We start from the raw sequence: 72,089 nt of genomic DNA on the forward strand, positions 1-72,089 counted from the left end.
TCTCAAAAACAGGAAAAAATCATGAGTTTAAGAGATCATTCTAGACAGGCCTAGAATGATTTTAAAGTCATAACATTCTGAATAAAAGCTAAAAAGCTAAAACTTAAATGAATTAATTAATTACAATGTTTTCAATTTTAGTGAGTTAAATAAACGGTAAATTACAGTTCCTATAGATATTTCAGTTCTTCTCTGTGCTTGGAATTCTTCTCCATGTTCCCGCGAGGGCGCTGCAATCCGATATAATATATTTCCATAACTCTTCAACGCTCATGCGGGTTCTGCCATATACCCTTGCATTCAGTTCTTGCCAAATTTTATACACCACTGCTCCAAAGCCGCACTTGAACATGTTTGTTGTAAATCTATTTTCCTTGTCTTTGAGTAGTGTTGCTTCTTTGATTTCATTACATTCGCTAGGGAAACTGATCAGCTCTAGGATTTTATAGAATCTGTCTCAAAGCTCAGAAGCAATACAGCAGCTCCCGAATAGGTGATCTATGCTTTCTTCATTTCCTATGCATAGAAGACAGCTCACGTCCGGGATGCTCATATACTTGTTGGTATACTAGTACTAGTTATAGTTGATCCTTTTGTGTTTGTTCCATAATAGTCCCTTGTATTCCTTTTTTTTTATTTGTATTGTTTTTACTCAGTTACCATATAAAAATCAGTTGTTGAGCTCTGATCTTGGTAGTGGGAATGCAATGATCAGGATGCTATACTGTGCTACTCGACAAAGGTATTAGAATGAATTTGTGGTTGTGCTCAAGATTTACATGTATTTTTTCTTCATTTACCACAATTTTACTGTCTTATGCTTATTTTTTAGGGTGTTGAATTTTGTGTGTAGTCTCTTCTAGTATTCATATTTTTAAACTAGTCAGAGCTTGACATGTTCAATTTTGGTGGCATTACAAGACATAACATTGGACAAGATATTTAATGATTCTGGGCGAAAAACATTATTCTCAAAGTTGTCAAAAATAATGCAGTAGGTAATAACTGAGATTTTTTGCCTCCAATTACACACCTAATACTACTATTTGAATGACAAGTAAATAATGTGCCAGATCAAGATACAGTTTCTATTAAAATGACAAGGCTTATGGTGTTGCTGAAGTTATCGATAGGAGCAAAACAACCTTTGAGATTAGGTGTGGCCAAAAAATCTGATCCGAAAGATCCGATCCGTTGATCCGGCCAATCCGATCCGAAAAAATATGTATCCGATGGATCGAATTCGGATATCGATCAGATCCGATATTTTTACCTGATTTCCGGATCGGATACGGATCGGGAAAAAAAATCGGATACCCGAAAACGATCCGATGATATTTAAAATTTATTAAATGAATAAATTTAAAAACAAAATATTATAAAATAATTAAATATATCTCTCTCTACCTTTCTTTTTCTTTTCCTTTCTCTGTTTGTTTACAAACCCATATCAAACAGGTTTCTCATTAGACATTTCAGATCTGTTTCTTCTTCTTCACATTTTTAGACGGTTTCTCAAATCGTCATTAGACGTTGCTGGAGTTGGAGCTTGGAGGTTGGAGTTGGAGGCTTGGAGCTGCTACGGTAACTTGTAAGTCCATGTTTTCCATTTCTGCTGATGTAACTTGCAAATTTGTTTTCCATTTATGTTGCTTCTTCCATTTCCAGATCTGTTTTTCAGTCCTACTTCGTAGTGTTTAAGTATTTTTGTTTTCCAGTATCTATTTAAGTATCTGTTTTCCAGTTCCTAGTGTTTAAGTATATGTTTTCCATTTCTGTTGTTATAACTTGCAGATCTTACTAGTATTCAAGATCTATAAACATGAGTGAGAAATCTATGTCTGATAGAAATGAAACACCTATTTCTACAAGTCAAAAATCATTAAAGCATCCTACGTCTAGTAATGTTTCTTCTTCTAGTTCTATCTGTGATAATAAGAGAAAAAGTTCTATTTGGTGGTCTCATTTTGATAGAACGGATGATATAAATTATGCAAAGTACAAATATTGTGCTACAAAAATTGGTTGTGCAGCAAAAAATGGAACAACTCCTTTAGCTAATCATATCAAGAGATGTAAGCAACTTCCTACTAATATGGATAAGAAACAAAAACTTATGGGAGTTGAAACAAAAATTATTGTCCGTGATGATGGTGTGTTTGAAACAATTTCTCTTCCGTCTTGTTAGCAATTTGATCAAACAACTTGTAGAAAGGCCCTTGCTAGGATGATTATTGTTGATGATTTGCCTTTTGCTTTTGTGGAACATGAGGGATTTATATACTTCTGTAAGTGTTTGAATCCTGCATTTTCAATTCCATCACGTAAGATCATTACTAGAGATTGTTATAGCTTTTTATCGAAGAAAAACGAAAGTTGAAAGCTATTTTCGAAACACTCTTTTCTCGAGTTAGTTTGACAACCGATGGATGGACTTATGGTCAAAATTTGAGCTATATGTGTCTTACCGCTCATTTTATTGATGACAATTGGGTTTTGCATAAAAGGATCATTAATTTTTGTCCTCTTGTTGGCCATTCTGGGTATTTGATAGGTCGAGGTGTTGAAAAATATTTGATTGATTGGGGACTTAATAATATTATGACTATGACTGTAGATAATGCTAGTTCTAATGATTTGACAGTTGATTATTTGAGAAAAAGACTTAATCATTGGGAATCTAGTATTTTGGATGGAAAATTTCTACATATTCGTTGTGTTGCTCATATCTTCAATTTGGTTGTAAAGGATGGTTTGAAGGATATGGATTTATCTATTATGAAAGTTCGTTCTATGGTGAGATATGTTAGATCTTCTCCTTCAAGACATCAAAATTTTAAAACTTGTGTAGAAGAAGAGAAGATAGAAAGTAAAAGTCTTGTTTGTTTGGATGTTGAAACAAGATGGAATTCAACATATTTGATGCTTGAGTGTACTGTGAAGTTTAAGAAGGCATTTGATAACTTGATATTTAGGGACTCCTCTTGCCATAAAGAGATGATGAAGGTGGGTGGAGGTCCTAATGATGAGGATTGGAGAAGGGTTAGTCATTTCTTGCCAATTTTGAAGGTTTTTTATGATGCTACTTTGATGTTTTCCGGTTCTCGTTATGTCACTTGTAATAGTTGTGCACAAAGTGTGTTTGCCATTGGTTTAAAGATCTCTAATTTGTGCATAAATGATGATGAAGGATGTAGGGAAATGGCACAACAAATGAAAGTGAAGTATGATAAGTATTGGGGCGACATTCTTAACATCAATTATTTGATATTTATCTCTATGTTACTTGATCTGAGGCATAAGATGCATCTAGTTGATTGGGTTGTGCGTAATTGCTTTGATGATACTAAAAGCACAATCTTGAATTTGAATGTGAAGCTTCTTATTGATGAAATGTTCAAGCTCTACACTTCTTCAATGCCTCAAGAAGATAAGCAAACAAGTTCCTCTTCAAATAGTCCATTGAAAAATAGGAATGAGAATCGTCAAGAGGAAGTTATGGATTTTGCAAAGTTGTTGACTTCAAGGTTTCAAATGGATGTTGGTTTTGATCATGCTCAAAGGAACAAATCTGAGATGGATAAGTATCTAGAAGAGCCACTTGAGAATGATTATGAGAATTTTAATATTTTGTCTTGGTGGAAGGATAATCAAAGGAGATTTCCTATTCTTGCAAAGATGGCCTGTGATGTACTTGCTATACCTGTGACAATTGTTGCTTCTGAGTCGACTTTCAGTACCGGGGGTCACGTCCTTGACTCATTTCGTACTTCTTTAACCCCGAGAATAGTTGAGGCTCTTATTTGTACCCAAGATTGGAAATGAACAACTAAGGTTGTGATAATTGAAGAAAGTTTAGCATCATTGGAGCAACTTGAAGAAGGTTTAATCTTTTAATTGTTTTATTTAATTTGAATTGATTAATATGTTTTTAAATTTACTAATACTGATATTTATAAATTGTTCATTGTTGATTTTCGTAGGAATAAAAAATTTAACTACAGAGCAACCAAGCTTTATAATTGATGATGAGAGTTATGAGTTAAGTCTATCATACTAGAACTAGAAAAATGTCAAGGTACATCATCTTGTAATGTTTGATTGAATAAATCGTTAAGGTAAAATATGTAAAGCTATTGTGATATTGTGTTTTTTTTTTATAGAATAAGCTCATAAATTTTGGGACTCACTGAAGAAGAAGCCACTAAAGTAGATGGAACTTCCTACAAGGTTGCAGCCTACAGACTACAAGTATTATAAAATGTTGAGTCATTTGGGTGGACTAATGTCTTTTTGTTTTAAAAAAATATTGATTTCATTTTGGTATTTGAATTTTATTTTTGATATGTATTGTACTTATGAGTTGAATTTTGAGATTCTTAATGAACAATTTCAATTTTCTAGCATATGAAAAAAAATCAGATCAGCGGGTATCCGGCTGGCTGATCCGATCTGATTCGGTGTTTTCAGATCGGATAGTGATCGGATACGAATCGTGATTTTTGAAAAAAAAAAGAGTCGGATATCCAATCTGAAATACCGGATCCGATCCGATCCGTAGGTTTGGCCACCCCTATTTGAGATTGTCATTGTGGAGGAGAAGATAATGTGGAAGATGAAGATGCGGGCTCTACTAAAATGACAGGGTTAATGGGGTTGCTGAAATTATTGGTAGGAGTAGAACAACCATAGATTGTCATTCTGGAGGAGAAGATAATGTGACAGATTAAGATGCGGGCTCTACTAAAACGACAGGTCTTATGGGGTTGCTGAAGTTATCAGTAGGAGCAGAACAACCGTTGAGATTTTCATTTTGGAGAAGAAGATAATGTGGCAGATGAAGATGTAGGCTCTACTAAAATGACAAGGATTATGGGATTTCTGAAGTTATCGGTGAGAATAGAATAACCGTAGAGATTGTCATTCTGGAGGAGAATGAATTTGACAGATCAAGATGTGGGCTCTACTAAAACGACAAGGCTTATGGGGTTGCTGAAGTTATCAGTAGGAACAGAACAACCGTTGAGATTGCCATTCTAGAGGAGAAGATAATGTGACAGATTAAGATGCGGGTTCTACTAAAATGAAAAGGCTTATGGGTTTGCTGAAGTTATCGGTAGGAGTAGAACAACCATTAAGATTTTCATTCTAGAGGAGAAGATAATGTGGTAGATCAAGATGCGGGTTCTACTAAAACGACGGAGCTTATGGGCTTGTTGAAGTTATCGGTAAGAGCAGAACAATTATTAAGATTTTCATTCTAGAGGAGGTGAATACGTCAGAACTATTCACCTACAAAGAAACTGTATTCAGTTCTAAAGTTGCACAACGGTTTGCAGTATTTGGTGTATTCAAGTTAAGGTGGAGATTTACTAAGTCAACTTGAATATTTTAGTTAACAAATGAGTTGTTAAGTTGTCTTGGAAATAACTCTGAATCTAGAAGAGAGAGACGGTAGATCATCTAGGGCACAACTAGCATTGACTAATGCATCTGGGCTATCTCTAACATTAACTAATGCATATGGATTATCTCTGGCATTAACCAATGCATCTGGCCACATCTGACATTGACTAATGTATGTGGGTCATCTCTGACATTGACTAATGCATCTAGGTCATCTTTGGCATTGATTAATGTATCTGGGCCACATCTGACATTGACTAATATATTTGGGTCATCAATGGCATTGACTAATGCATCTAGACCATCTATGATATTGACTAATGCATCTGGGCCATCTCTCACATTAACTAATACATCTGGGTTATCTCTGGCATTGACCAATACATTTGGGCCACATCTGATATTGACTAATGTATTTGGGCCATCTTTGGCATTGACTAATGCATCTGGGCCATCTCTGATATTAACTAATGCATTTGGGTTATCTCTAGCATTGACCAATGCATCTGGGCCACATCTGACATTAACTAATGTATTTGGGCCATCTCTAGCATTGACTAATATATCTAGGTTATCTATGGCATTGATTAATGTATCTAGGTCATCTCTGGCATTGACTAATTCATTTAGGTCACATATGACATTGACTAATGTATTTGGTCCATCACTGGCATTCACTAATGCATCTGGGCCATCTCTAGCATTGACTAATGTATTTGGGCCATATCTAACATTGACTAATGTATTTGGGCCATCTCTGACATTGACTAATGCATTTAGGCCACATCTGACATTGACTAATGTATTTGGTCCATCTCTGAAAATGACAAATACATCTGGGCCACCTCTAGCAATGATTAATGCGTCTATGCTAGAATGATTTACAACAATGGAAGTATTAAAGTCAAGGTGGAGATTTGCTGAGTAGACTTGAATATTTGGGTTACCTAAAAAGACATTAAACTGTCTTGGAGACAACTCTTTATCTAGAAGAGAGACGCGGTATATCGTCTGACCATTCTTGGCATTGACTAATGCATCTGGGTTACCTCTAACATTGACTAATGCGTCTGAGCCATCCTTGACATTGACTAATGCATATGGGCCACATCCGGCACCAGCGAGTGCATTTGGGCCACATCCGGCACCAACGAGTGCATTTGGGTCATCCGGCACCGACAAGTGCATCTGGGTTATCCAACATCGGCGAGTGCATTTAGGCCATCTAGCACTGGCGAGTGCTTCTAGGTCATTAGGCACTGGCGAGTGCATATGGGTCATCTAGCACTGGCGAGTGCATCTAGGCCATCTGACACCGGTGAGTGCATCTGGGTCATCCAGCACCAGTGAGTGCTTCTAGGCTATCCGGCATCGGCGAGTTCTTTTGGGCCATTCGGCACCGGCGAGTGCATCTAAGCCATCCGACATCGGTGAGTGCATCTAGGCCATCTTGCATTGACGAATGCATTTGTTAAGTTATCTTATGATAACTCTGGATTAGAGAGAAGAGATAGAATATTTGGGCATTGATTAATGCATTTGGGGCATTTGAGAGAATTCAAGTAAAGGTGGAGATTTGTTAAGATGTCTGGAATTGATGATGCGAGGAAAGAGAATATTGAACAAAATGAAAGTATATCTTTTTTATGTGTAATCTTAATTTAAGGAAATAAGATTAACACAAAAGGAAATGTGATCTTTTGTTATGGTAATATAACTAGAAAAGTATTGTGATAATATTTTGGAGGTTATTTGCCAAAATATTAGTGCTGACTTAGTTGAAGCTTATTTAAAAGTGCATTCGCGCACTTTAGAAAGTTAAAGTCTTTGCCTTGAAAGCATTGTTTCCAGTCCCAATTTTGTATCTGTTAGGATTTCGGGGGACCGAGTGTTATATAAACTTGTGTGATAACCCTAGTCTGTACTGTTGTAATCTATGTTCTGATCTCCTAATAAGATTCTCTCTTTCTGGTGGATGTAGCCAAGTTTTATCTTGGTGAACCACATTAAAATATGTGTCTTCTTTATTATTTACGCCATATATGGCATTCCGTTACAACAATGCAAAATATACATCACCTGATATTCAAAAAGATATTTTGCATATTCTTACTGAAAGAGTAAGGAAGAAAATATGCGAGGTTGGGAATGCAAAATTCTGTCTTTTGATTGATGAGGCTAAACATATATCAGACAAAGAACATATGGTATTGTTTTAAGATTTGTTAATCGTGAAGAGTTCTTAAAAGAGTGTTACTTTGATATTGTGCACGTTGTTGACACCACTAACGTGACATTTTAAAAAAGAAATATGCAATGTACTTGGTCGACATGAGTTACATATCAAAGATATTCGGGGTCAATGATACGATGGAGCTAGCAATATGTGTGATTCACGGAACGGACTATAGGCTCTTTTTCTGATGGATTCTCCTCAAGCATATTAATTTATATACATTGTTTCGCACATAGGCTTCAATTGGCGTTGGTATTGGTTGCTGAAAAGGTTATATCTGGATATTTTTTTCAAAATTGAATTCTATTTGTAATCTGATTAAGGAATCTCCAAAACTCCACACTATGTTGCAATTTTCCCAAGCTATCGAAATTGCAAATATGCTACTGGTATCCGCGAGATAGGTACTAACTCCAAAATTTAGTTCTTTGATTTCTCATTAATCATTTCATTTATCATTTGTTTGTCATATAGGTATTGGCCTTAATCAGATAGGTACTTTGCAGCGAGCTTGTAAAACACGTTGGAGTTCTCATTTTGAGTTGATTTGTAGTATGATGGATATGTACAAGTTTGTAATTATCGTTCTTGAGAACATGGTTGAGGAAGTACCTTCGAACTCTGTACGGGGAGAGGCAATAGGTTCTTTGATTGCATTGAGATCATTTTATTTCATATTTAATATATATCTAATGCATAAGATCATGGGGATCACAAATTTGCTTTGTCGAGCTTTACAAGAGAAGTGTTTAGATATTTTAAATGCAATGGTTTTTTTCTTAACTACCAAATCTTTACTTTATACTTTGAGAACATAACCTTATGATAATCATATAATGATTGTGCAATCAGTTTGTGATAATAATGGTATTGAGATACCTAATATGAATTCTTGTTATAGATCAACTACAAGACGTTCATGTCAACAAATAGATTCTATTACAGTTGAACATCATTACCATTTTGACATATTTCATGTTGTAATAGATTATCAAATTGAGGAGTTCAATAGAAGATTTGGTGATAAGGCTGTGGAACTTCTTAAACTTAGCTCTGTTTTAGAACCTCGAGACAACTTTAAGTTGTGTGATGCTAATGATATTTACAATCTTGCAGAAAAATTATATCCCAATAATTTTAGTGGTCAAGAACTACATTATTTGAGAAGTCAGTTGAAGCATTATAAGCTTGATATAGTTAATCATAAAAAGTTTCAGAATATTTCTACCATTTCGGAATTATGTCGACGATTTGTAGAGACTGAAAAAGCACATCATTATAACTTAATTGACAAATTAATTTGTCTTGTTTTAACGATCTCTATTTTGACTGCAACAACGGAACGGTCATTATTAGTTATACAATATTAAACTAATAAATAAACTAACATATTTCTTAACATCCTTCCTTAAATTGGTAACACTTGTATCAATTTACACATGGATCAGCACAAACACCTAACAAATCTCGTAGTTTCTCAAAAGCATCTAACTTAAGTGGTTTAGTCATGATGTCTGCAATTTGTTCTTTAGTATTGCAATACTCTAGATTCACAGTTTCATCTTTTGTAAGTTCACGGAGAAAATGAAACATGGCATCTATGTGTTTGCTTCATCCATGCACCACGGGATTTTTTGATAACTTGATTGTTGAATTATTGTCACAGAATATAGTGGTAGCACCAATAGGAGCGTGTTTTACTTCCTCAAAAATCCTTCTAAGCCATACAGCTTGACAAGCACACGATGCAGATGCAATGAATTCAGCTTGAGTGGAGAACAATGAAACTACTGGCTGTTTCTTTGAAGACCAAGATACTACTCCAGAACAAAACATAAAAGCATATCCAGAAGTACTTTTCCTATCACTTAGGTCCCCTGCATAATCACTATCAGTATATGCAATTAAATTTTGTTGTCCTTTTGACTTGTAAAAAATCTCAAAGTCCATTGTTCCTTTTAAATATCTGAGTACTCTCTTTGCTGCAGCAAGATGTGATTCAGTAGGACAGTCCATGAATCTAGTAAGAAGACTTACCACAAACATAATATCTGGTCTAGTAGTTGTTAAATACATCAGACTCCCCACTATCTGTTTATAAGTAGTAGTATCTACCTTCTTTTCTTCTTCTGATTTTCCACGTTTACAACCTGGAACAATAGGATTTAGAACCGGATTACTTTGATCCATATTGAATCTCTCCAAAATCTCATGTGTGTATTTCTTCTGCCCAATAAAAATTCCATATTGCCTCTGCAACACTTCAACTCCAAGAAAGAATCTCATCTTTCATAAATCAGTCATCTCAAACTCATGTTTCATTGATTTCTTCAAACATACCTTCATTTTTCCAGTAAATATAAGATCATACACATAAACACATATAATTAGAAACATATCTTTGTCTCCAACCTTGATAAAAAATAGTGTTCATATTGACATCTCTTAAAGCTTTCTTTGCTAAAATAAGTTTCAATCCGATTATACCAAGCTCTAGGGGCCTGTTTTAGGCCATATAGTGCTTTCTTTAACTTGAAGACTTTATTCTCTTGACCTTTTTTCTCATATCCAGGTGGTTGTTGAATATAGACTTTTTTTATTTAATTCTCCATACAAGAAGGCTGATATTACCTCAAGTTGATAAATTGTCCATTTCTTTAGAGCAGCCAATGGAATTACAACTCTAATGGTATACAATCTAGAAACAGGTGCAAATACCTCATTGTAGTCTACTCCATGTTCTTGATTATATCCTTTTGCAACAAGTCGGGATTTGTACTTATCAACTTCTCTTTTCTCATTCAATTTAGTCTTGAATACCCATTTTACACCTATCTTCTTTGCTTCAAGCGGTAGGTTAGTCAAATCCCACGTCTTGTTTCTTTCAATAGCCTCGATTTCCATATCCATAGCATTTCTCCATTTTCGTGTCTTCACAGCTTCACAAAACAATATAGGATCATTATCTACAAGCAATGCTTGATGTATAACATCATCTTCAAATTTATCATCCTCAACTAGATAGTCTCTTAACCATATTTGTGGTCTTTTATGTTGGGAAAACCCTGACAGAAATACAAAAGAAGAAACTACCGAAAGAACACACTAACAGAATTTGATAACGGAGTTCAACCAAAATGTTGCCTACGTCTCCGAGCACTAAGGCTATCAATTAATAAGGGAGAAGAGATACAAATATTGGGTGCAATAAACCAAAGAGGGGAGAGTTTCTTTTATACACTAAGAAACTTCCCCAACTCCCATCATCTTCCGATGTGGGATTTATTCTAATTGTAAATATAATTTCTTTTATATACTAAGAAACTTCTTTCACTCCCATCATCTTCCGATGTGGGATTCTAATTGTGCCAAAAACAAAAAATTTCCACCTTGGCACAATATCCAAATACTAATTTTAAATATTAAAAATAAACCTTCAGTGCTTCCAATTGGCGCTCTTTAGCGCCGACTCAAACGCGGAATATGTTTACCAAATCTAAACAAGGTTCAGATTTGGTTTTTCCCATGTCTTTCATCTCGAACTTTTTACCCAATTGAGTCTTCAATTTATCAACTTTATATTGGCTCTTTGATGCTATCAACATATCATCAACGTACAAGAGTAGATAGATGTAAGACTCATCTTGCAATTTGCGCAAATACACATATGAACTGAATTTGATTCTTGTGTACTTGTGCTCAATCATAAACTTGTCAAGTCGCTTATACCATTGTCTAGACGATTTCTTCAACCTGTACAATGATCTGTTAAACTTGCAAACCCAATTTTTTTTATCAGCAACTTTGAATCCATCTGGTTGATAAATGTAGATTTCCTCGTTCAAATGACCGTGTATGCCTGCGGTCTTCACATCTGGTTGAGCAAGCTCCAAATTCATTTGCACTACCAAGGCCAACAAAATTCTAATGGAAGAGTGTTTAACAACAGGAGAAAGTACCTCATTATAATCAACTCCTTCCTTCTGAGCGTAGTCTTTATCTACCAAATTTGCCTTGTAGCAAATATCAATTTTTCGAGAAATTCTTCTTTCTTAGCAAATATCCATTTACAACCAATAGTCTTCTTCCCTTTTCGTAGATGCGTCAACTTGCATGTCTCATTCTTCTGAATAGATTGTATCTCATCTTCCATAACACCTCTCCTTTTTCCATTTTCAGTACTTCGACTAATATCTGAAAAAGTGGATGGAACATCATCTACGAGTAGAAGTGCATAGGCCGCCATGTCAACAAACCGACCTGGTTTTTGAGTAACTCGTCTTGGCCTGTTTACAGTAATTGATTCACGTTGTTATGAAGGTTTTTAGGTCAGAACATCTTCCTCATTTAACTCTTCGTCTGTCTTCGGAGAGTCACTTATAGTTGGGCTTATCTTTATCTGCTCACACTCCACCTGTTGCGGAGTACAATCAATCTTGTCTGGTGTTATCTTATTCAACATTGAATAATCATCAAAAGTAACATCTCTACTGATAATGGTTTTCTTTGCATCCAAACACCAGAGGCGATATTCTTTAACTCATGTAGTAAATCCCATAAAAAAAGCATTCTTTTCTCGTGGATCCAAATTTGATTCAACTCCATGATAATATATTGTAGAACCAAAAATATGCAAAGAATCATAATCAGTTACAGGTTTTCCAAACCATACCTCTAATGGAGTCTTGCCACCAAGTGCAGATGATGGTAGGCGATTTACCAAATGTTGAGCGTATGACACAGCTTCTGCCCAAAATTTTATGTCTAACCCAGCATTAGACAGCATACATCGAACTTTCTCCACCAATGTCATGTTCATACATTCCGATACTCCATTATGTTGTGGTGTTTTACTGACTGTGAAGTGTCTAACTATGCCACATTCTTGGCATAACTTCTGGAATGGATCATTCTTGTATTCTTCACTGTTATCAGTCCGGAGAACTTTGATATTTCTTCATGTCTCGTCTTCAACTTGAGTTTTCCATTTAAGAACAATCTCAAACACTTCATCTTTGTTCTTCATAGTAACACCCAAACTCTTCTGGAAAAATCATCAATAAAAGTAACAAAATAATGTCTACCCCAAGAGAAGGAGTCTTGGCAGGTCCCCAGACATCTGAGTGCACATAATCCAAAATACCTTTGGTGCTATGGATAGCAGTGCCAAATTTTACTCGCCTTTGTTTTCCCAGAATACAATGTTCACAAAAATCTAACTTAGAAACTTTTGTACCTTTCAACAATCCTTGCTTGACAAGAGTTTGCATAGATTTCTCACCAGAATGTCCCAATCGCATATGCCATAGTTTTGTTACCTCTAACTCCTTACTGCTCTCGGAAGTTGATACAATTGTTGTCCCATTAACTGTACTACCTTGATAATAATACAAATTATTATTTTTCCTGATAACTTTCAACATCACTAGCGCTCTAGAGATTACCTTAAGAATTCCCTTTTCCAATGTGTTGGGTCAAATTATTTTGACTAAATGTCAAAGTAGTTTGACTATTAGAATTTTGATGATGAATGTATAGTTAAAACTCAACCTATGCGTCTAATTGTTTTTGGTGCAGGTGTATCAAAAACAGGTTATATTAGACTTAGTCTTAATGAGATTCATTAGACCGATTTGGCATTAGATGCATGGAATTAGACGTGCAGTCTAACCAGCGGAGTTAAACGTGCAGTCTAACCAGCGGAGTTAGACGTGCAGTCTAACCAGCGGAGTTAGACGTGCAGTCTAACCAGCGGAGTTAGACGTGCATTCTAACCAGCGGAATTAGACGTGCATTCTAACTAGTGAGAGTTAGACGTGCAGTTTAACTAGCGGAGTTAGACATGCAGTCTAACTAGCGGAGTTAGACGTGCAGTTTAACTAGTGAGAGTTAGACGTGTAGTCTAACTCCTTCAGATTAGTCTGAAGTGATGTATAGTTAGACGTGCAGTTTAACTAATGGAAGTTAAACGTGCAGTCTAACTCCTTCAAATTAGTCTGAAGTGAATTATGATTAGACATGAAGTCTAATCTCATTAGACCAGGTGGTCTAATAGATAATGCTATTAGACGGGGGCGTCTAATTTCATTAGACGAGATCGTCTAAATGAAATACGTCTAATGCTAGGCTTAAGCAGTTGCTTGAAGCTAGCACTCGTTTACCCACGATCAACTAGATGTACGCTACTTCTGCTCCACTTTCCTGTGAAGATCAGTACGACAGCCAGTTGCAACCAATTGATTAATGCCACGTAAGCAAATATTCTTCCCACTACTTGTTTTTGCAGGAATATCCTTGAAGAATATTTGGCGCACTACCAGATTGGTACGGCCACGATCTTAGTGCTCAGAGTCTGATGTGTACTATGGAGGCGTTCCAATGGAAGCTCGCCATGTGTCATTATGAAGATTCGATTGTTGGTACCTACTCTTATTTAAAGATCCTCAAGGACAACGGAAGAATCATCGATCTATCGATACTCAGATTATTCTATCTTAAGCATACAAATTAAGTGAGCTGATTTCTTGCTTTTACAGAGTGTTTAATCAAGAGAGAGTTAGAATCAAAGCATTGTATTAGCTGAGTGATATTCCTCATATTATAAGTTGAACAGAGCTTGTTCTGTTCAATAGAGAACTAGTCGTGCGATTGTATTTGATTCCTTGAAAGCTTAGTGAATCCTTCTAGTGGTTGGAAGAAGGGGTGACGTAGGAGAGTTAACTCTGAACATCCATAAACAAACTGTTGTGTTGTTTCTTTCTGTCATCTTTTCATTCTTGGTTCTTAGCTTCAAACTCAAGCAAACATTTCCGCACTTGAATCGTTCAAGAGTTTGCAAGAGTTTGTGCAGAATAGAGAGTGATCTAAATTCTTAATAGGATTTCTATCAAATCATTTATCCTAAGTCGTTATCAATCGCTAGAACCCCGTCTCTATTGATTACGCCGATCCTATCACAATTTCACATGTAGGCCTTTTGACTCCAAGGCCCCCAAAGAAATTAGATTCTTTTTCATATTCGGTATATACCGAACATCTCTAATAATTCTGGTGGATCCATCATCATTTCTCAGCTTGATTGAACTTATCCCTTTTGTTTTACATATACTAGCATCTCACATGTAAACAACTCCACCATCCAGTTATTTAAAGTCAAAGAACCACTTTCGAACTGGTGTCATATGATAAGTGCAGACTGAGTCCAATATTCACGCATTAGGATGTGATGTTGTGTGTGACATCGATAAAGAGTATTCTGAATCTGCATCACCTTTGTTTTCTGCAACATTCGCATCTTCAAAATCTTTCTCTTTCTTCTTCAAATTTGGACAGTTAATCTTCCAATGTAATTTCTCACGACAGAAAGCACATTCATATTTGGCAACTTTACTTTCAAATCTTCTTCCTTTCCCTTTTGATTTGCTTTGCTGACGGGCCCTGACCATCAATGCTTCATCTGTTGTACCTATTTTGCTTTTTCTTTTGTCCTGCTTTCTCAATTCATTACTATATAAAGCAGAACTTACAGCATCAAAAGAAACATTTCCCTTCCCATGAAGTAACGTTGTTTCTAAGTGTTCAATTTCATCAGGAAGGGACGATAGCAACATCAAAGCAAGGTCTTCATTCTCAAACTTAACATCAAGGTTTAACAGATCTGCTACTAATTCATTAAACTTAGTAATATGTTCATTCATAGTAGTACTTATTGGTAATCAAACCGGAACAATCTCTTCTTCATAAAAAGCTTATTATGACCACTCTTCTTCAGAAATTTGTCCTCCAATGCTTACCACAGTTTATGTGCAGAAGTTCCATTCTTCACGGCATACTTCTGCTCTCTAGACAGGCACGGTCGAATTGTTCCGCACGCCACCCGATTCATGATACTCCATTCTTTTTCTTCTATACCATCTGGCTTTCTGATCTCAATAGCAACATCTAGACCCTACTGAAAAAAACAATCTAGAATCTCACCTTGCCACATGCCGAAATGCCTAGTTCCATCAAAGATTTTCACCGCAAACTTCAAATTCGACATCGTTGTCCTCGTCCAGGATGATGAAGGAGTTGACGCCCCTTTTGAAGAATCCACCATGCCAAGGACGAACTTTCGGCTTTGATACCACTTGTTGGGAAAATCCCTGACAGAACCACAAAAGAAGAAAACAAAAGAAAGAACACACTAACAGAATTTGATAACAGAGTTCGGCCAAAATGTTTCCTACGTCTCTGAGCACTAAAGCTATCAATTAATAAGGAGAAGAGATACCAATATTGAGTGCAATAAACCAAAGAGGGGAGAGTTTCTTTTATACACTAAGAAACTTCCTCAACTCCCATCATCTTCCGATGTGAGATTTATTCTAATTGTGTTTATAGTTTCTTTTATATACTAAGAAACTTCTTTCACTCCCATCATCTTCCGATGTGGGCTTCTAATTGTGCCAAAAACAACATTTTAACCCTTAAAGCCCTTCCTTCTGCTATAGTAGTATTATCTTCTACATCAACATTAGAAGAATTATCTTCATCAATAACATTAGTAGTATTGTCTTCAACAATAACTTGCTCAGTATCACTTAAAGTGTTACTATTTTGCCCTTGAACAATGTTTCTAATTTGTCCTCTTTCTATGTCGACTCTTACTTCATCATCATTTTCTTTCAAAACAGATGTGACATCACTTTCCTTTATAAGACCAGTATTCCAATTCCATCTTTCACCTTCTTCAAACTTCACATCCCTACTATCTTCTTAGTGACTGGATTTTATAAGCTTTTGATTCTTCACTTACTCCAAGCAATACACACTTTAGATTTTTGTCATCCAATTTTGTTCTTTTAACATCAGGAACATGCACAAAAGATATACAACCAAATACTCTGAAATGTTCCACTGTAGGTTTGTAGCCGCTCCAAACTTCTTCTGGAGTTATATTCTTTACCATTAATGTTGGACTTCTATTCAAAACATAGACAGTCCAATTTACAGCTTCTCGCTAGAAAGTTTTTGGAACTTTTCTGCTTGAAAGTGTACTCCGTACCATGTTCATAATCGTTTGATTCTTCCTTTAAGCAACTCCATTTTGTTGTGGGGTGTAGGCTGAAGTGAGTTGCTTCTTTATTCCATGATCTTGACAGAAATTTACAAACTCATTAGATGTGAATTCTCCTCCATAGACAGTTCTAAGACACTTGAGTTTCATTTTCAAATACCTTTTGTTTCCATTTGATGTAGGATTGATAGGACCACAAATATCACTATGTACTAATTGAAGTACTTGTTCTGCTCTCCATTTGCTTTATTTAGGGAATGGATTCTTCTTCTGTTTGCCTATCAAACAATCTTCACACAAACCTGAAAGAGCTTCAAACTTTAGAAGTCCCTTCACCATGTCAAGTTGTTGAAGAGTTTTTAATCCACTAATACTCAAATGACCATACATTTGATGCCACAATCAAGTTTGACTTTCTATAGATGAGAAACATGTCTCTTCTTTCTTTATCTTTTGAGAATGAAGAATGAAAGTCCTATTTGTTGTCATTTGAGTTGTCATAATTATTCCCTTTTCTTGATGATATATCTTGCACTTTCCATCTTGAAGAAGAACTGTCAAACATTTTTCTAGTAATTGGCATGCACTAAGAAAATTACATTTCAGACCAAGAACATAGAAAACATCTTGAATGGTCTACATAGTCCCTTCCACAATGACACGTACATCTCCTTTGCCCTTAGCCTCCAGACTTATATTATCTCCGAATTGGATGGTTGTAAGAATGTTTTCATTGAGTCTACAAAACATTTCCTTTTTCCCACACATGTGATTGTTATAGCCAGAGTCAATAAACCGTGATTCTTCTTTATTACTCACATTGTTTTCTTCATATGCCATTAACAAAACATCTTCATTAGTTTCAGCAAAATGTGCTTTAATCTCACCTTCTTTGGTTGGACACTCAAAAGAAAAGTGTCCAAGTTTGTGACAATTATAACACTCAATAGTAGATTTATCAAAGAATTGTCTCCCTCGACCTCTACCTCTTCCTCTATTACCACCATTTCCTCGACCCCTTCCTTTTCCTTGATCAACATATGTAGCTTTAAGAGCATTTTCTTGTTCAAAAACATGTCCATTCATCCTCTGCTCATGAACCAACAAACTGCTTTGCAATATATCAATTGATAGAGTCATTTGATTCCTCAATTGAACATACAACATAATCAAATCTAGATGTCATAGATCTAAAAAACTTCTCAATAATTACAACATCTTCCATCTTTTCACCAATGACTCTCATTTTATTTTCAATAACAAGAGTTCTAGCAAAATAATTACTCACATATTCTTTTGTCTTCATGTTTAACATTTCAAACTCTTTGCGAAGAGCTTGCCTTTGTGCTCTTTGCACTCTAACATATCATTTATACTTCTGTTTCAAAGATTCTCAAATATCTTTTGATGTATCCTTATTTAGAATGGTTTCTAATATCGTTCTATCAATAGCTTGAAAGAGATAATATTTTACCTTTAAATCTTTCAGCTTTGCCTCATTAATGGCTTTTTGTTCTGCATTTATTGGTTCAAATTCTCTAGTAATTGTCGGAATTTCTTCTTCTATTAACCCCCAATACTCTTTGGATCGAAGGAAGTTCTCCATTAACATACACCAATATTCGTAGTGATCATTAAACTTCGGTATTGAAGCTTGAACAAAATTATTTTTGGTTGCCATGGATTACTTCACCTTTCTTCTTCGTTGCAACGTAGAAGACCTTGCTTTGATACCAATTGACAAGTTAAGTTAAAGAATTATAGAAGATGAATTTTGTAAGAGAGAACTTGATGAATTTATTAAAGGAATAAAGGGCTATATATAGTCATCATCTTACATTTGAAAAATAAAATAACTTCCATAAACTAACTATTAACTTCTATTAACTACTAATAGGATAATAACAACTAACTACCTAACTATTTCTAGATAAGAACAAGGAGTTATACATCTCCATATACAATATTAAACTAATAAAAAAACTAACATATTTTTTAACATCGGTTTGGGCGGCGATCCACATGAACTGACCGTTTAATTGACACTTGTTTATAAGAATATGCATCTTTTTAATCTCGGAGATTTCTTCTTTGTCTTTTGAATTTGACAGGTTGAAAAAAACCCTCCACAAGCACTAGGTTCGCTAGGCTCCTCAACCTTTTGTTCTTTGCGTACCATTCGGTTAATTTTGTAATGTTCTTTACTATCTCGAGTCTCGTCATTGAAAATATTATCGGCTTCTTACTATCGTCTAGGTACCCTCTGCTCAACGAAAACAGAGTAGTTAGTTTGGCGAAAACAGTTTTGAAAAATATGAAGAGGAGAGATTGGCTGACATGTGTTGGATTAGAGACCGGATGGCTGAAAACTGGAAAAAAATCAACATGAGTTTATGGATTAGAGCAACACAACCTTTTCTCTAATTTAGAAAATCAACCAACACATTAAGAGAAATAAGAGGAGTAAAAAAAACAAACATCATACAAACAATCAATAACAAAAATAATAGAAAGTTTATCGCGCCTTAAAGTTAGATAGTTTGGTGACTTCCTCGTATTTGATTAACCAATCTTGACATAAATTCTCCAAAGTTGTAGGGATTCACTTTTTTATGAAGAGAAGTTTGAGTGGAAAGTATACAGAAATGGTGGAATCTCGTGCACATTGGGTCACACTTCAATTTCTAATTCAATGATCCCCTTTATGAATGAATTTTTTTCATACATCGTAATATAATGTGTCGATATTTTTACTTAGATATTTTTGTTGACATCATAATATGGTTTAAAAACTAAGTGATTCATCAGCAGACACATCATGAATGAAAACTAGTGATTCAAGAACATTAATCTCAGAATAAAGTGTTCTATAGGATTGGGTTGGATTATATCTTCTACAGCGGACCATAATTTATTTTCTACCTCATCAATAGTTTCTTTTTTGGACAACAAAACTGAATTATGACGAGGAGTTATGAACTCAGCTCTTAATATATCACCACCTGCTTACTCTACATTTTTTGACATTTGGGTAGGCATCGCAACCCTAGAAGTGTGAACACAAATACTCTATCTCAGACTCGCGAGAAACTATTGGCTCATTTAATCTAGCTTCATCCTACTCAACCACCCTCTCGACGATATCAAATCATCCATAATTTATTTTCTCAACAACTAACCTTTCAACATCTACAAGGCTAGTCAAATGGATTTGATCGACATAGAATGGGGATATTATTGACTCTCTCGTTAGCCTAAACGGAGTTAACACCTCCAACAAAGGTGAATTTAACAATAAAGAGGATTCTGGTGAAGGAGACACAAAAATAGGACACTTAGTCAACACCATCACTTTATATACATGTGTCATAGTATCAACACAATATATGCAAGGTAACAACTATATGGATTAAATAATGCACCATAATTTTAACCCAACCGTTCTAACTAAGAAGATCATGATTCCACATATTTGTTGCAATTCCAAACAATTGAAATCCATGTACCATCCCTATCTACGGGCGGTTTTATGTTGTGTTTAGACGCAACAACATGTAAGTTTTCAATATTAACTAACCGACCATTAATGAGTTGTCGGATTCCTTCCTCAAGTAAGGTCTAATACGCTTATCAATTGGCATGATAAATGTTGTTTTAAAAATCTTTCCATAGAGAAACATACCAAAAAAATGCCCACATTAGGTCCGAGCTCAAGACACCCTCGATTCCAAGTCAACGTTTATAGTTTGAAGAGTCCGACGTAACAACTTTAATTTGATCAAATTAACCGCAATTGCTCTTTTTCCGTTCTTAATTGTCGAGATAGCCACAAATCTAGAGCGCGTCTCTAACATTTGAAATTAAAAAGATTTAGGTCTGACATGAACTGCTCTCGTCTATTCAACCTAAATAGTCTATTAACAATAATATTACAACTTCTTTAATTAAGCATATCTTAAATTTAATAATTTGATATACATAATAAAGAATAATTTTAATATTTTAATAAATATATATATATATATATATATATATATAATTAAATAAATTGAGTGATAGTTAAATTTTAGATAAAAAATCTTAAAATAAAACTAAAACTCAAAGATCAAATAAACTCTCAATTCAGATTTAAGTTATTTTTATTTTTCTTTTTTCTTTTTTCTTTTTTTGTTATTTCTCATACTTGTACACTTATTTTATGATAAATTAAAAGAATAAAATTTGTCCTGGTATATTCTTTCTCTTCTATACATTACTATTTTGTTACCTTCAAATAATTAAATATTTGGAGGGAAACATAAGATCGTAGTGTTACATTTTTATTAGAGTAATATTAAATCCTGAAGCATGGTAAAATATTTTACACTTTTTTTCTCAAAAAAAAAAATATCTAAAGTGCAAAAAAAAAGTTATAATTAGTTTTACTATAATTAGTTTTTTTCTATATTTTTAAAACCAAGAAGGAGAATATCTTGGACAAAGTTCAATACTTAATTTGAAAACAATTGTGTATGACTCACAAGTAATATTTAATTAAAAAATATTATTTAAATTAAATAAGTATTAGTTTGAAACAATCTCAAATATTTTGCATCAAACAAAATCTTAAAGATCACTCATAAATTTTAAAAATTGAAATTAAGTATGTAATTCAAACAATTATAACAAATTCAGTGCCGTCCCAAACATCATTTCTTCACCTCTTTTAAAATAATGGCACATTAGCAGATTTTTGTTTAAAAAATAAAAGTTACTAGAAGTAAAAGAACATGTTTATTAGTTTTAATTAGTATCAAATTAGTTTATATATATTTTGTTATTACATTAATGTATATTTTTATTGAATTTTGTCCAAATTTTATAGGTTTAATATTGTAGATGTTAAGGATAATAAGTGAAAAGTAAATGAATGTTAAATATTGATTTTATGGTTACTTTGAAAATGTTTAAAGACTAATCCACCCTATTTTTTTATTTTTTTAAAATAATTCGGTTATAAAGACTTGAACACATATATTCTTTGAATGTTAATATATAACTAAAAAAACTAATCAAGCTTATTTTATAGTTAAAAAACAGTTTTTTTAATCTGAGGAATTTTCTAATGTCTAATAACAAAAATTTGAATTATATCCAAAAATAATTACTATATATCTTCCTTTTCTTCAACTTCAATTATTAAATTCAGACTAAATATATTGAATTAAGGGTGTTTCTTTCTTCAATAATCTCTATAAGTTCCAATGTAATTTATCTATAAATACAACAAATTAAAAGCATCCATAGTTCAATGTTTATTTATTTATTTATTATTCAATTCTGTGAGTTTTCATTTATTGAATAAAGAAACTTTGCAAATGAAATGAAATCTTTCAGAGGTCGCCATTTTCAGTGTAATTGTAGTAATACTTAGCAGAGGCATAAACCACGACAGCAACAGAGAGACATAGCCATCCCCAAGAAAATCTCGAGCAAATCCCACCATCGATCAGCTTCCTCTCCACCTGCTTCTCCTCTGTATCCACCATGGCTGCCGGACCAATTGCTTCTCTAGATTCCGCCGCCTTCTTCTCTTCACCACCTTCTTTATTACCTATTTTTTGTTCTGTATTAGAAACACCCTTCGCCTGTAAATAAACAAAATTCAAATTTGTCAATCTATTTCCTTGTTTTGATTGAAAAAAACTGAAATTATATTATATTATCATTATCATTATCATTATTACCAGATCTCTGAACTGAAGATTGTATATCATTTGAATGTATCTTAGCTTAGCCTGTTTCTGATCTTTATTCATCTGTCTCCAGAACCCATAAACTGAACCCATATTCAACACCTTCTTTGCATATATCTTCCATGTATAGCTGCCATGGAGGTTTTTATTTTCATGAGAACCCATAAAAAAAAAAATACAATAAATAATCAACCAAAAGAGAATTTTACCATTCATTTATGCGGTTTAAACCAGCTTGGCTCGTCCTATCCCAATGCAATGGATCCTCCTTACATTTCTCGAAGAAATCTGCAATCTTGTTACTCGATTCATCGCCGTTATTCGGATCAATGTGAAAACCCGAGACACCATCAACAATAATCTCCGCAGGCCCGCCCTGATTCGTTGCGAAAGTGGGTAACCCGCAGTTCATGGCCTCAATGACGGTCAGGCCGAAAGCCTCGTACAATGCAGGCTGAACGAAAACGCCGTTTGTGTCTGCGATGCAGCGGTAGAGTTCTCCGTTTCGATACCTGTCTGTTTGGGCGGCGATCCACCTGAACTGACCGTTTAATTGATACTTGTTGATAAGAACATGCATCTTCTTGATCTCGGAGATTTCTTCTCTGTCTTTTGAATTCGACGGGTCGAAAAAACCCGCCACGATCACTAGGTTCGCCAGGCTCCTCAACCTCTTGTTCTTCGCGTACCATTCGGTTAATCCTGTAATGTTCTTTACTGTGTCGAGTCTCGCCATTGAAAAGATTATCGGCTTCTTCCTATCGTCTAGGTAACCTCTGTTCAATGAAAATAGAGTAGTTAGTTTGACGAAAACAGTTTTGAAAAAAATGAAGAGAATAGACTGGCTGACATGTGTTGATTATTATCTTCTTTATTGTAGAGAAGTTCTTCAATGGTGGGATGGAAGGAGACGAGTCTTTTGCTTTTTTCGGAAAATGGAAAGTACACGGATTGATCGGCTCCAGGGGGAGCGATATTAAACTTCGGGTCGAAAACGTTGATGCCCGAAACAGCTCTGAAAAGGCCTGGCATGGTGAATGCTGCATGGCTTTCATATTGCCCAGGTCTCTTCTTGCTGAAACAGTAACACAAATCAAATTTATTATGCAAACAAACAATTATATAACATTATTAATTCAATTTGTGTATAAATAACCTTCCAGCAATTTCTTGATAAGTGCTTGTTATGATGAAATCGGCTGCATTCATCGCTATAACGTCGGCTGTGAATTGACAAGAGAAATGATACTTTGGATCCAACTCCTTCCACTTGATATCCGAATCCTCATACTTAGTTTTCTCCAAAGCGTGAGCGATCGTTCCCTGTTATTTTGTTTCGGGGACAGACAATATAAGACAATCTCGAAGCTACATGGAAAATGAAATGTTATGTTTTGTTCATACCAATGTTACGCCAAGCTTGTTAGCCACGAGAGACGCCACCAAATTTCCATCGGTATAGTTCCCAAGAATAACATCCGGTTTAGTTTTCATATGCTCGAGAATCTTGGTGGTTGCATCTTGAGAAAATAGTTCCAAGTAAGGGTAAATATCAAACCGCGAAATCCATTGGCCTAAAACTCCCTTTTCTAGTGTCCTAAAAGGAACTCTAAGGATATGTGAATGTTTTGTATTTAAGATTGGCTCAAGTTCTACACCACATTTGGTTCCTTTGGCAGCTTCGGGTATAAGTCGAGTAACCACAAGAATCCGAGGCTTAACGTTTAAGCCTTGATCACTTATTCGTTGGACCATCTCATCCTCAAATGCTTTAACTTGGTCCAAAATATAAACAACTTGGCCTCCAGTGTCGGGCAAACCGAGAACATCTGCCTGACCAAAGTAACCGTGAACGGAGAAGATGACTATGTTAAACATGTTTGGAAGGCGGCTAAAAAATGATTCTAGCTTAACCGAATCTGGCGCCTCTAGTATCTCGGCTAACATCTTCATAGTCTCTTTAGTTCTTCCTGCATTGTTTCCCCATCCTTTCTCAAAACCCCATTCCTTCATCCTACAATCAATTTTATTTCATTTAATTTAGTTTACATAATTAATTCATAAAATTAAGAATGAAGAGAATTAATGATTTTACTTGGGTCCAAAGCTGTTATAAGGTGTGTCATTAGGAAATGAAGAAAGAAAGATGTCTGCCAAGGCCAATGCTGTTTGTAGATTTGGAACAGTGTTGAGCATATCATTTATCATCAATTTCTGCAATAAAAGTTAACATGTTTTAATTAAATTCATTATGTGTTACCATTTTGACATTTGTATGCAAATTTAACAAATTAATTACCTCCCCTTGGTGGGCAAGGGCCAACAAGTAGTCCAGCAATTGCCTGGATTCGTCCGAATTCGCACCACCAATCTTCGACGCGACGAATCTGGAAGTGAAATCGAGGCCTTTACCAATGGATGTTGGCAGCAACATTTTTGGAGTGGAGAAGTCTAAGGCCCCAAAATCTAATTCAAGTGCATTTTCATCCTTTGCCCTGCCATCAAAATTATCATGTCAATCTGTTTTACTACTATTATACTATCATTTCTCATGATGATGAATAAATGGTATAATCTGACTAACCAATTAACATCAAATATTAATTCCTTGAGTTTCAAATAATCTCTTGAAGGAATGGATTGAGCTTCAAAGGTTTCTGAATTAAGTTTGATATATTCCCATGAACCAGGACTGGTTCTTATTGCTAGTGCAACATATGGAGGAAGAACTATAGCTTCTTGACAGGCATTGATAACTTCACCATCCAAGAACAGTTTGGACGACCTTTGATCAAGTTTTTCACCTGTTGACTTCTCTATATCCTCTCTAAATTGCTGACCTTTCATCACTCGTTTCCCTTTCGCCATCAACCTTAACATTATCGATCACATAATGATCATGAGATTAATCATTACATATTTTTCTAATTCATAAATACATTATGGAATAGTTAGTAATGTGAACCTGAGAAAGCATTTCTTAGTGTAGGAGCGGTTCTGCTTCAAAGAATCGGTTAGTCTACTTTCGGTGAATAGTATGCCAGAATTAGCCATTGTTACTTTGAAATATTATGATTTGATTAATTGAATGAGGTGGAGCAATTTATATAGGATGGGTTGTAGTATGAATAATAAGGAAAAGAAGAATATTGCTTCAGGAGAAGAAAAGAATTGATGAACGTGAAAAAGGGGAAATTTGACTGTTTGGGGGAATTTTGGCTATTGGGGAAAGGCATATGTATAGTTTAGTTAATTGTTTATGCAATCTATAAAGCTAAACAGACAGGAGATATTCTTTACTTGCAAATTAATTTCATTTCCATTCATAATCTAATTTATATACATCATACTTAACTAATATTGAACAAAATCAATAAATCTATATTCAACTAATATTTTATATAAAAAAAATATAACACAAAGGGGATGTAGCTCAGATGGTAGAGCGCTCGCTTAGCATGCGAGAGGTACGGGGATCGATACCCCGCATCTCCATTTGTTTTTGTCAAATCTTATTTTTTTGATTGAAAATATGGTTTCTAATCTGAATGGGTGTTCATGAAGGGATGGCAATGGGGCGGTTCGGTTCGGTGAATGACAATACCATCCCCGCCCCGAATTTACCCACCCCGCCCCGATCCCCGCCCCGATTCCCAATTTGGTTTTTAAATATAAACCATCCCCGCCCCGATCGGGTACGGGGTTTCCCCGCGGTGCACCGAAACCGAATAACAATTTAAATTTAAAATATAAATAATAAAATAAAATAATTCATATATTTAGAGTTATAAATTATCAAAATATTAAATACCAAACAAAAATAACATTCAATAATAATAATTTTAAAGTATTATATACCAAAAACAAATAAACTTCCAATAATAATAATGTTTCAAAATATAACAAAAACTCTAATTGGACTAAATCTCCATTTTTCATCTTCATTCTTCAATCCAATTAAATCTTCATTCTTCATCTTCATTCTTCAATGGTTATGGTTAGGATCACATTCTGTATTAATAAAAAAAATATATTAATAAATAAAATGAAGTATTATTATATATATTACATATTTAAATAAAATCGAAAATATCATTGTCAAGTCGAGAGAAGACGTAACAAAGATTGTGAAAGACAAAGACGAATATAGAAAACACCCTACAAAAAGACGTGATGCCATTTTGTTTATATTGATTAGTAAAAAACAGTAAAATAATATTAGCAAAGAGTTTAACTAACCTTCAAACTGAAAACACCTTCAAGATTCAAGAGAGAATCATGGATCATGTGTGTAGAATAAAGAAGATGTAACTAAAATTAAAATAAATTCTAGAGAGAGAAATGGTAATGAGGATTGAGGAAGAGGAGAGGAAGATGAAGAGATAAAAAGTAAAAAATAATTAGAGACATTGTGTATTAAAGATAGCTTGTAGAGGATGGAAGATAAAAAGATTTTCAATGAAAAAGAGAAAAGTAATGATGACATTAATTAATGATTTCATTAATTAATATATTTTTATTAAATAAATATAATTATATTTTATCGGTTCGGTTCGGTTCGGGGATCGGTTCGGTGCATGTAAATACCATCCCCACCCCGAACCCTGGTCAACATATTTCGGGTTTTCCCCGATCCGCCCCGATCCCCAGTCAAAGCGGGGAAAAACCATACCAATCGGTTCGGTTCGGCTCGGTTTCAGCGGGGCGGTTTCAAATTGCCACCCCTATGTTCATCGGTTTCGGGTTATTCAAAAACCGAACTTAATATTAACATTCAAATTCGGTCGGATATTCGATTCACCAAATATTAATACACATATACATAATTGTACTCATTATTACAATTGTACTTGCATTTCTTTTTTACTCTCCCTATCAACAAATTTTAGGGTTAGAATTTTATAGATTTGGAAGGGTCAGCAACTTACCTAATTTAATATATAATAAAATATATGATTACTTAATTATGTCTAATAAAATATAATAAATATTAAAAATAAATTCAGTTTTTGGTTTGGTTTTTGAGTTGAAATCCCAACTCGAAAATCAAATCGAAAACCGTATTTAAATTTAAATTTGTTTAAAATTTGATTCGAAAACCGTATTTGAATTCGAATTTGTATAAAATTCGATTCAAAAATCGAAAATAAAATTCGATTCAAAAACCGAAAATAAAATTCGAGGTTTATTCAAATTCGATTAGAAATTTGGTTGAAACCAAATATTAAAAATCATATTCATCATGTAACAATTTGCCTTTAGTATAGGAATTAATATCAACCATTAATCGTTTGTGTAAAAATCTTATTTTTTTGATTGAAAATATGGTTTCTAATCTCAATGGGTGTTCATCGGTTTCGGGTTATTCAAAAACCGAACTGAATATTATTAACATTCGAATTCGGTCGGATATTCGATTCACCAAATATTAAACACACATACATAATTGTACTCATTATTACAATTGTACTTACATTTCTTTTTTACTCTCACTATCAACAAATTTTAGGGTTAGAGTTTTATAGATTTGGAAGGTTAGCGACTTACCTAATTTAATATATAATAAAATATATGATTATTTAATTATGTCTAATAAAATATAATAAATATTAAAAATAAATTCAGTTTTTGGTTTGGTTTTTGAGTTTAAATCCCAACTCGAAAATCAAACCGAAAATCGTATTTGAATTTAAATTTGTTTAAAATTCGATTCGAAAACCGTATTTGAATTCGAATTTGTATAAAATTCGATTCAAAAACCGAAAATAAAATTCGAGGTTTATTCAAATTCGATTAGATATTTGGTTGAAATCAAATATTAAAAATCATATCCATCATGTAACGATTTGCCTTTAGCATAGGAATTAATATTAACCGTTAATTGATTTTGCCTTATATTAATTTCAGTTATATCACCATTATTCTACGGTTACGCTTATTTAAGTCAGGTGTTTACGTTTTCATATAATTTTACATATTAATAGTTTTAGTCTGTTTTATTTCCGGTATGCTTTTTCATTTTTGATAATTAAAAAAGTCTCTCTTTTCATCTATTTTTTTCATACGTTATTGATCATCACTTTCTTTCATTCCGCACAACAATTGGTATTAGAGCACATTATATCCGATTAGTTTATCAATATTTGTTATTTGCCGAGAAGATGTCTTCAATGAATCTGAAAATCGAAAGATTCACATAGCGAAACACTTTTGGTCTATGGCAAATCAAAATGTGAACCTTGCTTACACAATAAGGCGTCTGGGCACCATTGTCGAAGGATAAGGTGAAAATTGTTGCAGGTCCTGCAAAGGAGACTACCTCTAGTAAAATCACTATTGAGCTTGAGGCATTAGAAGAGAAGGCACACTCAACGATTTTACTTTATTTGACTAATGAAGTGATTACCGAGGTATCAGATGAAGATACCATAATCGGTCTGTGGTCGAAGTTAGAGTTTTTGTACATGATAAAGTCATTGTTATTAAAACAACGTATGTTCAGTCTTTGTATGCTTGAATGTAAGACTATTCGTGAATATCTTAATAAGTTAAGCACTATATTACTTGAATTGAGAAATATAGATGTTAAGATCGAAGATGAAGATGTTGCACTAATTATGTTGGTATCTTTACCCAACTCGTTTGAAAATTATATTTAATCGTTCGTTGTGGATAAAGACACTGTGACTCTAGAGGAAGTTTGGTTAGTACTTCATACTAGAGAACTACGCCATAAGGCGAGTAGTGAAATTGTAGACAGTCAAGCATTTAAGTTGATTGTCAGCATGGTCAACTACAAAGGGTCTAGAAAGAAGAATGATCAAAAATACAAATCTAAGGGTCCTAGTGCTAAAGACATCTACAATTACTGTAAAGTACCTGGTCATTGGAAAAACAAATACTAAGAAAAAAGACAAATATTTCACGTCTGCTATAGCACATAAAGACAGAGACACCGACTCTGAAGAGGGCATTACCCTTGTAGTTAATGCTTATGTATGTCTTATTGATACGTGGGTGTTGGAATCAAGGTGTTCATATCATATGATTCTGAATAAAGAATAGTTCAATATCTATGAAGATTATGGTGGTGAAAACGTTTTCATGGGAAACAATGTCATATGTAAAACTGTGGGTATTGAGACTATTATGATTCTAACTAATGATGGTAAAGAATGACCCTAATTGGTGTTCATATTCCTAAACTAAAAAAGAACTTAATATTTTTAGGCATTTTAGATGATAAAGGTTTCAAGTTTAGCGGTGAAGAAGGAACAGTGTGCATCAGTTAAGGTTCAAAAGTAATACTTAAAGATATCAAACAGAATACTTTGTATATACTACAAGGTAAGACGCTGACAAGTTCTACTATGGTCGCATCCAAATCTGTGAATCGGGCAAATTATGTCCTAATGGTATCTTCTATTTGGCCACAAGGTTACCAACCTTGAGTTGTGTGAACACTACATTTTTGGGAAAAAAATATCGCAATAAGTTCGGTAAGGGGGTTCACAAAACTAAGGGCACACTAGATTATATCCACTCGAATTGTTGGGGTCCTGCTCAAGTTGAAGGTATATGAGGTTATAACTACTTTGTAACATTTATAGATGATTATTCAAGGATGACCTAGTTATATCTTCTGAGACATAAGAGCAAGTTATTTAATACCTTCAAACAATGGAAGGAACTAGTGGAGAATCAAACTTTAAATAAGGTTAAGAGGTTGCGAACAGATAATGGACTTGAATTATGTTCATCTTAGTTTAATGAGTTCTGCAGGGATATGGGGATTGCAAGACATCACACTATCCGAGGTACACCATAGAATAATGGTGTAGTAAAAAGGGTGAATCAAACGCTGTTAAAATGAGTTAGAAACATGCTCTCTAATGTTGGATTTGCTAGAAAGTACTAGAGCGAGGTTGTCTTAACGGCTTGCTATTTGATAAATTATGCACCTCATACTAGATTTGATTGCAAAATCCCTTATGAGGTATTGTCTGGTAACGTCGTTGATTATTCTCACTTGAAGGTTTTGGGTGCACATCTTACTATCATGCTAGTGAAGGGAATTGGAACCAAGGGGAAAATAGGGTATCTTCATGTACTATGGAGATTGAGTCAAAGGATATAGAATATGGTCATCTTCTGAATGTATAATAATCTTCAATATGTATGTCACATTTAATGAGATGTTTATACTTAACTCCTCTATCAAGCCATCACTTTCTAGAGAAAATGATAGTACCGAGAAATATGTGGAGCTTGAGGTGGCTCCAATTTAAGGGACAACTAACATGAAACGAGATACTGATAAACCATCTAAGGAAGTTTATCAATTTAGAGTACCTGAATGTCAATTTGACATTGCTACACGACCTATAAGTCAAATTAAAGCTCCTGACAGTTTAATTCATTCAATCGAGGGAAGAAAAATGTCAATTGGTCCTAAAAGTATGACAATCAGTCCCTCTATGAATGATACTAAAGAAATGCACTTCACCTGAAGTTGAAGATGTTATACATAATGAGTCATCTTCTTATAGTGAAGTTGTTCATGGTGGTGATTTTGCGCAATGGTTGCTTCCATGTGTGAGGAAATAGAATCACTTCACAAGAATAATACATGGGAGTTAGTTACTTTACCTAATGGGAGAAGAGTCATTGGGTGAAAATGGATAAAGGGATTCAGTCAAAAAGAAGGCGTAGACTACAACGAGATATTCTCACATATAGTTTGACACACTTCTATTAGGGTACTACTAGCTAGAGTAGCACATCAGGATCTAGAAATCGAGCAATTAGACGTGAAGACGACTTTTCTTACATGGTGAGATTGAGAAGGATATATTGGTGAGTCAGCCTGAAGGGTTTAACATTCCTGGTAAGGAAACATATGTTTGTAGTCTAAAAAAGTCTTTGTATGGACTTAAATAATCTCCTCAATAATTGTATAAGTGGTTCGACAATTTCATGATTGAACATGGTTACAATAAGAGTGCATATGATTGTTGTGCCTATCACAACAAAATTGGTAATGGTTCTTTGATTTATTTACTCATATATGTAGACGACATATTAATCGCAGTCAATAAAATGTTAGAGATTCAAAAGTTGAAAGAGCTTCTTAGTTCCGAGTTTGATATGAAAGATCTAGGTGGAGCACAAAAATTTCTAGGCATGGAAATAGTAAGAGATCGAGTTTAAAAGAATATATTTCTTTCCAGTGCCGGCCCGCAATGTTGGGTTGCCCTAGACCCACATTTTTTAATTTATAAATACAAAATTTTTGTTTTGAATAAAGAGAAGATGAAAAGTGTCTACCTCGAACACTTTCGTTTGGAAATACATCATTTTCATTTATGATCTTAATTGGACCTCGAACAACTAACATTATCTTCATTTTGTCGTAAATACTTCCTCACATTCCCGGATCATAGTTCTCATCTTTAATAACACATTTATTCTCATAATCCTCGTTAACACCTTCCTCTTCCTCCTCCTCTTCCTCTTCCTCTTCCTCTTCCTCATCATTTTCACCATTAATACATTTTTCTTCTTTTTCATTTTCTTCATTAACACCTTGATACTCATTTTTTCATTGATACATTGATCTCTAATATTATCCTTTGTAGGTGGTTCAAAACCTCATATTGAAAAGTATCATCTTCTTCATTATCACATTCATCTCTAATGACATTATTTTCTTCATCACTTATTTTTTTTATTTCTAATAGTGTCATTTTCTCTATCACTTATGTCTTCATCTCTAAAACTCGAACTCGAAGGGATAGAACTTTGATTTTTTGCATTGAATAATTTAGAAATCGAGCGCACCAATGACTTTGTCATGCATCATTTCGTCGTTTGATTCTTCTATTATAAGATCTAGAAGTTTGTTTTTGAAATGGACGAAACCTCACTCTATTTTGATTTATACTCTTCGTCATAACTCAAAAAATACATATATTAAAATAATTATTTTTTTAATAAAAATTAACAAATAGTAATTCAACAAACATGTTATGACATTATTTATATATAACATAATTTTAAATCCTAATTTATAAACTTATAATCTAATAACTATCATATTAATTACTAGTTTCTAAGTAACGGAGATGAAATATTTTAAAACTAAATTTCTAATTTCCTTGGATTGATACTAAATAACTAAAATCTATCATAAGCATCAAGTATTAACAATAACCTATTAATTACTAATTTACTAAATACCTAATTCAAAAAATCAATATAGTTATAATAAAATATTTAAGTATATAAATTAAAAGATGATTAAAAAATAACCTTAGAAAATTTGAGAACTAATTCAAAAATTAGAAAAAAAATTAATAAAGTTAAAGTATATTATGTAGAATTTATAAGTATAAGAAGTTTATATAATTTATAAGAATATATATTAATTTAAGTAGTTTATAAAAAATTTTAAAAAATATATTAAATTAAGAAATTAGGAAAGAATAATATAAAATAATTAGATTGTGATGGTCATGCTTGAAAAGAAAAGTTAAAAAAAGTTACTATTTAAAATGGAAAAAAAAAAGGTAAAAAATATCACAGTATATTTTTTTAAATAAGAACTGGGTTGCCTAGGGGGTGGGTCTGCCCTAGCCCATGGGCTTTCCGGGCTTGCCCCTGGGCGGCCCTGTTTCTTTCACAGAAGAGTTATATTTTGAAAATGTTGTCTCGTTTTGGGATGAGTACAGCAAAGGCAATAAATACTCATATAGTTGTTAATGATCATTTGTCTACATTCGCACACAATCTGAAGCTAAGAAGTTACACATGTCATGTATTGTATGTCAGTGTGGTTGGTAGTTTAATGTATGTCATGGTCTGCACTAGACCTAATATTGCGTATTTAGTTAGTGTTGTTAGTAGGTTTATGTCTCAACCTGGTAATGAACACTAGCAAACGGTAAAACGAATATTTTGCTTATGAGAGGCATATCAGATGTTGGTCTCATTTATTGGAGTAATAACAAATGTCGCGTAACTGGTTATTCAGACTCAGATTATGCTTCAGATATCGATGATAGAAGATCAATGACTTGTTATGTTTACACCCTTGGTGACTTTGTGGTTAGTTGGAAGGCAACATTACAGTCGACTGTGACGTCGTCCACTACCAAGGCTAACGGAAGCAGCCAAAGATTAATCAGTGACATTGGTATCCATCATGATTAGGAAATTGTTTTTTGTGATAGATTAAGTGTTATCTATTTGGCCAAAGATCAAGTGCATCATTATAAAATCAAAATATTGATGTTCGTTATCATTTTCTTTATATTGAGAGAAGTATCAAGTTGAAGAAAATCAGCATTCATCGTAATTCTGCTGACATGTTCACGAAACCGATCTCACTTAACAAATTCACTCATTGTTTGAACTTCTAAATGTTGACAATTGGAAATAGTCTAATAAAACTCTTCTTGTTGGGTGATACTAAGGCAATATGGATATTTGTAACAATTTGCCTTTAATATATAAATTAATATCAATCATTAATTGTTTATAGTTTATATTAATTTTTGTTACATCACTATTATTCTATAGTTACGCTTATTTAAGTTAAGTGTTTACGTTTTTACTGTTATTTTACCTATTAATAGTTGCAAAATCTCTCATCTGTTTTTTTCATATGTCATTGATCATCAATTCCTTTCCTTCCTTACAACACATCATTAGTTTATATCTTCATTCCCTTCTATGCATTGCAGCAATCACACCAACTGACTGAAAAAGACTGTTATATTCAAATAACACCCCAATCTCCATTCATTTTTTTGTCAAATCTTTTTTTTTTGTTGATTAAAAATATGGTTTCTAATCTTCAACCTTATCCATCACTAGTTGATAATTTCATTCCCTTTTATGCATTGCAGCAATCACAAGCATCTTATTGATAAAAAAAAAAAAAAACTGCTATATTCAATAATTCAAATAACAGCCCAACCAATTTACAATATTCACCATCATATCTTTTGACCCACTAACAAATCAATATAGTCCATTCCTCTCATAAGTCATACCACTTTCAACAATTGTAACATGACAGTTACACATGTTTAAGAAAAAGATCAATGTAAATTTCACTGGATAAATTAACCTTCATATGAACAATGAATGTCAAGATGTATGTATGAATTTGTATCGAAATCCATGATTTTTTATGATATGAAATGTTGGGCAGTTGAGTCTTGGTTCTCATTGTAGAAGAAGATTATTATTGGGCATCTATATTCCACTTTAGATTGTGATCTAAAGACTCATAGTTTGCTTAGTTTTTTTCTGACAATGGTCCAGGGTAAAGTCTTGAACCATGACCTCATGTGAATGATTTATGTTACATGGCTATTCAATGTTGTGTCCACTCTGCCACATTAATGTCGGTTCACTCTCATTTAAACCCAGCATCATATTCAACCTATATAATCATATTAGTGACATCATATTAGTGACATCATATTCAACCTATATAATCATATTAGTGATTACCGAACTCATAAGCTTACACACCAGAGATGGCTAGAAGTATGAGAGACTCTCATTTAGGTTTACAAAAAGACCATAAACCTAAATGAGAGTTACTTTAGGTTTATGGTTTTTTTTTTTTTTTGGTGATAAACCACAGTTTTTTCCAATTAACAAAACCACCTCAATCCACGGCTTATGATATATTTTCTACTCATTGTTTTTCCTTATCAAATCAATCTAATTCTCTACCTTATTCTTCTCTACCAATGAAACATCTTAAGGGAGTGACCATTAATCAGTCTTAATACAATAATAATCAATTTAGTAGTGGCAAAACATGTTGAAATTTTGGAGGTTTTGATTCAAACTAAAGAGAGAATATAGATAAAAATCCATTAATCTTCTACAAATTGTTAAAGAGGATCAACAACAGCTACAGTTCAGCAGTAAATACAAGTGAGAAAACAGCAGTCAATGAAAATGATGCTAGTTTTAAGCAGCAGCTTTCCTAGGTGACTTAGTGGCTTTGGATGGAGATTTGGGTTCTTTGGGCGCTTTGTCTGTCTTCTTGGGTAGAAGAATCGGGTTGATGTTAGGAAGAACACCTCCGTGTGCAATCGTCACTCCAGCCAACAACTTTCCAAGTTCTTCATCATTCCTCACTGCCAAAAGAAGATGCCTTGGGATAATCCTGTTCTTCTTATTATCTCTAGCTGCGTTCCCAGCCAACTCTAGCACCTGATATAAAGAACAAACAACAATTTAGATACAAACCCAAATTATAAATCGATCAAATCTAGCATAAGTATAACCCTAAAACGAATCTAGCTAATAAAGTAAGAGAAATAGATGATTAATACCTCTGCAGCGAGGTACTCAAGAACAGCGGCCAAGTAAACTGGAGCGCCGGAACCGACGCGGTGGGAGTATCGACCTTTCTTAAGGTACCGGCCGATACGACCAACCGGAAATTGCAAACCAGCCTTGACAGATCGGGTTACAGACTTCTTCTTGGGACCTCCAGCCTTCCTTCCGGCGGCACCCTTTTTACCCTTTGTTGTTGAATCCATGTTAATCTCTCTACTGAATACTGATTCTTGGGAGATGGGTTGAGCTGAATGAAAGATTTGAAGATGAAGAATGATTAAGATGATGAATTTAAGATTATTTGAGGTGCAATTATATAGGGATCTATAAAGCAACGCGATCCGTGTATACAAAATTGTAGTCCGTTAGATTTAAAAATAACATCAACGGCTCTTGAGTTTGCAGTCTCGATCCGTGTATATCGTAATAAACCAATAGGAACCGGGATTTGCCATGTCATGCTTATTTAATATATAGTTTCTTTCTCTATTTTTATATTATTTTGATGATTTATTATTTATTTATTTTTTCTTTTATATATTGGAAATCAATCAATCTAGGAAAAAAAAGAAACACACAGTTTGTTTCTCTAATTTCACATTCTTTTGTGTTGTTTTAATTTATTTAAATTATTTCTGAAAAACAATCGAAATAATTTATTTACATGTTTAGAAATAAGAAAAATGTCGTTTGGTTAAACGACAAAACTAAATTTTCTAAAACACTTTAATTATTTTATAGATAATTACTTTTTTTCTATTATAATTGTAATAAATTCTTTTTGGAAATAATATAAAATAAATTATGGATCAACATTTTTAACTAGAAGAAAGTTGTTTTCATGGAACTATAATAATTTATGGGTATCAAGGAAGGCACTCTTTCGATCCGATATCTAGACATTCCTTTAACATCTAAGCAGTTCCAAGTTTCACACTGAAGACTCTAATTGAAGAGTTTTATTAATGGTCGGGCAAAATTGAGCTTGTTCAATGGGTTGTTATGGGTATCATTAGTTATTGGACGTAACAAATCGTACTCCCAAATAAGGTTACGAAAGATCTTGATCGACTTATGAGGGACTTTATTTGGGGGAATCAATGTCAATGCGAGAAAAATGTCAAATGGGTTGATGTATGTAAACCAAAAGAAGAAGGAGGTATTGGGTTCAAAAACTGTGTGGAGTGGAATAGGGCACTTACGTATAAACATTTTTGGGCGATTGAAACGAAACATGATTCTTTATGAATTCGATGGGTACACTCGAGGTTAATGGAAAAAAGAGCCAAGTGTTTGGACATGTAAAATCAAGATGAAAATGACATAGTCACTCAAAAAGATTCTCAAGCTCAAGGAGAATGCTATGTCGTTATTCAACATTCGGGTAGGTGATGGTTCGTGGAACCTGTTCTTGCATGATCCTTAGTTTGAAAATTAGTATATTGTTCTCAAGGCGGAGTTTGGAAGAGTTCGAAATTCGAATAAGGAAAAATTGTCTTAATGTCACTATTAAAGACATTAAGAACCGGGAATGGAACACCCTCCTAAGACATATTCCAAAAGTTATAAGAATTCTTAATTCCATTCATACTTTGTATTTAACGATACTAGTGATTCACGTGATTGGATTGTTTGAGAATGGTGGAAAGTTTAATTCAAACATAGTTTGAGAGTCTATTTGTGAGATGGGGGCAATGTGGGGTGGTTTCATTTTGTATGTTCCTTCAAAATTATTTTAAGGCGCCAATTTAACTTGTGATTGTTGTTTAGGGAAAGACTCAACGAGGGATCATATCAATAGTTTATGAATATACCGGATTCCAAATACCCATATATGTGACCGTGAGGAGGAGACAATGGATCGTCTATTTGGTTCTTGCCAATTTACTTTGGAATTATGAAGAAATTTGCCAAGTCCATGGAGTTCGTTAGTATTCCAAGGGAATGGAGACATAACGGAAGTGGTTATTTTAAAAGTATAAGGTGAAAATTTTCATTTTAATGTGTTCAAGTGTTTCTTTGGTTATATTTGTTTATCATGTTTGGCAATAATGGAATGCTAGAGCGTTTTCAAGAGTCCGCTGTAGCATTGATGAGGTGTGGAGAAGTATTATATTCGATTGTAACTCACTCATGGGAACGCGGAGGCATATTCCCACAAGTGAGCAAAGTTGGAACTTATGCCAAAATTGGAAGATCACATACGACAAAGTCACTCAATTGGATAACTTCAAGGCAAAATAAAAGTTAAAAGTTTGTGTATGGTTTTAATAATGCTGTGAACTTGTAGTTTGAATGTGTTTTCATTTCGTTTTTATTCAGTTTTTTCTTTTATATCAAGTTTAAGGTTTGTCTAGCTTAATACAATCATGTTGGGTTTTTTCCTCTTTTTTTTTGGAGTATGCTTGTTTTTTTAAAAAAAACTTATATAAATATGTTGAATTTGTTCAAATTGACAAAAATTACAAACAGTGTTAAAAATTTGTCAAGTTGTTCTTGTCACGTCATATTCATATCTTTTTTAACTTTCCATTATAAATTTAAACAAGACATAAAAAGATTGTTTAGGGGATGGTGGTGCTATTTATTGTGAAGACTAGGGAGATTGTGTCGTTTCTTCATCTTTTATGATGTTTTCCATATTGATCGACTTATTGAACATGATAATGAATTATTGATGGCCATTCATATTATTTTGTTTGATGTTTTCTATTATTGAATTTATTATGGTGGGGAAATAAAAATCTTACATCAAATTGTTTATGTGCGAAAATGACTAACTTTGTTCACCATACTTCAAGTATTATACTATTATTTAAGAATGACATTGAAGACGAAATCGAAAGGTACAATTGAGGTGGAGAAACTAGAGAATTATTCTTCTAAAATCATATATGATTTAGCAATCTACCTTGATGGGATGATTTGACCAAAACATAAATCTCTCCATAAATTAAAAGAAGAAAACTAACTAAATTTTTTATCCTTACCCATACTTTGTTCACCATACTTCAATTATTACACTATTATTTATCAATGACATTGAAGAAGAAATCAACTAGCTAGGTTCACATTGAGGTGGAGAAGCTAGAGAATTCTTCTAAAATAATATACGCTTTAGCAATCCACCTTGAAGGGAGGATTTGAGCAAAACATAAATCTCTCCATAGATTAGAAGAAGAAAACTATTTTATTTTTTTTATCCTTAACCATATCCAAAACTTAAGCTATAAGGATATTGAAAATGAAATTAAACTCCAAACAGAGTAAAAATAGTTAGAACATGGATTCAAAATCTCTAATCATAATAAACCACGATAATAATATATGAATATGAAGAAGGGGTTGAGTTTAGTCCGGAATCTTGGGTGCCCAAGTCCCTAGTAAAAAAAACAAATTTTATTGACAGAAAAATTGTTATTTATTTTATAGTTGAACCAATGATCAAATAAAAATTCTCAATTTTCATCGTAAACCATTACTACCGGGTCAGTTCTAATATTATTTGTAACGTCCTGAACTCCCTAAGCATTATCTGTGAGAAACAAACTAAAAATACCTTCAAACAAACGACTGATTCACCACAACGCAATCTTGAAAGATAACCACAAAGACATATATTTAGTTTCACTCTTGTAAAGAGTCTTTATTGTGGTATCTCAATTTGAGAAATCACAATATTTATCAACTTATTTAGCTTCACTCTTGCTTCACTCACTCTTGTAAAGAGACTATATTTATTGTGATATCTCGATTCGGGACATCACAATATCTATCAACTTAATCACGTGACGGCTTTGTCGCGATCTCATTCACAGTCTTAGTCTCTCTCGGTTAAGACTCTGTAAATAACTCACATGGCACTTTGTTTTCGCGGGATTTAAAATGTGCTCCCGTGACACTTTCTCATATTACCCTGTAGGCTTTGATATTGTTTGTAACGCTCTTAACTCAGGTACGATTACCCTATAAATATCTCTGAGCTACCACAATGAAGTTCAAAAAGTTCATATTTGCTATGTCTAACAGTAACTTTACTTGATCTTATTCGTGGTTGTGCTCTCCCACCGGAGTGCCCACAGATGTAGGGTCGCGACAGCTGCTTTGTCATTATTCTTGGGCAAAGGAACCGGATTGATGTTAGGAAGAATACCTCCTTGAGCAATCGTCACTCCAGCCAGCAATTTCACCAGTTCTTCATCATTTCTCACTACAAAAACAAGATGCCTAGGGACAATCCTGTTCTTCTTACTGTCTCTAGCTACATTTCCAGCCAATTCCAAAAACTAAAAACAGATAATCAAACACCAATACTAATTACAAATTAACCAAATCTTCTCTAGGTATAACCCTAAAGTGCATCTAACTATAAAAAAAATACTCAACAACAGCTATTAAAGCATAACAGGGAGTAAGAAGTAACAAGGGCTACTAGCCCCACTGATATTAAAGAGGAGGAAAATGAATACTCAACAGCCACACCTGGAAATTACATCAAAATCCTCAACAAAAAAGATGGGTTTCAATTACTGGGTTGTTTCATTAAACTACGTTCAAGATTTGGGGATTTATCCAAATTGGTATCAATTTAACAATAACAGCAGTATATTCTTTCCCAAAGATCATTCTTTCATTCAAATTCTTGATTCAATCCACACCCAAAAAAACCATATAAAAAATTATAATTATCTCTCCATCATCTTCTACAATTTTCTAAACAAAATCCTACCCAACTAACTACTCAATACAAATGAGAAAAAGAGTAGCCAATGAAGATATTCAAGTTAAGCAGCAACAGCCTTCTTTGGTGACTTGGCAGCTTTAGAAGGTGATTTCGGCTCCTTAGCCGCCTTATCCGTCTTCTTTGGAAGAAGAATCGGATTAATGTTAGGAAGAACACCTCCATAAGCAATTGTCACACCACCCAACAATTTTCCCAACTCTTCATCATTCCTAATAGCCAAAAGAAGATGTCTAGGAACAATCCTGTTCTTCTTGTTGTCTCTAGCTGCGTTTCCAGCCAATTCCAACACCTAAAAACATAAATTATAACCATTTAGATACATCTTTTATAATCAAACAACAATACCCATAAAAATTACAAAAACAAGATAATTACCTCAGCAGCGAGGTACTCAAGAACAGCAGCCAGGTAAACTGGAGCGCCGGACCCAACTCGTTGAGCGTATCGACCTTTCTTAAGGTACCGACCGATACGACCAACAGGAAATTGCAAACCAGCCTTGATGGAACGGGTTACAGATTTCTTCTTGGCAGAGCCGGCCTTCCTACCTGCAGCACCCTTTTTCACCTTAGTTACTGTTTCCATGTTAATCTTTCAATGAAGCTGGGAAGTAGTAGATTTGATTATATTGAAGATGGGTTTCATACAATTTGACGCGCCATTTTATATGGGAGATATAAGTGACTCGATCCTTGTTCATGTATTCTAGTCCGTTGATTTACAGGAACATCAACGGTTCTTTTCGTTGTCGTCTCGATCCGTGTATGTCATAATTAACCAATAGGATCCAAGATATCAAACGCTGCCACGTAATGCTTATTTGTAAATTTGATCCAAATATATTCTAAAATAAACCCTTAACTTTTTATAAATCAAATTTTCATCTCTCAACTATATAATTTTTAACTCTAAACCATTTACTCATACATGCTCATATCCAAATTGAGTAGATGTTAAGAGAAATATTTTAACTTTGTTTCTTAAAGAAAATGTGTGATTTATAAATTATAAAATAAAAAAGATGGGTAAAAATTGGTCTTCATTTTGAATGAGAAAAATGAAGCTAGCAACAATTACAATAGAATATAAACTCTTAATTCATCCAAATTATTAAAAAGATAATTAATCATTGTCTTAAAGCAAGTTGATTGATCTTAAGAATTATATGGAACACAATTACTTATTTAGTTCAAGAGGATATAGTTTAAATTTAAAAAATGATCAATTTGACATATATAAGTCTACTTAATAAGAACTTTCAATGTGCAATATTGAATATTATATAGAAACATGTTCAACATACCATCTAGAATCACACTTTCTCATATCTCTATTCAAAGAATGATAATTTAAGGGTATAGTATAATTTTGTCCTTAATTTGGGTTTTGAGAATAATTCTTGGAAGTGGAGGGAACAATAATAGATAGTGAGCAACTTAAAATTTAAGGTTGGCACTAAAGTTTTAACATTTGAAACCAAGATAAGTAACAATGCAAGGTGAGGCTTAATTGAAGACATTGAGAATTCTTAAATACAATCAATGATATTGATCTTTATCTAGAGGAGCACACTTTGTGGTGAAAGTTGCCAAGACAGTGTATTTGATATTAGAAATGGTGGTAAATGTCAAGATTATCTTATTCTAAAAGTGTTAGAGTGTTATTTAAAGGTAACAAATCACTTACCTTTCAACTCCACTAGCATTTGTCATATTCATTCTAGTTTATAACGATGTTCATTTACAATTGAAAATTGTCCTCCCATATAGTTAATTCTAATAACAATACCATGCTACTTTTCATTAAAATATCAATTAGTTCTACAATATTGTAAAACAAAATGAATAACACATACAAAAATTTAAAACATGCGACACTTACCTTATTGGTTGAATGGTTGGTTTCCTTTCTTCCCGAAACGAATGAATGGAGCCCTTGAGTTCATTGGAGAATAAGGGCATCCAAACATCCTAAACAATTGAACATTGAAATGAGTAATTAAAATTAACCATAAATCATGATCAACATAAAAATGTTACTTCTTAGCATGTAAGGTAGATAACAAACTATATAGTATACAACATCATTTACTATGTCAGACTTTTAATTTTTTATTTCTCACATAATTTTCTCAATAATGTAATAAATATGAGAGAAATGCACCTGACACAACGCGTTCAACTCAACCAATGATCGTAATGATTTTTTTTTATCATGAATCTTAGGACGAAGCCACATGTAAGTTCGTGATTGTCTAACATTGTTGCAGGTTGCTATAGGCGACGACCATCAATCTACTTTGGGGGCTTACTTTGGGGGCTGTCACGGCTGGAATTCCGCAGTGTTTTGCCTCCTTTAGGATTAACGCGTTTGTGTTAAAATTTCAAGTGTGCGCTTTATTTATAGTTGCTCGAGCGTTAAAACCCTAATTTCATTAATGGGCCTAAATGTCCATTAGGTCTCCCTAATCTCCTTAATGGGCTTAAATATCAGTTAGGTTATTTGTTGACGTACAATATATATGTTTAGACGTCCAACTATTTGACATTATCCTCTTATAATATAAATATTAATTTTTTGTTCTCGTGCCATATCTTTTTGTTATGCCTAGGCCCAGTTTGGCAAGACTCGAATAGTCGAAGTTTCGATCATAAAAATGTTTAGATTAACTTTTATATAAATTTTGGAATTTAAAAAAAAATTGGAACCACTCTTGATTTCTTCTTAAGATTATTGCATGCCTTGTGTGAGTTATCTATTATGGAAACTCTCATTCTAATTCCATTAAATATATATGACCATTTATATTTATTTTATGTGTCTCAATATATAGAGTAAAACTATTTCATTAATCAATTATTGTAACCACGACGATAAAAAATGTATAAAAAATTTTTTGTACAAAATTGATCAAGTTAAGTTACTAATAAATATTAAGAAATTACTCACATTGGTGATGATTAAAAACAATAAAAAGACTAACTTCAAAGCATAAACATATATGGTCATTTTAAGTCTCAAACAGTCTTCCTTATCATTAGTGGATTAACCAACGTGGCAACTTTTTTTTTATATATAAATTAGTTCTTAATTTATGTTAATGATCTATAATTAGTGGGTTTATGACCCTTATAGGATTGACTGACCTTCTAGTTATGTTCAATAATCAAGATGTTAATTAGTCAATTTAACCATTTTCTCGTGGCGTGAGGGTGGGCCCTGAGGTAAGCCCGACAAGCCCACCCCAATACAACCAATTTAATAAAATATATAGATATATTTATGATTTTTTAAATATAAAATATTGTAGTCTAGTTGTTTAAGATACAAACAAGGGCAAGAACACAAAAAATGTTTTTTTTTATCTATCAGGGTTAGGGCCGTCAAAACTCGGAGTCTGCTCTGCGTGGTGTGGCGGACTATTGGACTGTCCTATATACATATTAATTATTTATTTTTATCTAATTTAAACTCAATTAGTTGTTTCACTTAGTATATATATATATATATATATATATATATATATATATTTGTTTATAGAAAATAATTTGGAAAAAAAATATGTTTGGCCTATTAGGCCAGTCCTCGGACTAGGCACCCACTCCTTAGGATAACCCATTTAATAAAATATATAAGATATATATATATATATATTTATTTATTTATTTATGATCTTTTAAGTATAAAATATTATAGCATAGTTGTTCAATATACAAACTTTAGATATTGAATATTATGAGTTCAAATCTCACCAAAACTAATAATTTTTTTTTTATCAATTTTTAATACTAGACCTAGGTCAATAACATAAAATATTTTTTTTTCTATCAGGGTTAGGGCAACCCAAAACTCGGGACCTGTTCTGCGTGGTGTAGGGGACTATTGTACTGTCCTATATAAATTAATTGTTATTTTTTTAATATAATTTAACCGTATTGTTTATCTAATTTAATTGTATCGATAAATTGTTTCAACTAGTAAATATATATATATATATATATATATATATATATATATATATATATATATATATATATATATATATATATATATATATATATATATATATATTTGTTTATAGAAAATAAATTGAAAAAAAATATGTTTGGCCTATTAGGCAAGTCCTTGGGCTTCGCCTATTTAATAAAATATATAAATATATTTATAATCTTTTAAACATAAAAGAGTGTACAGTTGTTCAACATACAAACTTTAGATATTAAATATATTAGGAGTTTAAATCACAGTAAAAATAATATTTTTTTTAATTTTTAATACTAAACCTAGAGAAAGAATATAAAATGTTTTTTAATCATAAATAGGGTAGCCCAAAACTCGGGTCTGCTCTGCGTGGTGTGGTGGACTATTGGACTGTCTTATATACATATTAATTGTTATTTTTTTATTTAATTTAACTGTATTGTTTATCTAATTAATTTAACCGTATATAAGTTGTTTCACTTAGTATATATATATATATATATATATATTTATAGAAAATAAATTAGAAAAAAATATGTTTGGGCCTATTAGGCAAGTCCTCAGGTTAGGTCAGTCCACCCTTAAGACAACTCATTTAATAAAATATATAGATATATTTATGATCTTTTAAACATAAAATATTGTAGCTTAGTTGTTCAAGAAACAAACTTTAGATATTTAATATGCTATGAGTTTAAATTAAAAAAAAAACAATATATATTTTTTTTTATCAATTTTTAATAATAGACTTAGGGAAAGAACACAAAATATATATTTTTTTATCGGGCTAGAACGGCCCAAAACTCGGGGCCTGTTCTGTGTGGTGTGGCTATTGGACTGTCCTATATACATATTATTTTATTTTTTTATGTAATTTAACCTAGATAAGTGAAACAGCTTACTGCCATCCATGATCTTCCCTTGATAAACATGTCTTCAACTCCATATATTTGTATGTTTCAATTTCACATATTACATTCACTTGGTTTTGAGTATATTCCAGTTTAGAGTAATAAATCACATATAATCCAAGTATTATTCATCAATGGTTGATAAATTAACATATTTATTAGTTTATGAAATTAATTTCTTAGGACTTGTTGGGTTGAGTATTTTTTTTTAAACTTAATTATAATTAAACACTATTTTATTAATCTTTAAATCAATTATATTACTTAATTTATTAATTAAAATATCATTTATTAAAAATAAAATTATTTTATCTATATTTATTATCACTTAAATATTCATAAAAAAAATTATTCACCTCTTAAAATCACCGCTACCAACATTGTTTTAAGTGAATTAAGATTTATTTATGACTTATTTGATTATGATTATTTAAATATTCTAATATAATAAAATATAATTCCATTTCTCATCTTATCTATCTATGGAACCACTAAATTAATTAATCAAATACTAACTGACTTTTTATTTTAAATTATTATTTTTTATTAAAAAAATTATCATTTCCTTAAAATCATCAACGATTATTAAATTATTATGATGATAAATGATTGATTGAAAAATTAATTTTGTATATATTAAATAAAAAACCTTAGCCGAACAATGCCTTAGGCCTGGTTCGAATTATTATTTTTTTTAAAATTTAGAGGAAAAAATAATGATTATTGATGATTTTGAGGAGGTGATAATTATTTTTGGTAAAAATATTTAAAAGGTATTGATATATATATATAAATAAAAAACAATTAATAATTTAAAATATAGGACATTTTAGTATTTTGGTTAATGAAACGAGTGATTTAATTATTAATAAATGATTTATTAAAAAATTAATTTTGTTTAAATTATTTTAAAAATTCAAAGAGAACCTGACCTTAGATAACCTTCAACCAAACAAGCTGGCTGGTTTGATCTTTGTTATTTGAGATTTGTAAGAAAAAAATAAAATGAAGATAAAAAAAATAAGTTAGTTGAGTTTTTATTTAGTTTAATCAATTAAAACGTCTTTGTATTTTAAAATTTAAATTTAATAAAAAAATAGTATTTTAATATTTTAATAAATAAAATAAATAATTTAATGATTAAAATAATAATAATAATATATATATATATATATATTTTTAAATTAGGTATAATTCCAAAATCAATCCAACTCTTAAAGTTATTATTAATTATGGTTGTAGATAAACAAGTGATTGGTCCGACAAGAGGAACTGGGATATCTCAAATAATTCATGGAATAATCTCATAGAATTGTTTGGAGCATTTTTAAAGAATTGATGTTAAATTACATTATTATGTTTCAATTTCAATATGTTATTTCAATGATAAATTTTTTATATAAAATAAATTAAGTCCCAAGTAAAATAACATATTATAAACAATTTATAAAAAAAATATGTGTAACCTCGGAAATCCCGTAGCTTAGCATGTATAGTCGACACGTGGCACAGGCTCAGAATGACTCGAGTTTCGTTGGTTTTAACATCGGATTACATTCCAACATCTTTATAAAATAAAATATTATTTTTAAAATATTGTAATAGTACCTGACAATTTTTAAAATCAATTATATAAAAATAATTAATTTTATTCAAATTTTAATAAACTGGAATTTGCTATAATCAAATGACGATTTAATTTTTTATTAAATTCGATTTAAATTAATTAAACATAATTAATTTAAGAAGAGATTATTTATTTGAAAAAAGAGTCGTCAATTGATTTTATAAAAATCAATAAAAATGTGTACGTGTACAAATGTATTTTGTACTAGAGTTTCGTTTTGGTTCAAAGTTTGGTGATACTCAAGAAAAGATTTTCGCGCTATGTCTTTCGTACCCGTTCGAAAATAGTCTCTACTATGTAAACTTGACTTTTTAAAATCGATCATATAACGTTTGAGTTTTAACCCGTTTATTCTTCCGATACTAGTAATGCTTATAAGTTTTAGCGTTATTTAAAATATTGAAACAACAATATTTAAATACTGGTACCTATTGCAAACGATAACTATGGTGAAAATATCTGAAGAATATCAATCATTTTTAAAGGCATTAAGGTTTATAAATAAACACCAAACAAGGATGAAATATTTTGTGGAAATTTCCCAAAATATATAAAATACATTTTCTAATTTTTTGGGATTATCTAGAATATGATTTGGAGTCTCAAAATTACAAAAATAATTTTGGATTTTAAAAAGTGGAATTAAACAAACCTTAGGATAAGAGTTCTAAGGTTTGAGTCCGATTTTATCGTCCGGGGTCTAAAGACCCTCGATCTAGGCTTGGAAGCTCTCGGTCTGAGTATCGAAGTCTCTCGGTCGAGGTGCTAAGGACTCTCAGTCCTGGGTTGATCTTACCAGTTTAGGTGAAAAAACCTATCAGTACTGGGCTAGATGGGACTAGGTTTCTCGATTAAGGTGTATAAACCTCTCGGTCCGGGGCAACTTTTAAGCTAAGTTCCTTAGTCTTGAACTTGGGAGCTCTCGGTCTCGAGTCTAGGATTCTCGGTCCCAAGGTTAGACCTCTCGGTCTTAGGTCTTAGGAGTCTCGGTCCCAAGTTTGGATTTCTCGGTCGTGAGTCCTAGGAGTCTCGGTCCTAGGTCAGACCTCACGGTCATAGGTCCAAACTTTATCGATCCTAGGTGAGAATCCTCGGTCAGATTTCTCGGTCCTATTTCAAGAACATCAATCATATGTCTTAGTCCTAACTCAAGAACACTAGTCTTAGGTCTTAGTCATAACTTATTTTTATCGGTCCTTGGTCTCGGTCCTAAGCTAAAAAGCATCGATCCTCAAGAACACACAGATTCATTTTTTAAAATTCAATTTTTAGCTCTAACTCTTTGATCCAAGAGCATGGGTAGCTTCACAAAGCTCCTAGGAACATGTTTGATCATCATCACAAGGTATGGATCGACCTGAATGATGATCAATTTGTTCAAAATAGTTTGTGATAAAAAAACGTTTATTTATTTATTTTAATGCTGTTTTGAAATATAAAGAGTTATCCAATAAATTCCCTATACTACATATACTTGATTGGTATCAAAACAAAAACACTAGCTGTTCGTTTTAACCAAATTAAAAACTCAAATTTTGATTTATTTTTGAAATTTTTGATTTTGATCAAACATGATCGGGATAGATCAAACATGATCTAAATAGTTGTCCAACATCATTACAATAATACTGGGAAGCTTTTTGAGCTGTGATTTGATTGAATTAACCCAAGAATAACAAACATGCTTTTTAATTTTTGAAATTTAAATTTGGGTTTTGTTATTTAAATCGGTTCTATCCCATCCAGATAGTTTATAAATCATATAACAATGAATTCTCAACCATAAAACACCATAAACAACAAGCATACAAGCTTATGTAATTTAAAATATAAAAAATTAAAACTGTAAATATGAATTAGAGGTTGATTAAAGTCTTACCAAGGACTTGAGAACACTCTTTGAACCTTAGAGATGTTATTTAGATGCACAAATCCAAATTTTAAGGCCTTAAACAGAAAATTCGAAAAATTAGAAGCTTTGAAGTTTTAATGGCGAATTTTGATTTTCTTCGATTTAAGGGTTATGTGTTGGTAGGTTGGCATCATAATGACTTTAGGGGTATTTATATTCATCCTAGGTCGGTTAGGGAAGCCTATTGGCTTGAATCAGCCAAAAGTCATTAATGACATTTTGGTTGTTCTTTAGTCCACTTGCCGGAGTAAGCCGTGACAAGCTCTACAGTTGTAGGGAGAATGATCACCATCGTAGGGTGATCATTCTGGCTTTTGAATGAGTCAAAATCGTCAACCAATGGTTGAGTTCCAAAAAGTCAAGATCATCACGGATCTTCAGTGCTTATCTGCCCGGCGTCGCGATGAAGACAAATGTGGCACTCAAAACAACGTTCTTTTGAGCGCTTTCCAGTGTTCCGTTGGCGTTCCATTAGACGTTGGCGTTTCGTTAGCGTCCTGGCTAACAGGACATTAACTGTTCCGTTGTGGCCCGGGCGCGCATTGCTTTGGCTACAACCAATTACTCGACTTCTTCTTAGGCGCTGGATGAAAATCCAGCGCGATCCGATGGTCCTGGCGTGCGCTGCAACCGATTTTCTTGGATTTGGCCACACAAGATCACAATTTTTATTTTTATTTTAAAACCTTAAGAATTTATTTGAAATTGATTTTTCTTTCACCTTTTGCTTAGTTTTGATCTTTTCAAATATACAAAATATTAAAATAAATATAGCAAATATTTTACCATTTTTTTAAATATATTTTTAGGATTTAAATAAATAATTCTTTTTAGATGAAATTGATACAACAATTTATCAAAATTATTTATTTTTGTCTTTAATTTTTCTAAAATTATTTTGAGACATTATGAATAAAATATTTATCTCAAATAATTTTATTTTTTATTTTGACCTTTAACTTTTAATTAATTTGATTAATTAACACAATAATTAATCATAATTAATTGTTTAAATAGATTTTTTTACTACGGGATTAATTATTTTAATTTTATTTATTTAAAATAATTTAAAATAATTATTTTAATATTATAATTTAGATAGATTTTTAGTTCTTACAGTATACAGTATTGTTGACACTTTTATTTATTAAATATTTTCTCTGAAATTTGCAACCATATTTGGTATTATTCATCAATTAAATTTAGCTCATTATTATTCTACTTTAAACATGAGACTAGTTTTTAGTTATCAGAACAAGACATTAGATAACAATTTTTAGAAGGGGTAAGTGCTTTAAAAAAAAATGATGTAATAAAAAAAATATGATCTCAACTTAAAGAAAAAGAAAATCCTAGCGCATAAAACACAATTAACTTCTGGAGGCCACGTTCTCTCGAAACTTCGAAAAGAAGGCTAACACATCTTATTCCTAGCTGCTGGAAGATTATTTGTTTAATTGTATCAATTGGTGAATGAATTGGAAAAAGGGAAAAATCTAAGTAAATTTATGAATGGAGTAAGAGAAGCTAGGAATTGAAGAAGGAAATGAGAAAGGAGAATAAAAAGGAGTATGATTAAAAAAATAGAATTACAATTCAAACATATATATTTACATGAAAATCAAACATTAACCACAACATCATTAATAATTTAATGAGAATTTAAATTTAAAATATAATTCTTATATTTAAATCACTTAACAAAATAATTAATTAAATCATTCGATTTTAATTCTAATTCTATTTCTCACAAAATTAATAGTAAGATATAATCAAATGTAATTAATTAAGAGCATGAAAACAATGGCTATACAAGTACTGATATGTGGTAAAAGCTCTTATGTATATATATTCAACCATTTTGTCATTCATTAGGAATTAGTTTGATTTCAGCTTAAGTATTTAATTATATACGTTTTGTAATACACTTAAATTTATAGATATATTTTTAGGGTACACAAGTGAATTGAGTGATGTTTAAAGATGGATTCATACATTAGACTTACAGTGGACTTGAGAAAAATAAATAAAACATTTTAGATTGAGTCGAAAAAAATGAAAATAAAATTTACTATTTTCTCTCTTTACCTAATTTTTCTCTTTTTCAATTTGAATGTCACATTATCTCTATTTCATTCTCTCCCTTATTAGTTATTACTATTATTATTATTATTTTTTTTTTTACTAGAGCAGCTGATTCATTTTTTATTAGAGCAGGTTATAAAAATAACCCCATAAATTAAATAATAATATAATAAATTTAGTCAATAAAATGTATTAAGTATAAAATCTAGAAGATTTATTGGATTCTATATGCAATTATTTTTATTTCCTTTTATTGTTAAATTTCAATAACTCTTATTAGAATATTGTTATTTTATTTTAAACAAATACCATTATTAGTCAATGTCTTTATTAAATTCTCAATTTTGTAAAACAAATACCATTATTAACCACAGTCTTTATTAAATTCTCATTTTTTTTGTTTCCAAACAATTCGGTCTAAGTTTTTTTTATGGCACTAACACTCTATATATTCAAATATAAATTTATAGAAATGAGTATTTATTCATTACCTATTACTTATAGTAAATCTATTTAATATATATACATATTTATTAAGTAGAGGATTTCCAGAACTAGTTTTGGTAGAAAATCTTATTTACATTATTGATTTATTTTAAACAATTAGTTAACTAAGATATATATTAAAACATTATATATGTATTCCATTTACAGTTTAAATCAATCAAGCTCCATGCAAATAATATTTTATATAATCTAGTTAGCATCGAATATTTATTAAACTAACACATTTAATCTACAAGAAATAACTTAATCAAATGAGAAATACTAAACAAAAGTTCATAAATATGTTCATAATAATTAAATATAGATTTAATAAATTCAGTCAATACATGTATTATGTATAAAATCAAGAGTATATTTTTTATTTCTGTATTTAATTATTTCTATTCCCTTTAATTCATAACTTTCTAAACATTTATTATTTTCAAAAAAGAAATAGTACTTTCTTAGGCTCTGGCCTCATCTTTATTAAATTTTCAATTTAAAAAAAATATATATTTTGCATGATTTAAATAAACATTTAGTCCATTTTTTCATCAAAAAGGCTGTTTGATATTATATTTTAGAATTTATGTATAATAATAATGGAGTTTTTATAAAAATAAATAATAATAATATTTTACTGTGGATTTAATATGGCTTTTTATTTAAAGAAACGTCTAATATTGATCCTTAATTAATTTATCAAAATTGTTAATGTATATATATAATATATTAATATAATATAATAAGATTATATTAATATATTATATACACTAACAAAAATTAATACCAATTTAAAATTCCTTAACTTAGGAAATATTTATTGTAGCTTGATGACTTATGGAACATTTATTTTAATTTTTAATTCATACCATGTATGTATTTAAATAAAAATAATTAAAATATACAAATAAGGTGTAAGATACATCATTCAACTATAAAGTAGATATATGTAAGTTGTACATACTTAAGCTGAGCCCAATAAAGAATGTATACATATTTAAACTTATATGTATTCAATTTTTTTTTTTAAATATATACTATACAAGTAGCTTAAGTAAATTTTAAAATGAACATGTATATTTTGTCTTGGTTCAATTTTTTTTAAGTTAGTTTTTACATTAGGTTATAAGTCTCCCATAACTTTATTCTTGGCTCGATCATTCCAACTATCACCCGCCATCCCCACATTATCTCCTCCTGCCCCTAGCCTCGCTCATTCGAGGCTCGTCCTCGCCCATTACCTCCACCGCTTCAAATTACTTCTCTTGTATGAGAAATGGTTTCATTAAGGGATATGAATTTAATAATAAAGAACCTCAATATGGTGGTACCAGCTATAGACATTCTCTTATTGATATTATAAGTAGATGAAGGTTCTGAAAGAGCAGCCATATTTTATGATTAAGATTGTTAATGAATGCCAAGATAACTAACTTCGTGTCAAGAGGTATTCATTCAATTTCTTGATGCCAAAACCAGCATTAAGTTTGTTGAATGCTACCACCATTATTGATAAACTAGCATTTAGCCCGTGCATTTGCACGAGTAATAATATAAAAACCGTGAAAAAAAATTACGGATAACATTTTTTATTTTATTTTTAACCGTTTTAAGTTTATGGGTGAATCAACCCACAATCCGACCCAATTATCCATTTACTCAACATCATTATATATTAGTTAGTTAAAAAGTTGAACTTATATTAATATTAAAACGTCCCGCGTTTATCAAATTTGGTGTTGAATTTAAAATATAAAGTCTGTATAGCCTAGTTGGTTAAAAAGTTGTACTTGTTTTGTTAGGTTACAAGTTTGAAACATACCTCTAGCATTTTTAATTTTATTTTTAACCGTTTTAAATTTAAAAACGGGTCAACCCACAATCCGATCCAAGTATCCAAATTAACCACAGCTCTCGACCCGGCAATCCGGACACTTTAAAAATTAAGCATCATTATATATATATAGATTAATTAGTTAAAAAGTTGAACTTATATTAATATTAAAACGTCCCGCGTTTATCAAATTTGGTGTTGAATTTAAAATATAAAGTCTTTGTAGCCTAGTTGGTTAAAAAGTTGTACTTGTTTGGTTAGGTTGTAAGTTCGAAATATACCTCTAGCATTTTTAATTTTATTTTTAACCGTTTTAAATTTAAAAACGGGTCAACCCACAATCCGACCCAAATATCCAAATTAACCACAACTCTCGACCCGGCAATCCGGACACTTTAAAAGTTAAGCATCATTATATATATATATATATATAGATTAGTTAGTTAAAAAGTTGAACTTATATTAATATTAAAATGTCCCGCGTTTATTAAATTTGGTGTTGAATTTAAAATATAAAGTCTTTGTAGCCTAGTTGGTTAAAGAGTTGTACTTGTTTTGTTAGGTTGTAAGTTCGAAACATACCTCTAGCATTTTTAATTTTATTTTTAACCGTTTTAAATTTAAAAACGGGTCAACCCACAATCCGACCCAAGTATCCAAATTAACCACAGCTCTCGACCCGGCAATCCGGACACTTTAAAAATTAAGCATCATTATATATATAGATTATAGAAAGTTATGCCTTTTCCCAGTGATTTCACACAACAAAGACAAAGAATCTTAACATTATCCATCAATATTTAGGTCAACATAAGGGACTTGCCCCTCAAACAAATATCACACATTGAGCCGTCAAGCACAAAATCAAAACTTTAGGATAAATATACTTAGGCCTTGGGGTAGTCATTAAGTAAAAGTTCTTGTCAAAATAAAAGTATTTTGTTATATTTTAAAATTTATCAGTTTTCAACTCAATTTTATCAATTTTGAGTATCTTTAGAATAGACCTAATCATGTTTTATAGTCATTGAATGTGATACCTCTAAAATTTGTTTATGAAAGCATTTAATTAGTGCAATATGGTGGTAGTCTTCTCCAATAAAATGTCTATATATTTAATTTATTATGTTATTGTTTACTAAAAAATGATTATAGTATTTAAAATATTTATTAAATAATAAATATATTTTACTAACCATTTTAATTTTAAAAATTAGTGGTAATTTATTTGAAATTAATTTATTATTGAATAGAATAATATTAAATATTATATATTTTAAAATTTAATTGAGAATTTACTCAAACTTGTGAAGAAAAAATATAGATTATTCTAAAAAAATTTAAAACTCAAATGATAACAACGAAAATTACTAATACTCATTTAAAAATAGATTAAGTTGTGACTCAATTTTTAATTATATTAACACAAGTTGAAATGAAACACATAACTTCATCATGAGGTAGTTTTTTAAATTAAATATATTAATTTAAAAGTGAGTAAAATTATATTTTATATTTATTTGTTAATAAGCAAAATAAAATACACATTTATACTTTAATAAATTATTATAATTTGTTTATTTAATAAATAATTAATTATCATTAAATTCAAATATTAAAAATTACATATAACCAAACTAATTAATAATAATACAAAATAACATTTAAAAAAATTAATACAAACAATTAATGATTTAGATATCAAATTATATAAATAATTTATAAAACTAAAATTCTCGATGCACCAACGATCAGACAATATGTTAAGGGTGTCCGAAACAAATTTATTTAAGTTTATAAACGATGATATTAAATTAAAATAGGTTGAACGAACCAATAATATTGAGAAAAAAAACAAGAAAATGAACCAACTCCAACTTTAATATAGTTCCTGAATTTTATATTTTATAAAAAAAATAGATAACTCACCCTGTACAATTGAATTAATAAAAATCTATTAAGCAGATCAAAATATTCTAAACTTATTTTATTTATATAAATAATTTTAATTAAAATAATTTATAACATAAATAATATAATATATTAAATATTTATGTTGATTGATAATATATATATATTTTAATATCAAGAAAACATTTAAAATATAAGTATACATATATTTGTGAGATTTTAAATATAATTGAAATATTATTTAAGACAGATGATTAAGGGCAGAACATACATATATTATTCTAGTCAAACTGAAAACAAAAATTAAAATGCCATCCCTAGTCCCAACTCAATTTTCTTGAGTTGACTCCAAACTTAAACAATTCACATGATTCTAACTCACAAATTTTAGAGCCTAGACTCCAATTCAACTAAGTCTATTAAACTTGACCCTAATTCATATTTCAAATACAAGTTCTAACAGATAGAGTCTAAAAAATATATAAATATTAAAAATAGAAGAATCCATTTAAAAGAACAGAGAAACAAAAGTAATAATCTCTAAAAAATAAAATAAAAATAGAGTACTTAACTTAAAATTATTGTTTAATAAAACATAACCACTAATCCGAATCAACATTTTCTTCATCATCTTCATCATCATTCTTCTCCTCATCATCTTCTTCTTGCTCCTCCTCCTCACCTTCTTCTTGCTCCTCCTCATCATCTCCTTCTTGCTCCTCCTTCTCCTCCTCATCTCCTTCTTGCTCCTCCTCATCATCTCCTTCTTGCTCCTCCTTCTCCTCTTCATCTCCTTCTTGCTCCATCTCATCATCTCCTTCTTGCTCCTCCTTCTCCTCCTCATCTCCTTCTTGCTCCATCTCATCATCTCCTTCTTGCTCCTCCTTCTCCTCCTCATCTCCTTCTTGCTCCATCTCATCATCTCCTTCTTGCTCCTCCTTCTCCTCCTCATCTCCTTCTTGCTCCTCCTCATTATCTCCTTCTTGCTCCTCCTCGTCATCATCATCTCCTTCTTGCTCCTCCTCCTCCTCTTCCTCATCTTTATCCTTATTTTCATCCTCATCTTCATCATTATCATCATCACTTGTTCCCTCAGAAACTTCATCCTCAGTAGTATCCTTTTGCATTAGAAGCATCCCTTCTGGTAACTTCTTCTTATTATATACATACCTGATAAGAAAAATAGAAAACAAGTAATTAATTAACCATTATTTCACACAATATATTTTCACCCTAAGAATGAAATCAAACACAAAGATAAACTCACATTTCCGCCTCTTGTAAACCTCTAACAAAAGCAACTCTCTTGCACTTGATTTGCAATGTAGATAGAAGTCCTGGTATAAAAGGAGTGGCGTCGGTGTTCTTCACCCTGTATACATAATTTGCACAAGATAAATATAATATTACAATAATATATAATTAATGTTTCTAATCAAAACTTAATTCGAACCACCTTGCCAGATCATGCGATCCGAAAAATTGAACAGGGTACGATTTCTGGCCAACCTTTCCCTTTAGTCCCTTACATCCAGCCACCAGTTCTTCATCAAGAACTAGAGCTGGCCACGCCGCATGGCCTGTGTATATCAATCATGAAAACTCAAGTGGTTTTTTCTTAATGAACTAATAAGAGGAGGATTGTATAATAACTCACCAGACAATTTGGCCCAAGTCACGTCCCCAGGGGCTATCTCATCAAAATTGTCGTCGGCCCGAGCCATAATCTCGCTCAAGTCATCCGAGCTTAAGGTTCTGTATTGACTTAAGCAAAGTTTTTTAATCTCTCCCATAGAAAGCAAAAATTGAATCTTCTGCCGTCTCAAAAGCATATTTTCTTCGTCACCATCATCATACACAACCTGCATCAAACCAATCAATTCCACAGACCTTCTCAAAGTACCAAAAAACAAAAAACAAAACTACAGAACTGTTCTTACATGATGGCAACATGTATCCATATTATATTCCTTGAGATAAGCAGAATACCATACACTATCTAGAGGCCAGAAGATCTGCTTGCAGAAGAAGAAAAAAAGATTCATTTCAAGACTTAGATACATAGATAATTGGTATTGATCTGTTCCAATGAAGAAGAGGAAGAAGAAAGATTACCCGGCATCGGAGTCCGACAAGCTTCTGGGAATCATCGTGATTTTTTACCAACATCAATCTGCAAACCAAAATGAAAAACCCATGAAAATGAATGAAGATTAATAATTAAGACAAGCGAATCGAAGTGCATACTCGACCCATTTCCTCAAAGCCAGATTAGGCCTCGTTCTTCTTACAACAGGTTTCCTTGCTTCTCCATGGTTAGCGTCAGCCATGAATTCATCACAACAAGAAGCAGAAGCTTGGCCTTCTTCACCAGTCTGCGGCAATCTCGGTTTGTTCAGCTGTCGAGCCCCGATCCTCTTCTTGGCGGCGACAGATTTACCCGCAGCCGATGTTGTGTAGAAGCTTGTAATAGGAAGATAACGTTTAGGTGTTCTTATAACCCTCTTCTCTCTCGCTTCTCTCTTGTTATCAACAGCTTGAGAAATTCTCCCTTTCATTTCTTCTTCTTGAGTGAGAGAGAAAACTAGTGCTCTATCGATAGAATGCTTCTCTTTCTATAGGATGATATATTACTGTGAGATTCTATGAGAAATTGTGTGTGTATATATATGCTGGGTAGAGACAGTTCTAGAGAGAGAAAGAACAAATAAAATAAAAAAAGTCAGTAAATAGATGGAAAAAATATTAAAAAGGGAAAGAGTAATACATTTTCAAGGGCGTGTTTGTATGGGGGAATATTTTCTTCTTGTTAAATTTATTTTTATGAATGAATAGTTGTGTTGCTATTAGGAGGGGAAGAGCTTAAGGCAAAAGAAATGTCATTCTAAAATTTAAATTCTGAAACAAAATTTTATAATTTAGTTATTTATTGTTAATAATGCGCGCGTCTAATTTTAAAAGTTAGTTGTTTTTGTTTTCGGTTGCAACGGTACAATGTAGTTAGGCATTATGCGCGCGAGAAACAAAAAACCGTTTCTCGTTGTAACAGTTCCCGCGAAACTCATTTGAAATATAGTTAAGTGTTCGTTAAATATTATTTTAGTAATTATTTATTTTACTTCCTATGTATGGACCAAACACGACAAAATAACCCGATATTATATATTTGATTTATTTTTTATTTAGAGACAATCAATAATATATAATACACTATTTTACCAATAATTCTAAGTCATATAAGGATGACATTAGAGAAATATTGACAAGTGATTAAATTAAAAATTATAAGAAATTAATAGGAGACTAGAAGACATACAAAACCAAACATACCCTTAGGTTTGAATTATGTACCAAATTAAAATAAAAAAAAGATACTAAGAAAGTAGCTTTACCTTTCTCTTTACCGTATGGGATAACTGATAAGGGATTATTTGATCAAATCTTAAATGTAGGTTAGCTGGTAATAGACAGATACACATAATATAGACTGGATCCTACTCAGATTTATTTTATTTATCTGATAAAATTTGTGATGTATATTTTTTTTAAACGAGTTAAACAAAGTATTAATTTTTTCATTATTAATATAAATAAAACTATTTTACAAGATAAAAACAATAAATAAATAAAAAAACTTATGAGATAATCATTAAAAATAAATAAATAAATAAAAAAACTGATGAGATAATCATCGTCACAAATATATTAACTTTAAAGGCTTAAGAAAGTAAAAAGTAGAAGTAGTTTTATTTTTATTGAATATAAAATATATGATTTAATTAAATAATACTTTTTAATTGAAAGTAATAGGAAAAAAATAACTTTTAATAAATTTCTAGATCATGTAATTTAAAAAAATTAGTATTTTTTTTGTAAATAGTATCATGTTCTAAAAATTGAACTTCAATACAAAATATATATATATATATATATATGGTAAATTGAAATTGGTCAAAAGGGAACTAACACAATGTTTTTTTATAATTCCTATTTAAGTTATAACAAATTAGTTAGTATAGAATGCATTAAAAAGTATGTAAATTATCTCAATAAAATGTTCAAAATATTTAGCAAATATGTAGTCATTAAAATGAATTAAATGAAAAAATGACGGACCAATGCATATGTTAGATTCATCGACATTAAAGATACGCCACACGGGCTTCGAGAAACTTTTCACAAATATGTAAGAAGGGTAATATTTTGTTCGCTTGTTAAAACATTTCAAATATACAATGTAACTGTATATGAGGATTTGACAAATGCTGAAGATGCAAGCACATCAAACTCTAGCTTCCATGTTTGCAAAATTTTTAAGGTTAATATTGGAAGGTATTTTAATCTTTATTTGTTGATTGACATAATTATTATAATTAAATAATAAATTTAGAAAGATTTTAAGAGTGTAATAATCAAGACATCTACAAAATAAAAATAAACAGGAAATGAATTTACAAAATTTTATGACGGTAAGTTTACTGTTGTTGATGTTTTTAACAACGGGAAACAATAGAATTAACGACGAATTTTCCGTTAAAAAGAATTGAAATAGTATCATTAACGACGAATAATCCCGTCATTAAAGACTGATACAGGCTTATAATATCATTAACGACCAATAATTCCGTCATTAAAGATTGATACAGGCTTATAATAACATTAACGACGGAATCTCCTGTCGTTAAAGATCTATTTTATATTTTAAATAAACTATTTGCATAACAAATATATCATTTTAATTTAATGCATAATAATTAATGTCCATATTTAAGAAAGTACCAAAAGTTATATATAAAATAATAAAAAATAAATATTTTAATTCATTGACTATTTACTTATAGAATATTTTAATTATATTTAATATATATAATATTTTAAGCACAGAATTTAATAAGATTTCTTACTTTTATATTTACTTTATTTTTTTTAAATTTAATTTTCAATCTTCAGTAATTTAATTAATTTGAATCCCATGAATCAATGTTTTAATTTTAAGAATTAGTTTTGTAGAAAATTTAATTTAATTTATTTATCATTAAATAAAATTAGCTAAGATATACTAAAATATATTATTTTATAAAAAATATATTAGATTTACCTTTTAATTCAAAGAAGCTAATGAAAATATTATTTAATTAACAAATTAATGTACAATAAATTAATTAAACAAAGGAGAAAACAAAAAGAAATTCATAAATATTTACATGATAATTAAATAGTAATATATAAACAAATTAAGTATAAAATCCAGAGATTTATTTGCTTATGTAATTATTTTTATTTCCTTTAATTTATAACTTATTATTAGTACCTTAGTTATTTTCTATATAAAAAAGGACATTTATTAAATTATCAATTCAATATAAAATGATAGTAAAAGGAAGGATATAAATCTCAATAAATCTTATTAGAATATTTTTTCTTTTTTTATAAAAATAAATACCTTTATGAGCCACATCTTTATTAATTTCTCAATTTTGGCTTTGAAGAAATAATTTGGTCAAATTTTATTTTTTCCTAAAAAAAATTAACAATTTATTTAAATATAAAATTCTAGAAATAATAATTGCCTATTTTTTATAGTAATAATATTTAATATATTAAGTAGGGAATTTATATTTGATTATATATTCAATTTGTTTCTTTTTTAAATTTAATTAATTTGAATCCATATTTATCCTGTTTCCCCCATTATTTATTTGAATAAGTATAATTGTTGCTAGGGTGTTAAAGAAAACTTTTTAAATTATTTGTAAGTTGCAATTTATAGACTTTTCATTATTAAAAAAAATTGATTTATGCTAAAATTTTGAGTGCATTGTTTTTAATGTTCACTCTTCGATTTTATGGCTTAGCATAGTTTGATTCTAAACTAGTTAGAATGATGGAAATACTTTAAAACGAAAATGCTCAAATTAAAAATTCTTAACATTTTGATTTTTAGTTTCTTTAAAACCAACTTATTTTTAAGATGAATGTTTTTATATGATATTATTAATTGAATGAGTTGTCCAGTAAGATTAATGTGGGATTTGTTTCGTGTCAAAAACAATATTTTCATTTTTTTATCCGTAGCTGTTATTATTATATCGCGACTGAGAAAACCAAGTCAAGATCGAGAAAGAAGAACCCGCTTGACTTGGTTTTGACCGAAGTTTGTGGCCTAATTTTTTATAGAGAAATAAGAGCCATGACAGAGGGAAAGAATCATAAACCTAATTTTGGACCAAATGTTGTGACCTGGTTTCTAACCAAGAAACAAGAGTCATGACCAAGGAAAGAACCAGTCTAGCTTGGTCTTTAACCGATTGTCGTAGCCTAGTTTCTAACCGAGAAATAAGATCCACGACTGAGAGCCCAACCTGGTTTTCGACATTGGTTTCTAACGAGAAATAAGAGCCAATATCTTAGCCCGATCTGTTTTCGATCATGGCCTATATTTTGACTGAGAGAAGGCACGTCTAGTCTGTTTCTCGACCAAGGTTGTTAATGTTAGTTTATTATATTAAGCTTATAATAGTGCACATGTTTTGCACATTTTTTTATTTAGTTATTTTTAGGTGCAGTTTGAATTTATCCTATTTAGTTTTTTTTAATAAAGGAGAGTCTGCATGACAACCCACATCCATGACCCCGACTTAATTTATCATATTTAGTAATGGTGTGTTAGTTTAGTAGTTTATCTTATTTAGTAGTGGTGAGTTAATTTAGCAGTTTTATTATATGTTGTTAAGTGTCTTATAAAATTATGCCTAATGTATGAAAGAAGTGTTTGTTCTGAATTCTGATAAGCTTTTGTTTACAATTGGTATTAGAGCAAATCAATCAAGAGGAAGAGAGATCGAGGGGTTTCGATTTCGACGGTGAGAAAAGGTAGCGAGAGTACAAAACTGCGAAGAATGATATCAAGGAGTTTCCATTTCGATTGTGAGAAAATGTTGAAAAACACAAAGCTGCGAAGACACGGAAGATGAAAATAATGAGACTAGACTAACAAGACTTCCAACGTTTGAAGAAAAATATTACGATCACTGGTCCGAATTAATGGAGAATCTTGTAAGGGAAAAAGGGTTGTGGGATTTGATCGAGAAAGGTTTCACATAACCAATTGATGATGAAGTTTTGAACAGAGATCATCAGACCGAACTAAATGGATTACTCATTAAAGATTGTAAGGTAAAACATATGTTTTACACAACAATGTACAGGGGTATATTTGAACAAATTCTTGATCAAAGAACATCTAAGATAATATGAGATTCTCTAAAGACTAAGTTTGGAGGCAATCATAAAGGTTAAAAGGTCTATGTTAAATTCTCTTCGACGAGAATTCGAGATTCTTGAAATTAAGAAGGGTGAGATGATTAAAGACTACTTTTCCAGGGTTACATCAATTGCAAATTCTATGAGAAGCAATGAAAAAATTATGTCTGACACCACCATATTAGAGAATATTCTAAGAGCTCTAACAAAGAGATTCATATATGTTGTGGTGTCAATAGAGGAGACTAGAGATACAAGACAAATGTGAATAGATAAACTTTAAATTTCTTTGTTTGTACATGAGCAAAAATTTAGAAAAAATGAGAAGGAAAAAGAGACAACTCTTTCACACCAGTTGAAGGAAGAGGAAGAGGAAGAGGAAGAGGAAGAGGAAGAGGAAGAGGAAGAGATAAAACTCAAATTAAATGTTATTCATGTCACAAGCTAGGACATTTTTCTTTTCAATGCTCTAGTTGGGGGAGCAAAGTAAATTATGTAGAGAATGAAGAAGAAGTTCTGCTTATGGCTTAAGATAACATATTTGAAAATTCAGGAAGCGATATATAGTTTATAGATTCAGGTTGTTCTAACTGTTAGAATAAATAGAGAAAGATTGTATTGAATTGTTATTCATGGTTACATAGATTATGCCTATTATATAGACATTATAATTGACATATAAAAAACTAAATAATATAATATTTATATTATCACAATTTATAATATTGTGATAATATCTTACAAATATATTATATTATACTCTAACATCATCACTCAAACTCACGATACAACAACAATAAGCATTGAGAGTTTGACAGTCATAAAGCGAAAACGCAAACAATAAGAAGTTACACATCATTCTTAATCTTCTTCTCTTCTCTCTTCTGCTCAATCCATTGACCATCCACAAAAAACAGCTCTTCTTTGATTCAGACCAACCAAAATTAACAACCAAACCAAGTTTCACAAACTCCTCCAAAAAAACAAACTGAAATCAACAACCCACAACAACCAAACCAATCTAAACCAATCAAACCAAACTTTACAAACTTAGGAAAACCCAAACCAAATTCAACTCCCATCGAAGAACTCAAAGGTGGGATGATAAGGCGTATAAAAAAATCTCATCTTGGCAATGAATGGAAGAAACCATTTGCCGGGTCTTCACATGCCGAGGGCATTATTTTGGAAAAGATAGGTATTGAAGCTAAGCAACCTAACTCTGCCATCCGTAAATGTGCATGTGTTCAATTGATCAAGAATGGAAAGAAGACTGCTGCTTTTGTTCCTAATGATGGTTGTTTAAATTACATTGAAGAAAATGATGAGGTTATTATTGCTGGATTTGGACGTAAAGGACATGCTGTGGAAGATATTCTTGGAGTCAGGTTTAAGGTTGTCAATGTATCTGGTGTTTCCCTTCTTGCTCTCTTCAAAGAGAAAAAGAAGAAGCCAAGGTCTTAGTTTTGTTTCAGGACGAACAATTTGTTTTTCTATAGTTTGACTGTTGTTTTCATTGTTTTTTAAGAGTAATTTTTCAACTATTTGAAATAATCTTTAATCCTAATCATGTTAAAGTAGCCTGTTTGTAGACTCAAATGTTATTTTTACTTGAGCTATAAATTTGCCTTTTCTCAATTTTTGAATAAAAACAAACAACTCTTCTTTGATTCAGACCAACCAAAATTAACAACCAAATCAAAACCAACCAAACTAAGTTTCGCAAACTCCTCAAAAAAACCAAACTGAAATCAACAACCCACAACAATCAAACCAAACCAAAACCAATCAAACCAAACTTTACAAACTTAGGGAAAACCCAAACCAAATTCAACTCCCTATTCTCAACAATAACTAAAACCAAAACTAATCAAACAAAATTTCACAAACATAGGGAAATACCAAACCAAATTCAACTCCCTATACTCAACAAGATAACCAAAACCAAAATCAATCAAACCAAGCTTCAAAAACTCACTTCCGATTTCCTCTCCTCCAAGAATAATAATATAATCAACATTCTACTAAATTAGCTAATTCAATCAAATTAACCTTCGATCCGTCCAAGTTACCCTCCTCACTTAAGAACAAAACAACCAAACTCATTTCTACCAAGCTACCAAAATCCCCAATCCAATTAGACAAAAACAAATCCACTCAAATGAAATCCAAAATCCCAGATAAGTTGCTTAAGACCACCGAAAAAATATAATATTAATAATAAATGATAAGAGTCCTCCATCAATGGCTAAGATAACCATTGATGGAGGCAATAGAGGATTATCACTTGATTGACTCAAAACCGACAACAAGGCTTTAATATCATGTTAGAATAAATAGAGAAAGATTGTATTGAATTGTTATTCATGGTTACATAGATTATGCCTATTATATAGACATTATAATTGACATATAATGAAACTAAATATATAATATTGATATTATCATAATTTATAATATTGTGATAATATCTTACAAATATATTATATTATACTCTAACACTAACCACATGTGTGAGAATACATATTTATTTTCACAATCGGATACAAGTTTTAGACATGAAGTGAAATTGGGTAATGATATGAAGATGACATTTACATGCAAAGGGAGTGTAATATTGTAGGTGAATGACATTAAACACATTGTTACTGATGTTCATTATGTTTCAAATCTTGAAAGCAATTTATTATGTGTGGGACAATTATAAAGAAATGATCTTGTTATGGTTCAAGATGATGAATGTAAGATTTACCATAAAGTTAAAGGGCTTTTGATGACTACAAAGATGAGTCCAAATAGATTGTTCAAAGTGAATGCTATAAAGTTGTCCAACGAATAGAAAAAAACTCCAAATAATCTGTGTTTTCAGACATATGTAGGAAAAGACTCAGAACTTTACACTACAGATTGGGTCACCTCAATTATAAGAGTCTTCAAGCCATGAAATCTCAAGGTTTGGTGATAGGACTTCCAACTATCAAAATTCTAACAGATATATGCTCACATTGTCTAATAGAAAAAAATCACAAATATACGCAATCTAAGAAAAGCAGATGTAGAGTTATAAGAAAACTACAGCCAATTCATTCTAATTTGTATGGACTAATCAATCTAGTTACGAATGATGGTAAAAGGTACATACTACTCTTCATTGATGATTTTAATAGAAAACTCGGGCTTTCTTCTTGCGTGAAAAATCAGAAGTATTTGATTATTTAAAAAAGTTTAAGTTACTGGTTGAGAAAGAAAGTAAAGAACATATAGCTTGTCTTCGATCAGATAGATGTGGTGAGTTCACCTATAATAATTTTTTTTTTTAAATATGGGAATTAAAAGGCAACTTTACAACAGCTTACACACCCCAACAAAATAGAGTAGTAGAAAGAAGAAATAGAACTATGATAAATTTAGTTAGGAGTGTGTTATCTAGCAAGCATGTTCCTACACAATTCTGTGCAGAAGCTATTTCTTGGTTTATTCATGTGATGAATATGAGTTATACAAGTTCACTTGAGAAAGAAAACTCTAGAAGAAGTTTGAATCAATTTGAAGCCATCTATAAGTCACTTGAGGATATTTGGTTGCATTACTAATGTCCTCATTCCAGAACAAAGGAGATTGAAGTTAGATGACTAGAGCCATATATGTATATTTCTAGGAGTGAGTAAAGAATTCAAGGCCTACCGATGGTAAAATATAGTTACAAAAGAGATTATTATAAGTAAAGACATGTCCTTTGAAGAAAAGAAATGTTAGAATTGGAAGAATGATGCACCATAATCTGATAAAGAGTTAAATTGGAAGAATGTAGTGTTTAGAGAAGAAAGTGACAACGAAGAAGAAGTTGAATCAAATTATGAAATTCAAGAGATTTTTGAACCTGAATATGACACTCAAAGTCCAACAACTAAAAATGAATAAGAGTCATAAAGTCCTTCTGAAACTTTTGAGAATTTGAACACTCTTATTCAACCTGTAACAGTGTCACGAAGAATTAGGAGAGTTCCTAACTGGCACAAGGATTATGTGACCGGTGATGAACTTTGAGAAGAAGTTTGGAATGAAGTGACTTATTATTCCACCACAGATCTGGTTACTTTTCAGGAAGTTGTTCTCAATAAAAATTGGACAAAATCTATGAGACAAGAGATATCTTAAATTGAAAAAAATGAAGCTTGGAAATTGATGGAACTACCAAAAGGAGCAAAGAAGTTAGGTGTCAAATAGATTTTCAAGACAAAATTCAATGAGCATGGAGTAGTAAACAAATATAAGGCAAGGCTATTAGTCAAAGGATATTCACAACAATTTTATAATTGACTATACAAAAGTGTTTTCTCTAGTAGCAAGGTTGAACACTATAAGGTTGCTTATTTCAATAGTTTCTCAACAATGCTAGAATTTATACCATTTAGATGTGAAAAGTGCTTTTCTACATGGAAAATTGTGTGAAGAAGTATTTGTGGAATAACCAAAGGGTTTGTGAAGAAGGGAGAGGAAGCTAAAGTCTATAAATTAGAGAAAATATTGTATGTCTAAAGCAAGTTCTGAGGGCTTAGTACAGTCGTATATATTTCATACAACAAGGCTTTAAGAAGTGCCCTACAGAACCTACTTTGTTTGTCAATTTTAAATCTAGAGATGAAATTTTGATTGTAAATTTTTATGTTGATGATTTCATTGTTACTGGTAACAATGATGAAATGATAAGGATAATTAAGAAGACTATGATTCAAGAGTTTGCAATGACATATCTTGGACTTATGAGATTCTTCCTTAGAGTAGAAGTAAAGCAAAGCGAAATTGGAGTTTTCATTTGTCAGAAAAAATATACAAAAGAAGTCTTTAAAAGATGTAGGTTGGTTGAGTGTAATTCAGTTAGGAATCTAATGGTTTCTAGAGCCAAAATTATCAAGGATGAAGATGAGAATATAGTGGATTTTATTGCCTATAAGAAAATGGTAGAATGTTTGAGATATCTCACTGTCACTAGGCCTTATATAATGTTCTATGTTGGAAACACTAGTCATTACGTGGAGACACCCACATATTTACACTTAGGTCTAATGAAAAAGGATACTCTAATATCTAAGTGAGTCTTTGAAGATGGTGTTATATTTGATGCAAAGTAAACAATAATAAAAGCGAAAAGGAAGAACGAACACCAAAAGTTATGTGGAAAACCCTTTACGAGTGAAAAACTACGGGCATAAAGGAAAGTTTTAGTATATCAAAGTTTGTACAAGTTTGGTGGTCAATATAAAACTGATAAGAGAAAAGACGACTATTTACTATATGTGTAGTCAAACCCTAAAATACAATATATATATATATATATATATATATGGTATAAAAGGGGGTCAAACCCATTAAGTCTACAGGTCCATACCGTGCAGACAAAAGTCCGCCGACTCAATAAAAATTCGGGCCACAAACTTTAACAATCTCCACATTGACACGAATTCCAATCTTTGATAGCAAAACCACAAAATCAAACATCTTCTACCAAAGCCCCTATGGGCGTAGCTCAACAATGAAGACCAACCAAGTTCAAGCAATACTCAAACTTGGTAATAGGAAGTGACTTGGTCATCATATCTACAGGATTATTGTGTGTACTCACCTTTCTCACAACAATATCACCACGGGCAATGACATCACACGCAAAATGATACAGTACATCAATGTGTTTAGTCTTCTCGTGAAATATATGATCCTTCGTTAGAAAAATATCACTCTGACTATCACAAAATATTGTAGAAATATACAAATCTTCATTAAGTTCGCCAAATAAATATTTCATCCAAATTGCTTCTTTGCAAGCTTCTATAATCGCCATATACTCTGCCTATATAGTAGACAAAGTAAATGTAGCCTGCATCATAGCCTTCTAGCTAATAGCGCAACCACCAACACAAAAATGTAACTAGACAACAGTTTTCTCTTATCAAGATCTCCAGCGTAATCCGAATCAATGTAACCGATAACTCCATCTCTACTCTTCCCAAACTATAAGCAAACATCAGTAGAAACATATAAGTATCTGAGAATATATTGAAATGATTTCTAATGTTCCTTACCAGGGTTTACCATATATCTACTAATAACACTAACCGCATATGCTAAGTCAGAACGTGAACAAACCATAACATACATAAGGGAGCCAACGACACTAGAGTATGGCACTCGCGACATGTAATCATCATCATTATCTGACTGTGGTAAAAAAGAAGATGAAAGTCTAAAATGAGAATCTAATATAATGGAGTACTTATCGGCTTGGCACTTTGCATGTTAAACTTACTAAGAACTTTCTTGATGTACCTCTTTTGACATATGTACAATTTACCAGCTGATCGATCTATAAGAATCTCCATTCCAAGCATCTTCTTTGCCGCACCTAAATTTTTCATCTCAAACTCTCTACTCAACTATGCTTTCACCTTTCTAACCTCCCTCTGATCCTTGGCGACAATTATCATATCGTCAACATACAACAACAGGTAAACGAACGACCCATCATCACATACTATAAAGTAGTCACAACTATTGTAACTGCTCCTCTTGAAATCACGAGTGGTTATAAATGTATGAAATATTTTATACCACTGCCTCGGTGACTATTTCAAACCATAAAGAGACTTTTTTAGTTGGCATACGTAGTCCTACTTTCCTAAGGCTACAAATACTTCTAGTTGTTGCATGTAGATGTCTTCCTCAAGTTCTCCGTGTAAGAATTTAGTTTTTACATCTAACTGCTCAAGCTCAAGATCGTGGAATGTCACAATACCTAGAAAAGCCCAAATAGAACTGTGCATCACAACTGGAGAAAATACATTAGTAAAATCAACACTTGGAGTTTGACTATATCCTTTTGTTACAAGCTTGGCTTTATACCTGAATTCTTAAACTCCTTGCGCACCTTCCTTTCTCTTATACACCCACTTTCAACGAACAACCTTTTGCTCTTTGGTAGCTTCACTAGATCCCATATAGCAAAGCGATTCCATCTCTTCCTACACAACAATCATCCACATACTAGAGTTTTTGAAGGTAACCGCTTTTGAATACATCACAGGTTTTTCTTCTGAATCAATCTCTTCAGCCACATTTAATGCATATGCAACTAAACTAGCCTCTGCATATCTCTGAGGGTGTCTAATATCTCTATGAGATCTATTTTTACCAATTGAATGTTGTGGAGGTGCTTCTGAGGAGCTAACACCATGCATAGAAACTGGAATAGGCCCTGGAGTTTTCTCTAGTGTAGGTTTCAACCCAATCTCAAGCTCCACTTGGATACTTGACTTCTGATGATTTTCCTCGGAGGGAGTTGAAGACGGAGACCCCTGAAGCATGCTAGTCTCATAAAAAACAACATCTCTACTGATGTAGACTTTACTAGTCTTAGGACACCACATCTTGTATCCCTTGAAACCTTGCTTGAACCTTATGAACACACACTTCACCGAACGAGGCTCTAACCTCCCATTATAAACATGAGCATACGCAGGACATCCAAAAATTCTTAAATTAGAATAACTAGCAGGAGAATCAGTCCATACCTCCTGTGGAGTTTTCTTATCAATAGTAGTCAAAGGAGAGCGTTTAACGAGATGAAATGCATACGTAGTGGTCTCAGCCTAAAATGACGTCGGTATCCAACATTAAGGCTCATACAACATACATTCTCCATCAAAGTCCTATTCATCCTCTCTGCAACACCATTCTGTTGAGAATTATGTCAAACTGTATGTTGCCTCACAATACCTTTAGTTCTACATAAAGTATTAAACTCATTAGAACAAAACTCCAAACCGTTATCAATTCAGAGATGCTTCACTTGCCTCCCTATCTGCTTCTCAATCATAAACTTTCACTCTATAAAGGTTGAAAACACGTCACTATTTTGTTTAAAAAAATGCCCAAACCTTCTTAGAGAAATCATCTATAATAGTCAACATATAGAACGCACCACCTTTAGATGGTACTCTAGAAGGCCCCTACAAATCAGAATGAATGTAGTCTAGCATCCCCTTCATACTATGAATACTAGTCGAGAACCTAACTCTTTTTTGCTTACCAAAAACGCAGTGTTCACAAAACTTCAGCTTCGTAGTACTCTACCCATCAAGAAGCCCACTCTTGTTCAATTCGACCATGTCATTCTCACTCATGTGACCCAGACGCATGTGTCATAATCTCGTAGCATCTGAACCAGGCATAGATGAACTAGTGATAAAAACATTACCTATAATCGTAGAGCCTTGTAGAACATATAAACTGATAGTTTTCCTAAGTCCCTTCATCAAAATAAGAGACCCCTTGCTGACCTTCACAACTTCATCTTCACTGGTGTACCTGTACCTTTTAGAATCAAGAATACTCAATGAGATCAAATTTCTCTTCATGTCAAGAACGTGCCTTACATCACCAAGTGTTCGAATAGTTCCATCAAGCATCTTAACTCTGACCGTACCAATACCAGCTATTCTACAAGATGCATTATTGCACATCACAATGGTACCTCTAAAAACCACTTCATATGTGGAGAACTAGTCCCGATTAGGACACATATGAAACGTGCATCCAGAATCAAGAATCTATTTTTCGCTCTATTTTGAATCAATATTAGACGCAACAAGGAGTTCTCCATCATTATACTTTTCAGAAACATCAGCTTCGCCATATTTTTCTGATTGATTTCTCTTATGATCATCACCATCCCTCTTATTCTTATTCTATAACTTATAACACTCAACAACAATATGACCCTTCTTCTTGCAGTACCTACACGTCTTATCCTCATTCTTGGATTTCAACATGCCATGATTATTACTGCCAGAATATCTCTCTTGCTGCCTGCCTCGTGCAATAAGGCCTTCAGCCATGTTATTTGAACAAACAACGAGTTTATGCATCTTCTTCTTCGAGAACACATCATAAACGTCATCTAGAGTCAAAGTATCACGATTATATAGAATAATATCTCTAAAAGTAGCATACGAAGAAGGTAGTGAACACAACAATATCAGGCCTAAATCTTCTTCATCGTACTTAACCTCCATAGATTCCAAATCAGAGACTACTTTAAAAACAGTCAAGTGATTTTCTAAAGACGTATCATCAGACATACGTTGGGAATACAGATGCTGCTTCAAGGGTAGCTTGTTAGTTAGTGTTTTCATCATACACAATTGCTCCAATCTCAGCTAGAGCGCATCAACTGATTTTTCCTTCAAACAATATTGAAGAATCTAATTTGATAGATGTAGATGAATCTACGATAGAGCCTTACAATCCGATCATTGCTTTTCTTCATCAGTCCACAAAGATGACATCTTGTGAACGCTAAATAGCACATCTTCCATATCCATCTATGCCAAAATAGCCTGCATTTTCATTTTTCATAACAAAAATCTGGTGTTACGATCCAATATCGGAATATCGTACTTCATAGTAGTCATGACCTAAAATAAAACAAACAAAACTTGGCTCTAATACCAATTTGTTATAATTGAAGCACAAT

The 72,089-nt window shown here is 31.9% G+C and overlaps 5 protein-coding genes and 1 non-coding gene across 6 annotated transcripts; 2 read left to right on the forward strand and 4 right to left on the reverse strand.

Moving 5' to 3' along the window:
• Nucleotides 1-21,985: 21,985 nt before the first annotated feature.
• Nucleotides 21,986-25,521, reverse strand: LOC124920773 (sucrose synthase 5-like). Its single transcript, XM_047461326.1, has 10 exons — nucleotides 25,401-25,521; nucleotides 25,020-25,307; nucleotides 24,735-24,930; nucleotides 24,531-24,649; nucleotides 23,840-24,449; nucleotides 23,592-23,758; nucleotides 23,286-23,510; nucleotides 22,645-23,211; nucleotides 22,427-22,565; nucleotides 21,986-22,327 (listed from the first exon to the last, which is right to left on the reverse strand). Exons 1-10 carry the CDS (start codon nucleotides 25,487-25,489, stop codon nucleotides 22,073-22,075), a joined length of 2,655 nt encoding a protein of 884 aa, XP_047317282.1. The 5' UTR covers nucleotides 25,490-25,521; the 3' UTR covers nucleotides 21,986-22,072.
• Nucleotides 25,522-25,857: 336 nt separating this feature from the next.
• Nucleotides 25,858-25,930, forward strand: TRNAA-AGC. The gene has a single exon. It is a non-coding gene; the product is annotated as a tRNA-Ala (tRNA).
• Nucleotides 25,931-35,278: 9,348 nt separating this feature from the next.
• LOC124921862 (probable histone H2A.1) lies at nucleotides 35,279-36,084 on the reverse strand. The gene is made up of 2 exons (XM_047462561.1): nucleotides 35,797-36,084; nucleotides 35,279-35,674 (listed from the first exon to the last, which is right to left on the reverse strand). The coding sequence occupies exons 1-2, from the start codon at nucleotides 36,004-36,006 to the stop codon at nucleotides 35,429-35,431; spliced, it is 456 nt and encodes a 151-aa protein (XP_047318517.1). The 5' UTR covers nucleotides 36,007-36,084; the 3' UTR covers nucleotides 35,279-35,428.
• Nucleotides 36,085-40,449: 4,365 nt separating this feature from the next.
• On the reverse strand, nucleotides 40,450-41,175 carry LOC124920711 (histone H2A.2-like). The gene is made up of 2 exons (XM_047461264.1): nucleotides 40,923-41,175; nucleotides 40,450-40,836 (listed from the first exon to the last, which is right to left on the reverse strand). The coding sequence occupies exons 1-2, from the start codon at nucleotides 41,130-41,132 to the stop codon at nucleotides 40,588-40,590; spliced, it is 459 nt and encodes a 152-aa protein (XP_047317220.1). The 5' UTR covers nucleotides 41,133-41,175; the 3' UTR covers nucleotides 40,450-40,587.
• A 14,136-nt stretch (nucleotides 41,176-55,311) lies between these two features.
• On the reverse strand, nucleotides 55,312-57,855 carry LOC124921106 (histone-lysine N-methyltransferase TRX1-like). The gene is made up of 8 exons (XM_047461725.1): nucleotides 57,545-57,855; nucleotides 57,413-57,470; nucleotides 57,238-57,312; nucleotides 56,955-57,159; nucleotides 56,754-56,877; nucleotides 56,565-56,669; nucleotides 55,980-56,467; nucleotides 55,312-55,316 (listed from the first exon to the last, which is right to left on the reverse strand). The coding sequence occupies exons 1-8, from the start codon at nucleotides 57,853-57,855 to the stop codon at nucleotides 55,312-55,314; spliced, it is 1,371 nt and encodes a 456-aa protein (XP_047317681.1).
• A 5,777-nt stretch (nucleotides 57,856-63,632) lies between these two features.
• On the forward strand, nucleotides 63,633-64,199 carry LOC124921654 (40S ribosomal protein S23-2-like). The gene has a single exon (XM_047462337.1). It carries the CDS (start codon nucleotides 63,662-63,664, stop codon nucleotides 64,022-64,024), a length of 363 nt encoding a protein of 120 aa, XP_047318293.1. The 5' UTR covers nucleotides 63,633-63,661; the 3' UTR covers nucleotides 64,025-64,199.
• Nucleotides 64,200-72,089: the final 7,890 nt, after the last annotated feature.

This window comes from Impatiens glandulifera, chromosome 1, assembly GCF_907164915.1.
Source record: "Impatiens glandulifera chromosome 1, dImpGla2.1, whole genome shotgun sequence".
Lineage (NCBI taxonomy): Eukaryota > Viridiplantae > Streptophyta > Magnoliopsida > Ericales > Balsaminaceae > Impatiens > Impatiens glandulifera.

Excerpts from the sequence above, each read along its gene's own strand:
- LOC124920773 (XM_047461326.1), bottom strand. The coding sequence starts at position 25,489 with ATGGCTAATTCTGGCATACTATTCACCGAAAGTAGACTAACCGATTCT. Across the intron at positions 25,308-25,400 it reads ACTAAGAAATGCTTTCTCAG|GTTGATGGCGAAAGGGAAAC; the intron begins GTTCACATTACT and ends GATAATGTTAAG. Across the intron at positions 23,511-23,591 it reads TATCAAGAAATTGCTGGAAG|CAAGAAGAGACCTGGGCAAT; the intron begins GTTATTTATACA and ends TTACTGTTTCAG.
- LOC124921862 (XM_047462561.1), bottom strand. The coding sequence starts at position 36,006 with ATGGATTCAACAACAAAGGGTAAAAAGGGTGCCGCCGGAAGGAAGGCT. Across the intron at positions 35,675-35,796 it reads TTGAGTACCTCGCTGCAGAG|GTGCTAGAGTTGGCTGGGAA; the intron begins GTATTAATCATC and ends TCTTTATATCAG.
- LOC124920711 (XM_047461264.1), bottom strand. The coding sequence starts at position 41,132 with ATGGAAACAGTAACTAAGGTGAAAAAGGGTGCTGCAGGTAGGAAGGCC. Across the intron at positions 40,837-40,922 it reads TTGAGTACCTCGCTGCTGAG|GTGTTGGAATTGGCTGGAAA; the intron begins GTAATTATCTTG and ends TTATGTTTTTAG.
- LOC124921106 (XM_047461725.1), bottom strand. The coding sequence starts at position 57,855 with ATGAAAGGGAGAATTTCTCAAGCTGTTGATAACAAGAGAGAAGCGAGA. Across the intron at positions 57,313-57,412 it reads TTGTCGGACTCCGATGCCGG|ATCTTCTGGCCTCTAGATAG; the intron begins GTAATCTTTCTT and ends TTCTGCAAGCAG. Across the intron at positions 56,670-56,753 it reads GGATCGCATGATCTGGCAAG|GGTGAAGAACACCGACGCCA; the intron begins GTGGTTCGAATT and ends TTATGTATACAG.
- LOC124921654 (XM_047462337.1), top strand. The coding sequence starts at position 63,662 with ATGATAAGGCGTATAAAAAAATCTCATCTTGGCAATGAATGGAAGAAA.